A 66,900-nucleotide genomic window follows, 5' to 3' on the forward strand; every position below is an offset into this window, starting at 1 on the left:
ATCATTTAATATTCAATCTCCAAAGTTTAACTCTGTCCCACGATTCCTAAGCCATTTAATTTAATCCCTGCGTATAGCTAAAAAAAATTGTATACGTGCAAATATAAGTACGTGCAGGATAATATAACCATGTGCAAAAACTAGTATAAGTTGGTATAATATTAGTATAAATATGTACGGACCTGATATAATTATATGTAAAATTAAAAATTAAATACTAATGATCAAAGGACCATGTTAAAAATGGTAATAAAAAATCGACTTAGTGTCAAATTTCCTTTTTATTTTTTCATCCATTTCCGTCCCCTCCCTTAATAGACTCTCCTTTTAACAATGCTATCAATATCACATATTGGGTTAAGATCAAGGTGAGAGTTTGAAGAGGTCGCCATGGCCGCCACCGGTCTCCCAAGCTGGCTATCTTCTATCCTTCCATGTCTCCTCCTTGTCATCTTTGTTCTCCCATGGCCATCGGCTGCATATCAGAAGGTAACTCTAGGGGTCTTTCCCCCAACTTGCGCCCGTGTCGAATGCCCGATGTTTGACGTGATCGACGAAGGAAATGGGTACGAGATCCGCCGATACAATTCATCAGTTTGGATGTCGACATCTTCCATTGACGACATCTCCTTTGTGAACGGCACAAGAACGGGCTTTTTACGGTGAGAATTCTCCAAACTCTCTCATCATCATCATCATCATCATTATTTTCAAAGTGAAGAGGCAGAAGGTAGGGATTAGCCCCTCTTTTTTTACTGAAAGAAAAAGGAAGAATATAGAATTTTTTTTGTGTTTTTTTTTTGGAAGAAAAGCATATAACTTTGGTCCGCTGGTTAGCGCCAATGTTTTCCTGTGCAAACACAATAAGTTGGTGCTTGTTTCAAGGATTTTTTATAAATGTTCAGAATAATACTGATCTATTTTTCATCTTGCAGCTTAGTAAGGAGAATTTGAATGCTTTGATTTGTTCACCTCCTCCTCCAACAAGAGGGGCAAACGGGCTATAGCCTACTTCTATTCCTTCATTATGAATCAAAACACAGCATCTTAGTTTATCTTGGTTGATCTTTCCTACCAAGTTGCTCCAAATGAAATCCATATTCACTAACCAGTCTGCACTCCTATCCATGCAGGAGAAGTAACAAACTCGAATCCGGGTGGTGGCATCCCACCCATATTTCTCAAAAAAAAAAAAAAAATCATTTCTTTAGAAAGAACAAGAACTGACGCATATCTTTTTCTGTTTAACATAGCCATAAATTTGTTCATAACATGGGATGGACGATCTCAATACCAGTATTTCCTCCTCCTCATCATGTCACAGGTTATTTGACTACGTCAAAGGAAAGAATGAGAACGGGACCAAAATGGCTATGACAGCTCCCGTTATGACTGAAGTCTCAACCAGCAAAGAGCCCTCCTCCAATGAATCATTTGTTGTGAGCTTCTTCATCGGGAAAAGATATCAGGCCAATCCACCGAGTGCCCAGGGCCTCCATCTACTGAACTGGAATCTCAAGTACGCCGCAGTGAGGCAATTCGGGGGATACGCCACGGATGCTGGAGTCCCGGAGGAAGCGGCAGCTCTGGACGTCAGCCTCAGAGGTTCCAAATGGGCCCGTGCCGTGGACGAAAGCCGGAAAGCCAACCCAATGGTGTTCTACACCGTTGCACAGTACAGCGCTCCATTTAGAACCAGGGGTAGAGTGAATGAGATCTGGATGCTGTTTGATGACATTACCACCTTGTAGCAGTGGCTCGAGAGAATAACTACAGCAGGTTTTACTTTATAGTGGAAATAAAACAGAAATTAATTAGCTCGAGAGGAAGTGGCTCGAGGTGAAGCAAGATTGTTGGATTTCTTATTAATGCAGAGGGCTTTCTCTGAGATGAGGTAGTCTCTCCTTGCATGTTTTCCTGCAGTTGAAGTATTATTGGATGATAAGATGAAAGAGGCTTTCAGCAAATTGGATTGGAGTTGACTCCCCTGCAAACTGAAATAATTAGCTATAACTAGAAATTTGGATTAAATACCAAGAACCTATGTCAAACATGCGACGCACAAAGTCCTGATATATTGCATCACATTATGCATTCGTTATCTCTTCCTTAACAAATGATCGACAAGAAAGTAGTGTACAATGTTGATTCGACGATATGACAAGGACTTGCTTTTTGTTGGTTCGTCAAAACAAGTAATTTATTCGAGGCATGCAGCAAAGGTTCTAATTAGATGGCCTTTGGTGAGGTATACATCAAATCAAACAGTTGGTTCTAATTAACACAACTTAAAAGTTTCATGACGTGGTTCACTAAATTTAGTCTTTGTCTGAGGTCAGAGCATGGTCGGCTTTATCTTGCAATACTAGCACATTAAGTTAGGGTAAATGAGGTCTGGATGATGTTTGACATGGAAGATAGCGCTATCTAGAGCAAGGTAAACTGGGGGCTAGACAAGTAAAAGAAGATTATATAAGAGACTCAAAACTTTAGTAGTCTTTATTTTCTTTGAGCAGACAGTTGGACTAGCATTATTGCTGCTTGTTTCCCTGTTTCCTTTCACCTATCAATGCCCAAATCCGTTTCCCGAGGTGCCAACTAGAATTAGGGTACAAAAGGAACAAAGTGACCCCCTAAATTATAAGAACCAATGACCCTCAACAGGCGACCCATTTTATTTGGCTTGCATGGAGTATACGCTACGGAAGGCAAATCTCTCTCACAGCAGCCCCTCGAAGTTATGAAACACCCTTAAACCACGCCAAGTCCACATGCCAATCTCCTCCCTAAACGCCTAGAGTCCCCATCACTACTGCAAGACCCAATACCACCAGCTTCTTGAGTAGAAGGAGCCGCAAGAAAAATGATTTCCACCAGAAGGGCTACCATTCCAAACGCAAGAAACTATGAAAAGAAAAAAGAAAAAAAAAACCGAATTAATCAAAGACGCCTCAAAGAAATATAAATTAGAGTACTAAACTCGTGTCTTTATTTGCTTAAAAATTTCGACTGTAAAGATCCTATTAACAACCACAACATGAACAACGAATCACCTTTACAATTCCAAGAAAACCCATCCATCAATCCTTCTCACGGCCAAGAAGCAAAGAGAACGGGCAAAAGAGCGAAGAAAACGGAAAAGAACCAGCACCCATGAACCCAAAAAAATAAAAAAAGAAAGAGAGACCACCATCAAAACTTTCTTCAAGGATTTGAGGCGGATACGTCCCCACAGAAGAAGTCGACGGAGTTCGGGACGTCGTTGTGGCACGAAGAGGAGCCCGAAGGCGGGACGTTGAAACCCCTCGGGAGCATGGCGGAGAATGGCCTTGATGTGAGGCCATTCTGGCTCTTCTTCCTCCTCCTCCTTCTTCTTGTCCTGGAGTTCTTGACGAGATCTCCATCAGAAGGGTAGGGCCTCGGTTTCATAACGTGGAAGAGCTGGTGGGGTGGGGCGGCGGCGAGGGGAAGAGTGTAAGGTTGAAGGATGGGTTGGGAGAGCGAGGGAAATGGGAGGGAGGAGAGGAGGAGAGAGAGGAGGAAGAAGAATAAGAGGGTGGCCCAGAAGCCCAAGCCGTGGCTGAAACCCATGAGAGTTGGGACTGCTGTGCTTGGGGCGGCGAAGCATTTGAGTAGGGTGCAATCAAGAAGTACGGGAGAGGAGGAGGAGGAGGAGGAGAGTGGGGGTAATACGTGGATCCCAAGGGGCTCTCTTATGTGCAGTGTTAGTGGCTCTTATTATGAGAGGGAGAGAGAGATTTGACTCGTTTTGAAAGGAAAGGGAGCCAAAGAAGATAAATACTGGGGAGGCGGGCCGTTCTTCTTTTCTTTGCTTTTGTTACGCTTCTTCATATAATCATGCTTTCGCTTTGGTCCTGGAAGTGATTTTTTTTTTTATTTTTTTGGTGGGATCGTAATTATAAGGTTTTTCTGTTTTCTTTTTTCTTTTATATTTTTTTCTTTTATAATACGAGGGAGCTTTGGTTCCTTCCTTATTTCCGGGCACTCATTGTCCTACCTTTTGACCGACAAAAAGAAGGGAAAGAGCCAACTAATCTTTAGCTGTTGATGGGTTCACCCAGCGACTATGTACGTGGTTTGCCACCGGAAAGCAGTGGCAAATGATTCGATGGTGAAGGTAATTCTGTAAGTTATAAGTGGAAAATAATGGCCATCAAGAGGAGCAAAAAGCCCCAATTAACTTGTGTTTGGTTGGTGTTTTTAGCTGAAAATAATGCTCCTCAGAAGCACTCATTTTTCTGCTTAGCGCACCAACTAGCTTTTTTGGATGACATCCTGAACTACGAAAAAATAAATGATGCAATAAAATTTTTTTCTAACCGGAATAATGGCAATCATTCTCATAATCCAAGTAGAACATACGGCTATAATGTGTTATGGAGCCATGCCATGGCTCCTTTGTGATATCGTTCTCACAATTAAATCGGGATCTAGCAATAGAAGTGGCATTGGCTAATACGTAAACTCGAGGAGCAGACAGCACTCCTATCAAAGCGACAGCCCAATAATGACTATTTTCACCTATCAAACAATGCATAACTTTATCACATATGTTAACAACAATTAGCAAATCGATTTTGAAAAAGTAATGGCAGAACAAATTTCAAGCATTTGCAAAATGTGTGCGTTCGGGCTTCTGCTCAAAACCGGCTGATCGAATAGCGTCGGTCCAGTAACCCAAGCAGCTATTGTAGTTTAGGTTCTTACATCCATAATTAAAACTCTGGAAACAATAGACATAGTGACAAGGAAAGGCATGCATCAAAGCCACAAATTCACCCTTAAGGAGTGTTACAAGGTGACAAGGCATGGAGGTATCATTTTGCAGTTTGCAAAAAATCAACTGGGGTATCCCACTTTCGGAAAAAAGCAAAAATTCTTAGATGGCCGTTGTTTCGAGATCGAATCCTGGCTGCAAAAAATAGGAGGAAAAGAAAAGGATGAAAAAAGCCCCAGAATACAGATTTATGAGAAACCAAACATGGTGAAATGAACTATGGTTGGATTGGAGAAAAAAATTATGAAAATCCTGATGCTTTTTTAGTCCTATATAGATTATTCGCTGGATTGATTTTGAATACTTATAAAAATCAAAATAATAACTTTCAGCTAGCCATTTTAGATAAGATTCGGAATTGTTACAAGAACTACCCAAAAGCATCCATAAAATACCATGGGACTGTCTAATTACAGCGTTTATTTGGATGTTGTGGAAAAAAATAAATGGCAGAATATTTCGTTTTGAAGCTCACACCCAATGCAAGATTTTTGTTCAATGCGTCACTCTCGGAAAGCTGGACGTCGTTCTGCAATGGGAGCCTAAAACAACCTATCGCAGACCTTATCCATCAACTGAAGAATGCGGTATAATCAACAGAAGGAAATGCCGTCTTTTTGAGAGCCGAAGTAAAGAGAACAGATGAAGAATAGAAGAAGCTCAGTAGTAAAGCTCCACTCGAAGTCGCATCATCTCCAACTATTTTGGTGGGACCTCCTGTAAATGTATTTGGGTTCTGAAGTCGGCTGGTATTCACATACCAAGGCCACTCAGACCCCATTTACAACACCTGTAATTTAAATACCATAAATAAATAATACCGGGTGGTAAAACCTCTCATTTCAGGAAAAAAAAAACAAAAAACAGCTCCTGAAACAAGCTTGGTACTTTTGACTAGCATTTTGAATGGATATCATCATCAGCAAAATCTTCAGTATCGTTCATTTGCAAAGACACCAAATCATCAAGGAAAAACAACGCATTACCATATCATAATTATCTCAAATCACTGATAGAACAAAATAAATAAGATTAGACACCAACATTAGTTAGATAAACAGAGAAATATTTACTGCTAAAGAGAAAAGTATGTGACTTACAAATATTCAAAATCAGGGAACAGCAGAAGTTAAAGACATGCAGGCCGAGAAGGGTGTAAGAATGGATAGATCATTATCTAAATTCTTAAAATGAAACTATGCATCTCCACCAATTTACTTCATTAAATACATAATCTCTCTCTCTCTCTCTCTCTCTCTCACCATTCCCCTCGACAACTGCATCAAGATCAGAACACGCCTCACTCAATTAAAAAATGTGAGGCATGGCCAACGCTCAACTTGGGGATCAACCACAGCAAGAGGGCCCCACTAGAACCATGAGAATCTAAGCGCTACATATCACAAAAACCTGTAGTTTGAACAAAATCATCTTTGGGATTTCTCCCGTATTGACCATACAGACCATAGCTCCTTGCCAAAGATAAACGACTCGGTTGAAAAAGCATGGATCTGTTAGAGATTCCTTTCTTTATGTACATTGCCAAGAGATTGACTCGGCATCGAAGAATCCATAACAAATCCCATGCTCTCTGAAAAGAACCTTGTCTGCGGCCTCCAAGCTGAGAACTCTTTACATGAAATGCCATTGCTGTGAGAATACTCTGGAACATATAAGGGGCCGAATATAGAGGAAATGGGATCAAGGGTAGCATGGTCTCCATAATCAACAGTGCTGAACGAATCTCTAGTACTCTCAGTGGTGAAGGATGATTCATCCGAGCTGGTAAAAAGAGACCAATCGCTAGATGTAGCATCAGAGAAGTCCATGCTCGATGAATCTGCATATGTGGCCCCTGTTGGGAGCATATTTCTGCTTGAGGACTGTACCATGCAGTCAGTGGTTGGATCTTTGATGATGCCTTCCCTATTTTGGGGTCTGAAATCATTTTGCATGTATGCTAAATTTTCTGGGGTAAATGGGCCTTCAGTTTGTTTCTGTTTCCCGTGTTTTGAAGATTTTTGGATTTTTGATGCGTTATGCTTTGCATAAGCTGCAGCTTGTGAAGGTGCTTTATCAATGTAAGCTCTTGGTGGACGTGGAAAAGACCTGGATGATGTTAGATGATCATAAGTTGAATGTGTCAAGCAAATAAAAAAATGTCTCATAGAACATACCTCGAGTAGAATAGCATGTATGCACCTTCAGACATAACTTGACTCTGTGGCACAGCTTGCACCTGTTTGCAAAAGAAGCAGCAAAATATGAGGTGAAGCTTAATCAAAAAGATTCATCACAAATGCCCAAGTACCTTCCAGGTTAAAATTTGATCAAGTTCTGAGATACTAGTATATAGTGCATGTTTACAGAGTTAATTAATCAGCTTAAGGAAATAGATTTGGTGGACCATTCATGATGCCATTTCCTGGGTCTCCTACACCCATTCTTTTGGTATTCTGTAAGAAATATAGGACTGCCTACCTCCAGGTAGCCTTTAGTTTGTCCTTTGAAAGCTTTTCTACCCAAGTATACACCAAGATATCCACATCCCTGGCGTAGCTAGGAACTTTGACAGAAATTTGGGAGGATGAAATAAGATAGATACCTATACAAGTCTTCTATTTCATTCTCTAGTGTCACGCAGCTTTGAGTTGTGCTCCAACTGTGTAATTTTATTAGGAAAAGGTTCGATTATTCTTGCCGTATAAAAGGTACTGCTATAGATGTAACTAGCCAATAGTCGAGGTACTCGACAAAAAATCCGAATTGAAGATGAATTGAAGATAGAGTACCGCTTGGTTTGAAGTTGTGCTTCGGTGCCATTTTATCAGGATGAGGCTCGAGTGGTGTTGTTGAAAAAGTTGACTGCTAAAGATATAACCAGCCAAATAGTTGAGGTATTTGGATTGATGGTGGCAGTTAAGGCACTCAATCAAATTAGTACATATTATATTTCTCAATGACCGAGTGCCATGTTACATGATTAGCAACTTGATACTGTACATGAGATGTGGGCCTTGATCTACTACAACTTGATGAGATTTTAAGCTATTGGATTATCAAAATATAGAATATTTAATATCTTTCTTCACTTTTTAAGTTCTTTTCTCTAAATTGATACAATAAATAAGACTTGTTAGCTGCATTCGACCAGGACAATTGTATAATTGCTGATCATGTTATAGAGACAAATTGCAAATTCCAAAAGTGATGGCAATGGTAAATGAAACCTTGTACTCAAAAATTGTTTCCCGCATTACCCTGGCCACATCAACTAGTTAAATGGAAAATAATGATAACACGGACACTTCAAAACATAAATTATTATATACAACATGACACGAATGTTATCAGCAAAAGACCTGAAACGAACTGGTACAGTGTTTTTTATATGATGCACCACCGCAAAACAGAATCAACTGACAATGAAGAACTAAAGTGAAATCATTAACTCTAGAAGCACAAAGGTTTACTCAGAACAGTATATGAAATACAGATACTTTTGCTTAAAGGAAGAGAGTGGCTTTGGGCATCAAGCAATATGGAAGCAATAATACCAGAAAATGAGTTCATGTTACAATATAACCATGTAATATGGAGGTGATACTAATGTCTTAGATACTGCATGCACGTGTTGCTTCAAACTTGCCAATTAATAGAGCTAGGTAAATCGTTATAAACAATAATTTACCTCACAGTCGTCAATCCTTAACCATGTTCCTTGCAGATCTTTGACATAAGAGACATAGTGCCCAGAGAATGATGCATTCAGGGTATCCAAATGTACAACAACCGCATACAACATGTAAAGGGGAGGATTATCAGCAGTCCCAGTCACAAATGGAATCATGTCCAGCATGTCAGGAAAAGTGACGCATTTATTGATTTTGCCATATTTTCCTGTCTAATTAATCAAAACAAACAATGAAAGTACTTACACAAGAAATTAAATGGTAGACATAAAACCAATGATAGTAAAGCTGATACATCCATACAAATATAAACTACTTAAAGCTGAGACATCAGTTGCAAGCAACAATGACGAAACTACTGTGAAGTTAGACAATAGGATTATAGTCTAAGACCTCGGCATGCTTAACGAATAACCCCTGTATCATCTATTAAATTTATATGTCAGTTTTAAGGGCCGAATTATGATTAGGATTACAGCATCAAGTAACCAAAAAGTTAGTGACAACAGATATCGGTAAATGCCAAAATAATGTAGATTGTGCAAAACTCCAGATGACATTCTCTAGATCAAGTTGCATATGAGACCTATTTTGAGATTATTTGACACACAAATTAGCATTACTAATTTGTAAGTATTACTTGCTAAAGGTTGATGTTTTCAACTGAACAAGAAAAATATGTAGTGCTACCAAAAAAATGACAACACACAATTCCATTAAGGAAGCACTAGCATAAAGAGTACATTTGGAAACACGAGGCTCACCCATGTATGTGGGATTTTAGAAGTTAAAAATAACGGTAGCATTAATGATCCAGAACATGTTACAATATACGCTAAATGGGCAATCAAAATGTGTCTAATATCACACCGCAATTCAGAAGATAATGATAAACACCCTCTTGTCGAACTGTTTCCACAAATTCTTTTACTTTTCTTGGCATTCTTTTGTCAATATTCCTTAAGACCCTTTTCTGTATAAATTCTATGTAAAGTAATCAAAAGATGTCAAAATAACATATCACATTGTAGTAGATATATTATTCCTGGGTTTACAGGAATTATACGCCACTTTATCATGGAAGGTTCCATCTAATTTTAGTCTCAGTATAAACTTTGATATGAGAAGCATTTTGTATACACTCATAGCCATTTATAAAATGGAAGAGAATATATGCTATGATTTTCATCACATAGATTTAGAATTCTTAATTAGCTGTAAGTTAGTGTATTTTTTTAACCATTTCAAGCATCTAGCTAGCGTGCTTGAGATAGGGATGAAAATGGTCAGATGAAATCCACCCAGATCTGGATCTGAATCTGAACCAGAAGGTTATCCAGGGCAGATTCAACTATTGATAGCCTTCTTTAAAATGCTCTGGATTCGAATTCCTAGTTCTTTTTTTTTGTGTTTGTTTTCCTGGATACGGATCCAGATATCCAAATTTCATAGTGAAACCCGATCAGACCTCTATTCTAGTTTTCTACATCTCTTTTCATCTGACCATTTTCAGCCCTATCTCAAGCAAACTAGCTAGATGCCTAAGTGCAAAAAATCATCCTCGTGGTGTATTGTAATGTTGTCTTCTATAGTCAAATCCAACAAAAATCATCCTGCAGATAAGATAGATCAAATGTGAACCATAGAATAACACTCTCGATCCCAACCACCAATTGCACAAGGGAATGGAAACATGGTGCTGGTGCTTTGAAGAATGATAGAAGGAAATGGATGAGGAGAAAGACGATAAGACTTGAGGAGGTTAAAGGGTAGGACTACAAGGAAAAGGAACTATTTTTCCCTTCATCTTGATGCAACTCATTCAAAATAAATAAATAAAGACTAGCTGGCCCTCTTAATCTTCATCTAGCAAAAGAGATAAGTAGATCAGAATAAACTATTCATTATTATGAATGATCCTAGTTAGTCAATACCAACATCTCTCTGTCTTCCAGGGTCAAAATAATAATGAGAAGCTCAATATTGGAGCCAAAAATCATCTTAAACTCTTCAAACTAATTCAAGTCTGCAGTAGAATTGAAAAGCAATGGTGAAGATGGAGAGCGATAAACAAGACATGGATCTCACATGCACATCATATCGGTGTTTTGAATCTGTGCACCCAAACTGAATCGTTTCTATAGTTTGGCTTCGATACAACCACGGGCCACCTACATAACTGGGATAAAAAATCTCTCTGTGTGCCCCTTTTCTCTCTTTTCTGTATTCCATCTCTCTCACCTCTTTCAAAGCCATATCCCTCTCCCCTCTCTTAATCTTTCTTTCTTATTAGTTCTCGTCTCCTTATAAATCTTGGGACTAATGAAGGTTTCTCCTTCTTGGCAACATCCTTCAGCAACTTGTCGTCGGCTTTTTCTTTCTCTAATGCTCCCCTTGATGGTAACAACGACCACATCCTTGATGGCAAAGACGAGCATAGAAACATCTTTCCTCCACTTTCCAATATTGCAAGTGGACCACAACAATCAATTTGGAAGAGGAGATTGGGCGATTGGGATTCATCCAAAGGTGCTTTAGGGCTTTTCTTGTTCCCTAAGGCAGCAATGACATCATCTGCATTGCTTTTGGCTCCGATGATGAGAGTCGACCCAATAATGAGTTTGGGCTAGAGGCATGCATGACAGGAGGAAAGCTAAGGAAGGAAATCAGATGGAGAACGGGTTTGGAGGTGCAAGAGTTTTACCATTCCATCTAACCACGAGATGAGCCAGTCCGATGACTGATTTGAGCAAGTGGACCATCCAGGTTAGTGGGTCAATCATCAAAATTGGCCAGTTTGGACAAGGATTTTTTATTTCTACGTTTGGGTTTTGGACCCACTAAGGCAAGCAAATGACAAGTCAAGCTGCTTGACCTGGTTGACCCATCCAAGTTTCAAAATATTGCACAACACAATCACCATCTTTTTCCGAGTTGCACTCCCTAGTTGTGAGGCAAACCATTTCCATTGAGAATAATATAATAGAAAGTAACCTACTAGACATATTTATTGTAAAAAGAAATCAAATAGGAAAAGATTGCTTAACTCTCTCAATTTGCTTACATACTAATAACAAATTTGGAGAATAGGCTGGCAAGGTCAGATGAATATGCCAAGAGTATATGGTAGAAATTTCTATAGAAAAAATACCGAACGACTCAGCAATCCTACAATCGGATCATGAGAAGAAGGTAATCCGCCCCTTCATTTCTCGACTATGCCAGCCACCACTATCTTCATTCGTCTCCTTGGGCTCCTCATTCCACCACACAATCACTTTGAGATTATAGAGGTGGAATCCTAAAGCTGAGGAATTGAGCTTCCCTTGCCTAAGGTGCTAGGTGTCTGCACCCTCCAGGAAAAGGTAGTTGTGGCAGGGGAAGGGTGAGCAAAGAAATTTTGGGATCCATTTCTCACTACTATCGATTTGATCCTCTTGGTGATGGGAAAGGAAACCCTCAATTGAAAGGTTTTAGTAGGACTCCCCATGGATAGAGCCTGTCATCAACTTTTCTGGTAAAGATTACGTTCATAACATTCAAGAGCTTTGGATGGCCAGCATCAAGTTCACAAGATCCGAAGGTTGTGATCGCTGCTAGGTAGAAATTTATTTGTTCTTTTATATGTAGCATATATTTATTTGGAAGAATTAGTTGTTCATGAAAATATAATCAATAAAGATGTTTTAAATCAACAGAATAAAAATGTTAATCAAATTTCACATCCATAATTCAAATAGAATGCTGAAATAGAAAAAAAGATAAAAAAGAAGGGTCATTTCAAGGGGAACCAGTCTCCTTAGATGCTCTTCAAGGGGGATCAATCCTCCTAATTCTCCAAAAGAAGAACACTGTGATTTGAATTCTCCTCCCATTCATAACAATTAAACAACAATGTATATTCTTTACAGCAATGACAACCTTTTAGAAACTGTCCACACATGAACACATCTAAATTACTATCTCTAGCTAAATGACAAAGCACCAACAGACAAATCTAGTAATAATTTTTATCTATTATCCTCTAGCAAAATAAGTTCAAAACATTCCACCCCTTTATAACAACCCTGTCCATAAGGTTGATCTTTGTGCTTTAATGGAGGGGGCCAACCAACTTCCTCTTCCCTGTAGCTCGCCCACATAAGGGTAATGCTCGTTGCAAATTGGACCACCATCAGGACTTCACTGCCTCCAACTTGCCTCATGTTAATGGCATGAAATAGAGAAGCCTGGAATATAGTATTGTCAATCTTCCTCTCAATAACAGGTTTAACGGCTTCCTTAAGCATCTTCCTAATATGTCTTAACTCTTAAGACTTCATCAAATTGCTGTTGTTGCTCTATCATGTTCTTCAAGCATTCCCAAATCTGTTGATTTGCTTCAGTCGCTTTCTTGGTTGAAAGTGCTTTGAAGCTTTATCTCACCGAATCATCATGAATCTTTAATGGCATATTTATGCCGGCATAATTATACCAGCATATTTTTGCCATGAAATTGATGGCTTTGAATATTTTTTCCTATCTTGGCAAAACAGTACATATATAGGTGATGTGTCCATTGTTTTTGGTAAACTATGTGATACATCCCATGACACCATAATATTGATACAACTACATCTAGATATTGGATATCATGGTATGCCTCAACTTTCTCCAACATCTACTTGCAGGTCTAGAAATGGTTACGCATCACATTAATACATTAAATATGATACAAAGGGTTGAAAAGAGACAGATCTATATGTGTGTGTACTTGCAACAAGCACTTCTCAGCTATAAATACACCAAGTTTGACCTTATATATAATAATAATACCTGTGGATAGTATATATAGACATTCTTAAAGGTGGTATGCATAAGATATTAATCTGATATTCAAATTTCAGCATCATGGTTTGAAGTTTCCTGTACAGATATGGTTAAGCTTGTATATCCATTTGATATCATTAGGTGTACATATTGTGAATTATGATTTGTGTTTTTGTTTTTATATTTGTATATAAAGAGATATAATTGACAATATGCACATGAATTTTTAGGTTATACAAGATGCAGACATGGAGAGGAAAAATGGTCAGAGCATAAAATGGGACTGAGACAGTGGCCAGATGTTTGGGATTGAGATGCATGTAACTAATAGTATAGGAATGACCATAGAACCAGCTTAGAGGATTAGCTCATCTAAAAATTAGGATCCATGGAAATCCACCCCAATCTACAGTTAAGCTGGAATAATGCCCCTTATATCATGGTTGTCAACCATCCAAGCTCTATGATCAAGCTACTCTGGATAAATCTATACTAACAAATCAAGTGCTTTATCAAATAACACTGTTTGCAGAATGACAGTTCACCTTCCCTTGTCGATATCATATTCATTTAGTATTTATTTTGTTTTGATGTAGATCTGGGCTTACTCAAACTGGAAATGGTACTAATCTTCGGAAAGGACAGCTAACTTGGAACACATCAAATTTCTAGGAATTGTTTTACAAGGTTTCATGGCTTCAAATACATGTATATGCATAGTAGTGGTACGTGGATATGTGCAATTGCGATTGTTCTAGAAGAATCCTCAGACTCGATATGGACCACTTTGACCATTACGAGCAGAGCTGAACAAAGTTCAGGAGTGAGATCCGCCACGTCAGAAAGCCGAGTTGTATGCAAAACTTTCAGAGGCCATAACTTAGTCATACGATACCTGATTGGAATTTTTTTTTTTTTGAAATTGGGTAACTTTTTGAGACAACCATAAGATTGAATTAGGACGAAATTCTACCGTTTAGGCCCAAAAATAGATTGGTTAAATCGAATTTTTTTTTGTGTAAGACTTTGACCGAGCGTAGCTCTCTATCTAAGAAGAATCAAGCAGAGTAACAGAATGCAGAGTTGATGTAAAAGTCGAGATCTACCTCCTCAAAAATTTTAGCTTTTATTAGAATATTTCTATTAGTCATTTATTTTAGGATACCCAGTCCTATTCAAACTAGGAGAGGAATTCAACCCAAATTGTAAAAGAAGAGACCTTGCTGGTATTATAAATAGAGGCTATATATCTCAATTTAAGAGGTGTAGATGATCAATGAAAGAAAAGAAGACAGCCCTACTTTCGCGATTCCTCTCATCTTCTTCTAATTTTCTTTTGAGATATCCGAGTTGAGCAAGTTGAAAAACTCTTCCTTCTCCCTGATCGGATCAACAATTTAAGAAAACAAAATGAGATTTATCATATTGACAACTAGAATGGGCTTGGAGAGAGCATTAGAGAAGAGGTAGGATGGTTGGAGATAGATATAGGAATGGTAGTTAGGCAACTTGGCATTATCTTTTCAACAGAATTTTCTTTTCAAAATTTGTTTCCATAATCATAATCACCATATAATAAGGTTTCATGTAAACTAATTAATTTCCACTCAAGGGTTAATTAATCATAATGACCTCCCCCTCCCTTATTTTTTAATGGATGTACACGTTTGCATTTACACTCTTTATGCAAATTTTGCTATTACAGTTGGGAAAACTTGAAACCCTATAACAAGCAACATCTCCTACAACCTAGCTTTATATGTTTCCACTTACAATCGAGAAAGGAATGTTGACAATAACAATAAATTTGCACTGACATGACATCATACTGCATAATGTATTTTCCCTAAATTGGCGATATTGCAGTAACAAATTGAGTAGCAGTATCATATAATATCCATAAGGTTCATATTTGTATAATGAAAGTGAAAGGAAAGACATAGAATGATCATTTGTTATATTTAGCACGATGCAACAGCCTACAAAAGTAGGACTAAAAACCAATAATTTATTACCTGGAACCTTTTCAGAACTATCGTTAAGATGTTTGGCACCTCATGTATGCTCAACTGCTTTCTGGCTTTAACATATGCCGAACACCTATACATCAAAAGCAAGAGCAAAATCAGACTGAAAAAAAAAGAGGTTTAAATTTCGCCAACCAAAGGAGGAGTATCATCAAACCTTCCACATCTGTACATGTTCTCTCCATCTAAATCCTCAGAAGCAGTAAATTGTGTGAGCGCATCTTCCAAAGTCTCAACCCAACCATGTATTTCCAGCGTAAGATCCATAATATTTTCATATCTTTCAGACTCAATATGGCACCTTAGGCACTTAACCTTGTTTCAATGAGGTAAATCAGTTAGTGTAGTTGACAATGATTTTAATACTACAAATTAACATCAAGTTAAACAACACAAATACTACAGAAAAGTCAAACTTAAATAATTACCTTCGACTTCAGCCGACCACCAAAAATCTGTTGCACTAGTGTTGTCTCTTGCAATTTTGGATCCACTTCCTTCTCACCACCAAATCCCTCAAGGCATGTAGATTGCATAGACATAACTAGAAGCCTGGTTGTATTTTGCATAACGAAGCATGAATGAAAGCATATGTAAGTAAGATATTTTAACAATTTTTTCTGCAGCAAGACAAAAAAGTAAACCAAAAAGCAAGGATACTGTCAAACTAACGAACTGAGAATCAAAAGAAGTAACCCATTCACTTATTGCACCTTAGAAATTCATGTGCGTCTTCCTGGTTACCACCACCCATACGACATCCAATGTTCTTCATGTTTGAAAGGATCCTACCGGGAGACAAAGGGCCTCCACCTTCCCGTAGCATGGAAACATGCTGCTCAAGTTCACACATGAGGCACCAATCTTTGGCTCGGCCTAACATAAAAACAAAGATAAAATCCAAAATTAGAGTAACCAGCCAGATTAAGTGAACTGGCTTTTTGTTGATTTTACTTTGGAAGAATGAGTACAAGAGTCTGAGTAGTACAGGTTCTTGAATGCGACCTCTGAAGCAAGTACACCATGAGAGGTTTTGTGCAGGTAAGACATTGCAGGACAGCATTAGCATAGCAACTGCAAGAAACAGCCCGAAGGTCGGATTTTGAAATGTTACATAAGAACTAAAAGAACTTTCATGATTCATCTATTGCATAATGGTTTCACGGCCTGCAGTCTTGAGGTAAGGTAGAATTTGATACTTTAGAATACAGAAAGTCTTGCACCATTGAGGAGTGAATTTGGCCAAAAGATGTAATTCTGTGGGTCTTCCAGATGTATCATTTGATCCTAAATTGCAGAGTTGTTGAAAAGCATCTGATGACACTAAGGGAGGCCTTGGGGTGCCTGGTGGGAGCTGGGGGGCAGTGAAGAGAGAAGGGCATAACAGAGATAATCAATGCATGGCTTCCTTATAACATAAGGATTATTATCATGTCAGCTTAAGCATGAGGATTATATTAACATTATTTCTAGATATTAAATCATCAAACCTTACAAATGTATGGATTCACTTATCTTTCTCTAAACCATGACATCCTTGGTTCCATATTGGGTTTATAGATTTTTCATATCCTTGTTTGAGATGATAAGTCATAAATTCCTGGCAAAAAGCCTTGTGTATTAAACCTTGAGACTAATTTTCTGAGAATATAAAGTAGAAGCAGGGGCCACCACCTTCCTGCTTTCAAGTTGTACAGACTCCTAAATCAGCTTTCAAAGCTTTTCCAAGTTCAATGATCTTGTTTGTGTTGGTGGATGAGACAAATATCAATCTTCACAATCACACTACACCAAAATTACATACTAGCTAACTTCTAGAATGGAATGTAACCTTTGTCAAGATGATATTTCTATAATTGTTGCAAGAATGTCTAAACAATCATTCTTTGGACTCAAAAACTATAGTATGAAGCATTCTTTTGCTGGAATAAAATAAAAAAAAGCAACTGGCTTCAAAAAGCTCGTCAAAGTTTAGAATGACTGAAGTTGATAGATGAGAAAAGAATTATGTTATCGCAAACAGAAATTGCTGACAAGCTCTCCTTAGGAATGGAATGAAATAATTTCTGGGCAAAAAAATTAGACAGTAATTACCTCAGCTGTTACATAGGTTTTCTTGCTTCTTAGCAATGTGTTCTAACACTAATATACCATTCTAAAATGAGAAAGAAATATCTAAATATGCTACAGGCTGCTTTTCACAACTCTAGGAAGAAGCCATCATCCAAATAAAAGTAACTATTTATGTGGTACCTGTTTCCACAATTAAGAAGCCCTCTTGGAGATATGCCCCAAACTTCGCACTGAAAAAGCCTGACAAGATCCTCATAAGAAAACACCAGCTGGCATACCTAAAATTCCAGATCATGAAATGCAAAGCCTTTAGTTATTGCCTTCAAAGAGGAAATCTATGATCAGGTTGTCTATAATATGAAAAAAATTAATGCATTTCAAGAAAAAGCATCACCTTATTTTTCTTGTCATTTATCAAGCTCATAAGATTCCGTTTGAGGACTTTTGAAGGTTTCTTTGATCCTGCCACCTTTGCCCCTTCCATGTTGGAGACCCCATTGCAGCCCTGTGCAACACTTGTTCGGGAGTTTCCTGTGCAGATTAAAAAAATAATAAGAAGAATAAAAGAAAAAGATTGAAGAGGAGGCAACTAAAACCAAGAAATAGACATCATAGATCACTGAGCAAGTTCTAAGTAACCTACTAGATTCATTGTCCATGTGGGCATGCCTTTCTTTTCCTTGAGAAGGGTACTCTCTCGATGCTCTCTCAGCCGATTTTTGTGGCAAAGAAGCTGTGCGTCCCAATGTGTATGGAGGTTTTTTGAAAACTATGCTTCCTTTAGGGGAAAAATTTTCAGCTGAATAGCTCGAGTCAACTGTTTCACTAGCAGAACAAAATCCACCTTCAAAAAACTCAGCTTTCTCTGAAGTGATATTAGCACCCACACCACATCCATTAATCACATTTTTATCCACATGGGATGGGACTGAAATTCCAGGAGAACTGCTTGCCTTAAGTCCATTCCTAGTTTCATCTGCTAATTTATGAGACTGGTGCAAAGCACTTTTGGCAGTGGATGAACGGCTGGTGTCTCGAATCTCGTGAGTTCCATCATCAGGTGTGAAATTCGCAGTTCCTAACTGAAGCCATCAAGGATAAAGCATGGCAGTTAGAAAATGCAACAGAAAAGAAATTATACTTTACAAGTCAGTGAAGCATATATTGTAGAAACCAACTTAAATAATATGAACCTTATGTTCCAAAGGACGATCCTTTGATGAAAATTCTGTAAACAAGGAGCTTGAATATATAGTTTGACCATCTGCGCTAATGGCTTCATCATATGCACATGCAGCACTTTCATCATTTTTAAAGGCAACACTTTTTGATCTATTAAGAGCCTGCTTCTCTGATAGCTTTCTCCCTGCAGCTGAATCTTGAGGTGTATCAAGTTTCATAACACAAGGATCACTCGATACATTACCAAGAAGATCCCCATGCAGGGGCAGTTCAATATCATTTCCAAGGAATGATGATTTGACATCATCTAAAAGAGAATTCTGCGGAACTGGAGAAAGGCCACCAGAAAGATTGGAGCTGGTATCTTGCCATTGCTGACATTCCTGCTTGTGCCCCAGCCTCCAATGTATTATTTGGCACTTTCCAGAACTGCAAAAATGTGATGAGCTCAAGATGAGAGGGTAAAAAAAATCAATTATAAATTGAAATGAAGTTACAGCCAGTATTTGAGAAAAGGGGCGAAGAAGATTCCAACCCTTTTCTAAGTAACAAGTGTATCTGGTCTCCTCAGTAATAAAAACTGAAAACAAGGAAGCCCAGGTACAACGGTATAATTTTGAATTTCGTTATAAAAATGTCACCATTAATTAACATTATTCACAGTGATTGTAACAATCCTCATTTTTTTCTAGATCTAGCAACTCATGAATATGGGGAAGAAGATGTCAATCCTTTCCTCTTTAAATAACAAGTGTATTTTGTCTCAGTATAAAAATGGAAAACAATGAAAACCAGGTAGGAGGGTTAAAATTGAATTTTGTCATAAAAATATTTTATCAATTAACATTATTCGCAGTGATTGTAAGTATAATCCTCATATTTATCAACATCAAGCAAATCTTGACTTCTCAAGTCTACAAGAAGATGATATTTTCTTCTGCGAGTAATTGCTGGGTAGAGCAGCATGGTTGATCTCTAGCTGCAGAAAGTTCTAAAATATATGCCCGGAACCAATAATGAATTAATAAACTACCTTGTTCAAATGTTTGATTTCTTTTGCATACAAGAAATATGCTATGAACAATTAAAACAGATTTACAGGCCATTTGTCACAGGATATATTTTCTGAAATGATGCTAGAGAAAGAAGTTTCCAATCATAGTCATTCGTAAAATTGCCAACACAAGCAACCCTTCGTCAGGTATTAAAGTGATGAAGAATTTGTAATATGCTCTGCTCCCCCCTGAGATTTTAACTTTAAAATTGATATGAGGTACCTCCAGTATCAAAAGAAACCAAAAGAAAATTTCGACGATACAGATCAGGCACTAGAGTTCCAAGCTTGAAGTTTACAAAGGAAATTCAACTCAAACAAACCCAACAAATGGAATTTTCACGTTGATGACCACCTTTCTACAAACTCACACTAGAGATAAGCTTGATGATTCCTTACTATCAATGTAGAACGTTATTTTGCCCATAAAGAGCAGTATTGGTGGATAAAAAGAAATACTCCAAAGTTTTACTACTGTTTGGTAACCTGATTTAATCTGCATGATGAGCAGCACTTCACCTCTGCATCACCTTCTTTGTCAACATGTTCAATTTTTTTTGTTCTCTTCATTTATTCTGTCCTCAAAAATTATATTTTATGATTGTTTGATTCATTTTATTCAAATTTATTCAGATGCACTAGTTCATTTGAACCAACATGTTCAGTCCAGAACAGGTCAAATATGGCCACCTAAACAAGAACTTTTTTCCATCCAAAATGTGTTTTGTTTTTTGTGAGATGTTTCAACTTGCATAATAATCAAAATGAATTTTAAAGCAACGTTTTCATCCAAAAAAAGAATTTTAAAGAAACATTATGATGAAATCTATGGGTTTCCTAACTTATCTTTCAATAACTTATCTGGATGAAAACCACTAGAATGATAGTACAAATTCCATTCAAGAGGTGAAAAGGACAAGGTTTTATGCTAATGAAATACCTGCTGAATAAGCTCCAGGAATCCCTTATCATTGCAGAAATAATAGAAGGCCTTGTGCAATTTTTTACAGTTCAATCTTGTATGCTTCCCAAAACACTTTGAATCACAAATTAGAGATGAATCCAATTAGTATTATTATCATATCCTATTTTTCGTTTTTCTTTACTTCTTCTACATGAAGGGTTATGCTAGCTTATCTAAAGAACCACATTCAAAAATAACAACAAAAAAAATCTAGCTATCCTTTCCTATAAAAAAAATATATATATTTAGTATAAGATGTTGATTATCCAAAATTTGGCCGCTCAGCTAAACCATAAGTGGTGATCATATTTTTCTTATTTGAAAGACTGATTGGATAATCATTTTTGATACCAGAGGCAGCCTCCTCAATTGATGGTCCTCAGAAAAAACATATGACTAAAAACCTTTCTGAACAATTCCATGAACGAACAACCTTTTAGTACTTCCAGCAACTCTCTTCTCTGCTTTATTTCATTTGTTATGAATAATAAGGGAAAGAAAAGAAGGGACTCAGTAAACTAAAGCAGTTCATACATGAATTCGACATTTTGTCATGTAGTGCAAATTGATGATTGTGCAGAAGCAAACAGAAAATTGAAGAATAAGTTTAAGAATAAAAAGACCAACTTAATAATGTGGGTAAAGGGGGGAAATCATGATTTTCTTAAACACACATACCAGTATCTGACTGATTTACATCTGGAGCAGCGAGTTGTAGCAGGAGCAAAGCATCTGGCACACTCATGAAAGCCAGTTTTCAGAGAAGGCCCATCTGGTATAACATCAGCAGATGCCATTGCGTCAACTCTGAGAGCTTCCTCAGCGGCAAACTGTGCAAGCACACTTATCCTGGCCTTCTTTTTCGAAGTCTCCTTCCATATTCCAAGTAAAATGTAAGAGACCAGAGGGAGCACAACCAAGAACAGAAAAAGACCGGGTATATCAGCTTCCCTTGGCTGGAGCATATCCCCACCAACATACTCATGTCCACCTCCAGCAATGTGCTACCCAAATGGAACCATACCGAATCATATAAGTTAATGTTTCAACCTGAATTTCATGCCATTGTAGAGACATTAGAAATTCTCCCCTTGTTTTACGGTGAACTGGATATGTTAACAGAGCAGAGTCATTATTACATATTTTCCTCTTAGGGCAAGAATTAAACAAATAGTGCGATAATACATATATAATAACGGAGTTTACAAGAAGAAATTTACCTAATAAAATTTATGCATTTAAGAATCAGATCCAATTAGGCATTCCTTCTACGAATATATGGGAGAAAACATCTAGAACTAGTTTCGTTCGCGGGAAAAGAAGGGGAGAAAGTGCGGTCAACGGAAAAACAAAGAAATGCCTCTTGTTTGGTTGGAGTTTTCAAAGGAAAAATATGAAAAAGTAGCATTTTCATGGGAATACAATTCCCATGTTTCATAAAAAATTCATAGAGGACATGGAAAAGCTACTTTTCCACCAGTTAAAAATTAGAGCCCTTTTTTTTCCCAAAGTATCCTTAAGCCATCAAAATCTATGGATAAAGTTTTTCCCTTTATTAAGGATATAATAGATATTTCATACAACTTTTTCAGTAGATGCTCAACCAAACATAAGCCACTGAAATGTACCACTCTTTCATGATCAACCAAACATGCCAAAACTATTTTTCCAAACATCATATTCTTAGAAATCATCTTTCCAGAAAAATTATTCTAGTGAGAAAAAATTCTTCCCACGAACCAAACGAATGCCTAAGGAAATGTACTCATGGGAAATTAATATAAGTGTAGAAGGCAAAAAGCACATGGAAACAGCATCCTTACAAGTTTTAGTTAATGACCAGCATATAAATACAAGCAGGGCATCTTACTTCAAGATTCCAAAGATTCAAGGCACAGGCTTCATGCACCTCATCCTCATGAAGATTCTCAAATAAAACAGCAGAAACCAGAGGAAAAATTCTACCTTTCACTTCTTGTAACAAATCAAGAGACCTGAAAACAAAATCTTGGAGAAAAAAGATCGGAACCAACATAACATCAAAGGCATAACAGATAAGATTCCCAGGTTAAACAACGAAAGCAGTGCAGTTTCTCTGTCAAACCTTTTCCCAACAATCTTTTTCTCCCAAAGAAAATCTTGAGAACAAAACCGTATCTTTATGCAAAACCAGTAGGCAAACCAGCATTCAAAAGCAAAAACTATATCAAGAAAAATAGCTAAAACGAGAGTACTACAACCGCATTGCTACCTCTTGCGTGAAGAAGAACCCTGGAAAGAGGGGATAAGGGTAGATTTAGATATGATCCCCTTCACCAAGATCCCTATTTTACCACTCCAAAACCGAAAGGGGTAAAAATCAGAGGTCTATTTCCGACAAACCCACATGAAATCCAGTGTTCTTACCACCCTTGAACACAAGCCCACATTCCTACGCTCATCCGTTTCAAGAACCCATACGACAGATCCCCAACAAAAAGTAGAACCCTATCTCCCCCCAAAACCCATATGAAATCCCGCATTCGCAAACTACTCATAAAGAAAAATCCCTCTTTTACCTATTCCAGGATAGGGAAACCCGATTAAAACCAGCAAAAAGAACAAAATACCAAAAAAAGATCGATCTTTTTCAAAGAAAAATCTACGAAAAAAAACCAGCATTCCTTGAGGGTGCATGATTCCGATGGATTGTTCAAGAAAACAGCAAAAATCCCTCAAAATTCCAAGATAGGAAAAGCCAAGGAAAACAATTAAAGGAAAAGAAAACCCCTAACAAGACTATTTTCCGACCCAGAAATCTGCAAAAAAAAAAAAAAAAACAGCATTCCTCGAGCGCACCAGACTCCAACGGGGAAAATCATGGCGGGAACAGGGAAAAGGAGCGGGCTTTTGCTCGCACCTCTGGGGCATTAGAAGAGAGAAATCCACCGGGCCCGGCCTCGCATCCTCCCGAGATTCGCCGATTCCTCCGCCCGCGGCTACTATTAAAAAAGAAGAAAGGGGGAAAGCTTTTCCTCCAAGCCGTTCTGCGGCACTCGCTTCACTACCCCCCTCTCTCTCTCTCTCTCTCTCTCTCTCACGCCCAACCCTTTCTTACCCTCTCCAGCTGCTCGTTTCCGCCAAAAAAAACAAACAAAATAGCGTACGCCAAAGAAAACAAAAGACTAATAAAAACAGTCAGCCCTGCACATCCCTTTCCTCCCAACCTATATATATACTAGACCAATATATATATATATATAATGACGGTTGTGAAGAGGTGTTAGTCTTTGTTTTTTTTGTTAGTGCAATAAAGCTTCTTCCTCTTGCTTCTTGCATACTTTAATTAATAATCTCATTAATTTTTTTCTTGTTTGGGCGTTAAACTACTAATTTTGGACTGTCTTCTTCTTGCCTGCCCAGTGTCCATCTGGCTGTGCTGCATAGGAAAGGTCTTGGCTTCCTGTTTGAGCTTAAAGTTAGAATAAAGTGATGGTGGGGCGGTTTTCTGGTGCTTATAAAAAAATTATTTTCTACACTGCATGCATCATATAGTCGCATACGAGCCAACCATAATCTCTCATTTTTTATAGGCTCATTCATCAAGCGCAATCTCAATGCACTACTACATAAACGAGCAATTATGATTGATTGTGTGCATGGCTTAGAAAATAAATTCTCCATCCATGAGCTTACACGTTGCATCTAGGTTTTGGTCTATGTAGAAGCAGTACGGAGAGGTTCGAATTGACTACAGAGTCCACTTATCATAAAGAATAAAAATTAAAGGATGATCGTCGTCATGTAATATTGTTGTGTTAGCATAGATATTATTTTCTAATTTGCTCGAGATACAAAGAACAAGATTATTGTCGAGTTTATAATTTAATAGTAGAGTCGGTGCTATAAATTTTTTAAGTGAAAGAAGATTAGCTCATATGGTAGACGGACAACAAGCCTTGTATCTTGTGATGTTGCCATGCAGCATCATAAGAATAAATCCACAACATTAATCCCCATGATTGCAAAGTAACATGAGTATTATGTTAAGAAAATATTACTCATAGAAGAAATCATTAAAGGACATTGTGGGGATTATAAAACGACAATAACAAGTACGCTTACCACCAAGTCACATGGTTATAGTGCAGCTTGACAGCTAATTGATGCCCTCGTCGGGCAATGAAACAGGTTGTAAATTGTAATCCTTTTAAAAATTAAAAAAATATATATACTTCGCAAATTCAGATGTGGGATAAATTTAAGATAACGTTAATATATATTTTTTTCAACCGGCATGACTTCATTTTGAGCCAATCTGATACTATATTGATGAAAAAGCATGACACACATTAGCTAGCACTTAAATTCATTTGTGAATTTTGCTATCAATGCTTTTAAAGATTAGATATAAGATAATTTAGGGGACACTTAATGTATTAAAAGAAAGAAAGAAAGACCTGACTGTCCCTAATATCCATTATTCTACTAAAATTCAAAAGGCTATAGATTCAATGGACACCTGATGTGGCTGATACTTTTTCATTGGAATGGACCCGAATGAGAGATAATATATTGTCTAATAAATAAAAAAATAGAATTTTAATAGACAAGAAGGATCGATAGGCTCTCATACCATATTAAGATTTTATCTAAAAATATAAATGTGTATATTGACGAGCCTAGGAATATATAAGCACCACAAAAAATTTTAACTTGTCCAATGTGAGACCATTAGTCTTCAATAATGCCGAGCAAAAAAAAAATAATGCTAGTTGTTACTTGTATTACTTTTCAAAGATTAATGCTAGTAAAATCCAAAAACAGCAAGAAACTCAAATGAAAGTAAACTTGGATTATACTTTTTGATTTTGCATGGCACTACTTGGACTGAGTTGATGTCATGCCAATGACATAATGCAAGCCATGACAACAACTCTTAAATCTGTTATCTTTCGGAGATTTTGTTAACAATTCTCCTAAAAGATTTACATAGGTATAATCTGAAAAAAATGATAGATACGCGAGGAAGCCAGATAAGTAACATGACAAACACTTTTTTATATTCATGACAATAGCTAGACCAAGTTAACGGTATGCTGGTGAAAAATATAGGTTGCATTAGCTATCTCTTAAATATTTTTTTTTTAAGATTTTACTAGCATTTTTTTTGGCTGAAATGGCGGCTTTACGAAGCCCTCGCATATATACATCCACTAATATCAGTCACAAGAGTGCTTAGGAATCCCTAGTATAGCAAAGCTGGAGTATCCAAGAGCATGATGCCACTTTGATCGGCTCTAAAAGATGTCTTCCAATCATCCACACTTATGCTCTCCCTCTAGATGTGCTTAATTGCACTAGAGATACAGTTGGAAATAAGCCTTTGTGCATTTGCCAGGTTCTTTGATGCTCAGTCCCTGCTCTGGTACTTGTTATAACTATTCAGGAGTTATTTCCCAAAATTATGTTGTCACAAAACCAACATAGCATAAGATAATCCCGGAGCGCTCACTTAGCATTATTTTTTCAAAAGTATATATAAAATATATTTTAACAGACAATTGATTTGCTACTAATTCTTTTTGTCAGCCGGGCGTGGCTACTGTCACGTCAATGAAAAGTGCAGGTCAGATCAGTTGTCTCTTAAATTTATTATTTTTTTGGATTACACTATTTTTTTTTTTTGAAGGTTATACATGAAATGAGCTAAAGGGATGGACAATGTGTCATCAACTTTTATAACTATATGATATCAGCTTATGTCTTGTCATTAAAAGGTGACAACCACATTAGCCTAATCTCTTCCAAATCCAACATTTTTAGGCACTTTCCTCCCATGAGACCTGTACTTGCGATCTATCCTGCGAAGTACTAAATGATGAGTAAAAAAAAGAGTAATTTACCATGAAATACAAAATATAAAGATAGTCAATGATGCTCATCGGTATGATTGTGAACTATTGGTTACTAGTTTGGACATATTCAAAAGAAATGCTAACATTAAGCTATGAAGCAATTTATTCCAACCCTTTTAAAGATAGAAAATACGTGGTCAAATCACATCACGATTGACACGTTATTAACGTAAAATATCAACTACTCTTTGGTGATGTCACAATGATAAAAAAAAAACCAGATAACCTTTTTGAATTTCACTCATATTATTTTTTAGAATTTAGGCATGAGGCAAAAATTTAAACTATAGATATATTGGATTTGACTTTGCCTAATTCTTAGGGAAAAAAACCTTTTCATTATTTTTTTAGATTTCGTGGATATTACTTTTTTTAAAAAAATTATAAATGGGTTAAATTTAAAGGATAAATGATGTTTTATGAACATTGTCTTTTACCTGTCATCAGCCACTGTCAACAGTGTCAATTGATGAGAAATGTAAGCCACATACATTGTCCCATTAATCTATTTTTTTATGGTTTATCTAATACAAGTCCAATCAAAAATGAGTGGACGTGGGATTGAGCACAAGTTCGTTGACATCCGGCATCCAATAGTGTTACCATGATTACCGGCACTCTTCATTCTTCTTTTTGAAAATTTCTCCCATCCATTTTACTCTATTTTTATCACTTGAACCTATCAATAGTCTACCAAGCAGCGAAAGATAGATGGCTGTGAATTGAGTGGCTGGTTATGTAGCCAATTACTTCGATAATATTCCGTGGATTAGAGATAAGGAGTTGCCTCCGGCACTCTAAGATATTTTATTTTTTGATTTTATCGAATGCAGTAAATACGAGTCTAAACAATCTATGGATGATAAATTTACCACGACATATTAAGATAAAGATAATCAAAAATTTACTGCAATATAAATTTTCCAAACTAATTTTGATACATAAAGATTTTAGGATCAAATACATACGCGAGTCTATACTAATCCATAACACAATACAAACCTCTCATTTTATTTGCATCTCAATATCTACAAACCTGCTTGCGTCCACAAGAATCTCATGATGAATTATTACTTTGCATTCCATGCCAGCGAAGGATGCCTTATCATCAGACTATTATCATACCATGATGACGACGACTGGTCGAGCAATCGATGAAAATTTTAGGATAATCATGAGCCCTTTGACGATGACTTATAAAAATAAATGAAGTAAAAAATTTGCTATTGCCTCACAGCCAACACGACTATCCATCATGAGTATTGGTTCACGGAAGTTGACCAATCCCTTTCAAATCATCACCTAAACCAATTCCTTGCATGATAAACACATAGAAAAGGCTGGCTTTTGACCTTTGTCTCACTCTTTAAATCACTAAAATCATCAAGACGGACAAGGGGATATAAAACTTAGGATGGTGGGCCGAGGCATGAATTTGGTGTAATATTCTGTAGAACTTGCAAGACTAATCATCTCTTTATTTGACTGGAGGGACAGTGATAACATTGGAAGTGGGAGGCACTCACTAGGTTTAGTATTTTGACTCTCACGGTCCCACTTCCCTAGATGGAAGGTGAGAGTTCTCTATTTATTTTGTATCTTTATTTATTTGTTTAGTTGGTGGAGTATACTTCTTTCTACAAACCATGGCTTCATGATTCATGCAATACAATAGTGATGGGGATTGAGATGCTCCAGATAATTAGATAGCCAATTGAAAGAAACAGTCGATCGGCATTAGTAAAGTATTTACAAATTAGGTTTAAACATGGCAAGCTTCAGGTTTGCTTGGCCTCGGGAAAGCTTGATCCAACTTTTTATGCTTTGTAATTTAGAATATGATAAGCGGGCAACTGATTATCAAAAAAGAAGCAACTCTCTATTGGCAGTAGAATGAAGAAACTCACTTTTTGGTGACAAAAGCTCCAAGGACTCCTACCAAATTTATGATTTTTCTATCATAAAAGATTTCTTTTATGCCTTTAATTTGAAGATGGGTCTTCACCTTGCATCTGATTCGATCTTCTAATCAAGGACGAAACCGAGAACACAAACAAGTTATCATAGATGTGATCTACGTTGCCTTCAGTATAAAGTCAAGCAGTAGATGTCGCACTTTTTCTTTAGGAAATATTTGGTCCCTTCATTTTTCCTACAACCCTCGCGGTGCATAAACTATTTGGCTCTTCTGGTGATCATTTGTTCGACCTAGGCTCTGAAATCGACAATAATGAATAATCTAATCCAATGTATCTGTCCTTCCAATATTCTCATGCAAAATGATTGTGTCGGGTGCACATGCATGTTTGATAGTTTTGCCCCACCAACTTGGGATAAATTAGCAATAAATCTCGTACAAGATTCCATTGGCCTCAGAAGATCTCCAACTTTTCATTCGTGGGCTTTATTTATTATAGCCGAGCCGAGGACCTCCGATCTGCGATGACGAACCGAGAGTTGTAGCAATCACCGTATACTTATAAAAAACTCTCTCTACGACTATACAAGATATCTCATCACGATATTATAAACATGCAGCGAAACAACCTTAAGTGATAATATGCAACTTTACTTTAATAACTAACTCAAAATTTAAATATCTCACAATTCTAGCAATATTCTAAGACAATACATCAATTTAAGAAAACTATAATCTAAGATAATCTGTGCCAAAGTTTTGCTAGTCGCTCTCCTATATTGAACCCCAGTAATACTAGTTCTTCGGTTATGTAAAAACAGTAAGAAAACATATAATGAGATAGACAACCCAATAAGTAATAAATACCTTAACTAAACAATTCATGTAATAACATAAAATATAAATACAAATTATAATGAATCAATGTAAAGACATAATCGGTTCCGTTTCAAAATACAAATCTATTAAATTCCATATCTTTCAAATATTCGTAGATGTAACATAAATCAAATTCGGAAAAAATCATATTTAACTCAACAACCTTAAACTATAGCTACATCTATACCCTGTGCCAAAAATAGAATCATACTTATACCCATGGAATGGGCCAGAATACTACACTTATACTCCATAGAGTGGGCCAGAATATCGCATTTATACCTTGCGGAGTGGGCCAGAATACCATATTTATATCTCATGGTAAGGCTAGAAGCAGATCCAATGAGCCTAATAATAGTCAGAGTGCCAATGCATAATCCCCAATTGGTAAGGTTCAGAATATAGTCAGGCTCAGAGTTCGAATATAATATATATCAAAGTTCTTTTTATAAAATAATATATATATCATAATCCAATCAAAATATGCATATACGATGTAAGATCAGTAAACAATATAACAATAGTTTGAAAAATATTACTCCTAATTACATATCTATTTTTCATTGGAAACACCATCTCATAAAATTCATAAATCATATATAAATCAATTAATAATTTTTTTGATGTCAAAATAATATTGTATAAATAAAAAAAATTAGAAAGACGCATCATTACTACTTTACACAAACAGCGAGTACACAATCCAACTAATACTAAGATCTTCCTTCAAAACCTAATATTCGAAACTACATTATTATTTTATTAAAATTAAATGCGATTAATCTAAGGATAAAAATTTCAAGTCTTGATACCCTCATAGGGCTGACTAAACAGAAGTGTCTGACACTCCGGTCGGTCCGATCAAAATGAAATTCATCTGATCATATTTAGACTAGGGTACAGGTGGTTCAATAGAGATAATGAGTGACCAATTGAGCCAAGGTTGGGGGGCACATCGTCCAACGACTATGGATCAAGGTCATTCACTAGAGCTAACCAAAAGTCATTAAGAGACATCCTTACCAGGCCCAACAATTCTAGAGAGATAGTACAGGTAGAGAGAGAAATAAGAGAGAGAAAGAAGAGAAAAAAAGAAAAAGGAGAGAGGAAGAGAGAACAAAGCCTCTCTCTCTAGCTGAGAAAGAAAAAAGAAGAGGAAAGGGGTGGCGGTGGTGGTGCTTGGGGTTAGGAGACTCATGATCGACTAACAGGCAGCCGACGGCGACTAGCAGCTGGCAACACTAAAACCAACAAAAACAGGGGTTTCGACCCTTTAAACCACTGAATCGAGATATCCCGGCAACCGAAGCCCCATCCATGGCTACAAACTATCGTGAGAAACCAGGCAGAGACCTCGACGACAAGATCCAACAGCATTACCGACCAGAAAGAAGGAATGATACCAAAAAAATCAAAAGGAAATAGGAAAAAAATACAACATCCGATTCTTGGCAAAAATAAGGCCATGATCGGTCGGAATTCTTGATCTATGAACTTGAAAAGAAGTGGAGGAAGGATTTCTTAAGGGATTTTTAGGACCTTACTGGTTTTAGATGATGTCTAGTTGTGGCAATGGGGAATGGTGTTCGACGAAAGCTCAAATCAATTGCTAGCGAGGTCCAATCCTTGGCCAATACCTTCGATTGGGAGGCCGAGGGGTCTTCAATGGTTTAAATAGATCCGGGATCGAGTTTTCGAGCTCTAATCAGCATTGGATTCCTCCAATGAAGATGAAAGGTAGGAGACTCTCATTGAAAGTCTTATTCACGTGCGGCAATTTTTTTATCTATGTTCTTTTTGTTTGGGCCATGCTTATGGGCCGGTCAAATAGACTTAGCCCAGTTCAACAAGGGCCAGATTTTATAATATATGTAGATGTTAAGAGGAGATAGAATCATGATTTTTTTTGTTGTCTTTTTATAATGATTGCTTTGAATGTTATCACTCCCGGCCATTAAATAATGAAAGAATAAAAAACAAGCTATAATTAAATAGTAAAGATAAACTGTATCGCTTATTAAAATTGTATCACTCCTCGCCATTAAATAGTCAAAGTAAGCAAAAAAAAAGGCTATAATTCAATAAAAGATAAACTGTGGAAACTCTAGCTTGTCTTAAAAAAAGGGTGCTCTTTATGCACCAATGCCTGCAGCGAAACTAACCGCATTGATGGTGTACATAACCGATGTTAGAGCAAGTTTTGGCACGCTCTGGAGCTACCATAAAAATAGGGAGCAATCATCGGCAATTATAGAGGAATCTTGCTTTCCTATCACGAACTTCATAACTTTTGCTTTTTTTATTCCCTCTTGCCTTTGAACATTCTTCTGCACCTTTCCCATTTCCAAATTTACTGGAAAAGTTTATGGCAACCTTTCTTTTTTACCTAGAAATTCTTTAATTCGTGAAAAGAATTCTTTTTCACTGAAATATTCTTTTTAAAAAGATAATTTCTGAAAAAAATGATGCCTAAAAAATAGTTTTGGCATATTTGGTTAATTATGAAAAGTGATATATTTTAGAGTAGCTTATGTTTGAGCATCTACTTTTCTGAAAAAATTGTATAAAATACTCATTATACTCTATAATAAAGAAAAAAATCTCATCCATAGATTTTGATGACTTAAATGTGATTTACAAAAAAAGAGACCCCAATTTCCAACAAGTAGAAAGTAGCTTTTCCAAGTTCTTCATGAAATTTTCCTTTCCGAGAATGCTATTTTTTTATATCTCTTCTTTGAAAACTCCAACCAAACAAAAAATAAATTTTTATTTTTTCATTGGCCACATTTTTTTATTTTCTTTTCTCTTTCTGCAAACCAAAGTCTCTAGAGCCACATCTCTTGCTAATGCACTTCTCTACTGGCTAGAACCTAATAATGCTTGATGATAAGAGTCTCATCAAACTTTGATCAACAGACATGTATCAAATCATATGATGTGAATGATTTTAGAGCCCGACACACTTTTTGATTCAAGGAAGGCAAAATGCACTTCTTGTTGTCTTGCTCTTGTCAAAGGAGAGAAACGAGGGAAAGATGAACTTATCAAGTTCAATCTAGGTATCAAATAATTTCCATGAGGTGATAGGTAAGAGCCATCCAAATTCCAAACTTCCCGTTGCATACATGCATCCAAGGATATTGGTTTCTCTCATCCAAGGATAGATAAGAGCTCTATTTGTTGCAGTATCCTATCCTTCTCTCATACACGATTTATTTATACAATTTTATACACGTCGAGCATCATCCATCCCCCTCTACTCGCTAGACCAGTGGCTGAGCTATGATTAATAATTCGGACCAGGCTTTACTTATCAGTCCAGCTATGACCACCCCTCTTTTTTCTTTCTTTTTTTGCATAAAGGAGGAGGGAGGGGAATTAGCCTCACCCACGTAGCAGTCCTCATTGGGCCATCCTTCCACCAAAAAATGTTCGATGCAGATAGAAAGTTTCTCATACCCTTCCCACCAGCACGGATAAACCCGCATGTGAGAGCATTACCCCAGCACCATCTCAATACTAGAGGACCAGTAGCGTTTCCAATGGGCAAATCAGATGGGGGTATCCGGTCTCCGCATTTCGAACTTGGATCACTTCATTGAAAATAAAACTCCATTCCAACTGTGCTACCACCCCGATGATAGCTAAAACCTTCATCAGGTCTCATAAATCTCGGCTACACGGGCTAGGATGCAGCATATATGTATATTAATTTTGACTGGTCTGTTAATTAATGAGTCATGATGGAATGTAAGTGGTAAAGAAGATAGAGTTGGAATGAACTCCATCTCTTTGCACCCTGAGGCTGAATCAGAAGTACAAAGCCTGACATGGATGTCCGGCCCATTTGCTCACCCTCAATTTCCCAACTATGTACCTTCTATAACCTCGGACGGCTTACAAGAACAAGAGAGCAAGTTAGTTTCCCACACTCTATTGAGTCTCCAGTAAGCAATCTCCAGCTAGAAGATGCCTAGGCTGTGACGGAAGAATCCAAACACTTCATCGTGGTAGGGATCAGGAATTGATTTAAATGGCTGAAAAGACCAATATCCCCTCCGTCCGGACCACATACCCACCTAACATTACAACGCTTTATAAAAGTGTTCCGCCTTGAACTGAAGGCACCGATGTTGGGTTCCTCTTCCGAAGCACGGAATTACTGCACCAAACCTCCGTACCAGCTTTTACAAATCTCGGGGAATTACGTAGCAGGGTTGGACACAGGGCCGGCCCGAGCCTTAGTCGACCGGCCCTGAGGCGACTGAGGCGGTCGCCTAAGGCCCCGGGCCAACAGAAGGCCCCCGAAAGGTGAAGAGAGAGAGAGAGAGAGGGAGGGAGGGAGGGACCGTGACCAAAAGGAAGCAAAGGCCCCATATAAAACGGGATGAGCTGGCTACGAGTCTTCCCCCTTGATGGAAGGGAGGTGGAGAGTTTCTTGGCCTGCAGAGGGGAAATTTAGGAAGTTGGGGACGGTAGTTTTGTTTTGGATGGAGAGAGAGAGAGAGAGGAGGGATTTGGTTGGCTTGATACACGCCTGAAGGCTGAAGCCACTCTTACCTTTCATCCCTTCTCTTGTTTGGTTTTGGTCTTGGTTTTCCTTCCCTCACATTACTCCTGATCCAGCTGGGCCATCAGGAAGAAAGGGGGATTGGAAATGGACTTCTTGGAGGGTGGAGATTCTTTTAATTTTCTCCTCTCGGTTTCTTCTCCCCACTTGGGTGGTAGAGAGAGAAGGAGGGAGGGGGTTGAATGGCTGCTGTGCTGTGATGTTGCGGTTGCTGCTTGGGTACTCACTTGAAGGGGAGATGGAGGGATGGGACTTTTATTAATTAGATGGAGTCAATTTCCCATAATGCCCCTACTTTCTCTTGTAGAGAAGCTCCTAGAGAAATTCTTTTCTTTACCTTGACCATGAAGTGCCATGGGATGACCTTTTCCTATTCTGCTCTTGCTTGACATGACAAACAAAATTGCCAAGCATTATCTCAGTTATTTAATCAGTTTTATGGCCCTTCTTTTAGGATAATTACTTTTCTGCATTTCCATTCAAAAATAATATTAAATTAAAAAGATTTCTGGCCTATCTTTGTTAGATTCATGTACCTTTGTTGAAATAGTGTACTTGATAGCTATCCATTTTCATATCATTTTTTTAATATTTTATATTTATTAAAAAAAATTATTATTAAAAAAAAAGGCCTTATTCATTGGATTCGCCTTAGGCCCCCAAATGTATTGGGCCGCCCCTGGTTGGGCACACCGTAGTGTTTTATCCGAGTTCTTACTTCAATAGCGAGGAAATGAAAGCCATTGCTGCAAGACATTATACCATAATTTTACCAGGCTTAAATGTACTTGAGAGTCGGTAAGGTATCTGGTCCAGATTTTTGATTCCAAAATCCACATATAAGCCTTTACCATAAGTTTATATCACGACTAAATTTGTCTAGATTTGCATTAAATAATCCCAAGCCCTGCAGATTTGCATTAAGTTTGGTCTTCTAATACCAAATTTGTTCACATCAGTTTCAAAATTTGCATAAATTTGAATATTTGATAGCTAAATAGTACACAACTGGGACTCTAGCGTATTACAAAAAAAAAAAAAAAATGCTTTTCACATAAATATCATAGTGCAGAATTTCATCCAAAAAAATTAGCTGAAAGGTATATTTTAAATTTTTTAATCTTATATAAGTATGCAAAATTTCTTCATTAAATAAATGATATGAAATTAAACACTTTTTCATAATGATTTACCTATCTACTTGTGTTCTCTATCCACCGTAGATAGGTGCAAAGCATGAACCGCGGTCCCTGCTCTTGGTGTCGCAAGGTTAATGAGGCCTGAGGGGAAAAGTGGAAGGAGAGTGAGAGAGACGTGCATATAGGTAACAGAGGCGCATCGACTCTGCTCGGCGAGACATGTGATGGGAAGGCTTGAATCCCCTCTCCTCTTCCAATCCAAAATCCTCTGCCTCTCCCTCCTCTACCTCCTCACCACTCTTCCTTTGTCTATCTACGTTTCCATCTCCCAGACGGGATGCCCTCCCCTCATCCCCAAGACCCAGCTCTTCTCCTACCCTTCCACCTACGGCGAGCACAAGTACGCCCTCCCGACCACCCGCTCCACATGCCGCTCCCCTGTTCAGTTCTCAGGTGAATTCTCTCAAAATTCGATCCAAATATCGGTCATTTCGATCCAAGTTTCGATTTTTATGATCGGATTCCGTCCCATCTGATCAGACTACCGTGCGGTTTTCGAGGAGATCCGTAGTCTCTGCTGGAATTCCACGTCGTCCGCTCCTTCCTCCCCTGGTTTGAGATACCTGGCGGGCAGGGGAGGCAGCTTCGCGGGGAATTTTTCGACGCAGAAGAGGAAGTCTTTCTTCAATCACACCGATGATGATCAGGTTGAGGTCCCTTGTGGATTCCTCAAGGAATTCCCCGTCAGGGAATCTGGTTTGTTCTTCCTAAACCTTATAATTATCTTTTGACCGTGACTCATGAATTCTAGTTGGACGTTCTCTTTTTATGATAATTTTACAATTTCGGACGGATGTTTTGGAGGATGGATCATGTTGGATTGAATTTCTCGGAAAAATGGGTTTCCTTTCCAGAATTATATTAGGTGAAAATCATATCTGAAATTAAAAAATAACCAAATACCTAAACTCCATCAATTCTATTTGGTGAAGAACATAATGTCCGAACCTTGAATTTTGATTCTAGAAAGGAAACCTTCGCTTGGAATAAAGAGAATTTCGTATTATAAAAGATGTCACCTTTTCAATTAAAACATTCCATTAAGTGAGTTAGGAAAGTTCCTTCCTGCAGTCCACTTTAACATGATTGTTTGTTTGATCCCCTCATGCTTTGTTTGTGGCCTCGAACGCAGACGGATTGGCCATGGAGCGTTGCAGTGGAGTGGTTGTGGCATCGGCGATCTTCGGCGACCATGACAAAATTCGGCAACCAAAGGGCTTGGGCGTCCAGACATTACAATTTGTTTGTTTCTTTATGTTCATAGATGATTCCACTCTCAGAGGCCTTGCTGCCCACGACATCCTTACGAACACGGAAGGGGACGGCGTCGACATGATTGGAGCATGGAGGATAGTAAGGGTCTTGAGCAGCGAATTGCCTTATGATAACCCTGCGATGAATGGAGAGATCCCAAAGCATTTGATTCACAGGCTCTTCCCACATTCGAAATTCAGCATCTGGTTGGACGCAAAGCTTCAGCTCACAGTAGACCCCTTGCTGCTGATCCATTCTCTTTTGATAGCAAAGGATGCGGACATGGCTATCTCCAAGCATCCTTTCAATGTCCACACCATGGAAGAGGCAATGGCGACCGCAAGGTGGAGGAAGTGGGCAGATATCGAGTCTCTGAGAGTGCAAATGGAGACATACTGTGAGAATGGGCTGCAACCCTGGTCACCCAGCAAGCACCCGTATACAACAGGTGCCACACTCACCTTTGTGTCTTATAAGCCTAAGAGACATGCCTATGTTGATATCCTCTGTTATTTCTTTCTGATAGGAATACAAAAAAATAAATATTTGGAAGTCCATGGATGCTCTCTCTCAGAAAGTAGTGCATGGAAAGTGCATAGGTCACAATAGAAGCATTACTAATTAGACACTGTGATTCTTAACCTTTAATGCATGTCAACCTATTACGTTACTTTGGTCAATTAAAGGATCAGCATTCAGAACTTCTCATAATGTATATACACACACATAATCACATGCTAACATTCCTTTTCTTTCTTTTTTTTTTTGAGTATGTAACAACAGTGATTTACCTTATTTAAGTTTAATTTCTGTTCCTCTTTGGTAAGTTATCTTTATGTTATTTTAAAGCTTAATGGAATTCTCAAACAGAAGTATTCCAATCACAGTTTTCTTTTTTCCTTTTGTTTTCTTAAAGCACCTCCAATTATGTCAGTGTATGCAAACAGAATTTATTAGATAGCACAATGTCATGGATGCTTTTTAAGAGAAAAGTTGGAGAGAATTGAGACTCTGTGTTACCTTATTTAAGAAAATGAAACGGCATGCACTATATGCTGCAGATTTCCTACTACCAGAATAAAAGCCTGTCCCCGTGCACATATCAAAGTCACAAAATTCAGAAAATAATTGAAAAAAACTTTCCACTCAGCTAAATGCATCTTCATTTTTTTTTTTGAACATAATTATAATGTCTAATTCATGGACTCTATGTGTGATTTCCCTCTCTTATTGCTGCTGCTGCCTGGTCCTGCTTGCTCTGCATTTGTATGCCACCTGTCGCATTAATTTTTCTTCATCCTTCCAAAATTCCAACTCTCTTTTTGGAGTAAAAGTTTCAGTGCATGCATCCCTGACTTTTGAGTACAAGAATGATCCCTACTTGTGTGTCAGCCAACCATATTCTCTTTCGCATTATTCTAAGGTTTCCTAGTTATTTTATATGATGGCCCAGATGTTCCAGACACTGCACTCATAATAAGGAGGCACGGACTTCGTAGCAACCTCTTCTCCTGCCTTCTATTCAACGAGCTGGAAGCTTTTAACCCCAGGGACCAGCTCGCTTTCGCCTACGTGAGGGATCTTATGAGCCCCAAGATCAACATCAACATGTTCGAGGTGGAGGTTTTCGAGCATGTAGCTGTGGAGTACAGGCATAACCTCAAACGCGATGGAGTTGGGCAGCAGATCCGGAGGGCCTCCTCACGAGACATCGGCGAGAGCAGCTGCAAGGCCTACCTTCTGAAGATGTGGGGAGAATCCAACGATTAAGGCTTAAGGCTTTTTGGCCTTCTCCCACACGCAAGTGCACATGAAGCCTATGAGTTATGAGATAATTGGGGACCAGAAATTAAGAAAACGCCGCCCACCATTACAAGAACCTCGAAGGGGAAGACATTGACTTTCAGTGCACAAAAGAACCGGGGAGGTGGGATTGCTTATATGGGGGAGGTGGTGATTAGTTCACTCCACCAGCTCCATTTTTTAAGATTCTTTATGTAAGCACTTGAGGAAGAGAGTAATTCTTTTTTTCAGCCTATTAGGCATTCCCATGAATGAATAATTTATAATTAGTGTTTTTTTTTTTTTTAAATGAAGACCGAGGCAATTTTTTTGTTTTGTTTTTTTTCTTTTTAGCTTATCCATCAAGAACTGCTTGACTTGAGTATGTAACTTTTTTTTTTGATTGTTTTGAAAATTAGATTTAGTGGGTTGATTCCACCCACTCCACCTTCAAGTCAATCATGCCGAACTTCATAGGCTAACAAACTAGAGGTGCATTAACTTTGGGTGGAATGTGAAAGAAATAAATGATGAACTAGGAAAAAGACTAACAAAAGTGCGATTGACCTTGCAATGTGTTTTAAAGTGTTGTATTTAGAAGAGGATCCGTTCCAAAAGAAGCACGAATTGCTTGATGGCTTTGCTGCAAGATATAATGATCCTTTCATAAACTATATGCAGTAGACAATGCTCTATAAAGCTTGGTGATAGAGAGGAGAGGAGGGGAGAGTTAGCTCAAAAATTCATGTATCTTTATTCTTTAGAGACCATCGACCCTCTTTTTACAACCCTTTAAGGCCACTAATGAAATAATGAATAATCCTTAAATGTCTAATTGTTTGAGTCAATCAAGTCGTAACAATCAAAATACTAAATATGGTAGTTTCTTAAGTATACATATGTAACACATGCTATACAAGTCAAAATGACTTCTTAAAAATGTGGTGGAAAATATAAAAAGAAATAGGTGTACAAGACATGGACAATATCACACCTTATTGATGGTATATGTCTCTGGTCTCACCAAGTCATGTGACGTAGTGTACACATATACGAAAAAAATATAAAAATTTAGAATTTCTAAAATAGACTTAAAAACTTTTAATAAAATAATTTTAAAATATAAAATATTTAATGGCTTCTAATTGTTTGAAATTTAAAAATATTTTTTGGTTTGAATAAGCTCGAACATATAATAGAGGTTGGAATTTGTAGGCAAGGAGTTTCATGTGATCCTCAAATTCTTTCGTTCCATCATCAAGAGACTTACCTTCATTGGCAAGCTAGCTGACCTGAATGCCCTGCATTGGCTAGTATTTTTGAGAACCTATCAGCATTCATGTTTTGTGCCACCAACAGGGATTGGTACAAGAACATCAAGTCCCTATTAATGACCACTCTCAAGGACCATAGTTTAGCTTGGGAGGACATTATTTGTGTGGCATTAGCTGCTACAGTCGTCCAAGAAATTGTTCATTTCATCGACTTCGATAAAAGTTATATTAGATGCCATCAGAGCAGCTTCCCTAGGTACTAGATCTAGAAAGTCTATGAGAAATTGGATCTTGTCCACCTGGCTAGAATAAATTTATGACCTCAAGATAAAAAGAGGATGACCATGCGATAGATGTTTCGATCAACTTGTATCGACAAGTAAGGGACCTGAAGTTTAGGATAGCAAGAACATTTGGGGTCTGTTTGGATGATTAGACTAAAAATCCTGTTGGATTTGTAGACTAAACCAATACAACCAGTAAAATCAAAGGATTATAGTCTGAACTAGGTCTATATTCATAAGTGCATAGAAATAGTTTTAGAATGGGCCGGCCTGAATTTTATAAGGATAAAAAAGATCTAACCCAATCTATGAATCCAATAAAATTTTCGGTCTAATCATCCAAACAGGATAGTTTTTTTTTTTTACCCCTTTTTATGAAAAGCAACATAATTTGATATTGTAACTTACTTTTTAGATCGGTATCATTATAGATAGCATACTACTCATTGATATACTTTTTCCAAGATTCTCTGTTTCACCAAAGACATTGCCTTACTAATTTTGCCTTTTGTTTTGAAAAAAAAAAAATGGTAGAAGGACCACTACTCATGTATGATATATGCTTGTCGGAGACACAAATTAATGTTTTTTTGAGGTATGTATGTAGACCCTCCTCCAAATCTGTGAGTACAACCACTAGGCTATAACATTACTTGTTAAGCATATTGTGTTCTTGCTCTTGGTCATACTTCATATTTCCTGACTTGCTCATAGCATGTGATAATCTACTAAAAGGCATGCACACCATAGTTCAGTTTTTACTTCATCCATTTCTTTGTTCGCATCGCTAACGATACTTTGCAGCACCTTAGTCTCTCCTATCAGCATGAGATCTTAATGCAGGATAAATAGCCCAAATCTCATAAAATTAAAGAATATAGTTTCACACAAATTATTAATATATAACAACCTCCCTTTTGCACCATCCCCTCTTTATTTTATTTAGGCATGGTCTTAGCATGATCGATCTCTTTCTTTAGATTGCCAACGACCTTCTCAAATTTGCCGAAATCATGCACGATGCCATAAAGTGGAGATCCCTCCTTAATAGACTCAGGCCAATGGAAGCGGCTGCGAACGTCCTGAAACTCCTTGTAGCACTCTTTAGCTTTCTCCATGTCACCCAATATGGAGTGAATTATCGCCTATGGTGCCACAAAACAACTTGTTATTAAATGAAGTTTACATCCCTTTTATGGAAGAAATGAAGCCAGTTGAGAGGTTAACTCACCTTATAAAGGGGACCTCGGGCATCAGAAATTACCTTGTCCTCAAGGCACTTGCACCCTAGAGCCTTCTTGTACTCTCCCTTGCAAACGTAAATAGAAACAAATGTTGTCAAGTAGGAAAAATAAATAGTTAATAGGGGCATGTCAAAGAATTAGTGGGCACCTAATTTGCCTTCAAATATAACTATGGATTGGGGAGGGAGATGACCAATTAAGAATGTTACAATGCTCAAAAAGAATGGCATATTGAGATTTCTTGCCTATTGGGAAAGATTTGCATCCTTCTAGTTTCATTTCAAAGTTTGCATAGAATTATTAATTGTTTTTAGTTATATTATTAATGGGAAATTTTGTTCTTTTAAGTTTTCTTGTTGGTTATGACCATTACTATTTATTATTGGTATAATAAAGTCATCAAAGAGGAAAGATTAAATGACTTCCGCAGTAACAAAATTTGACAGCACGGAAGTCATCAAAGAGGGAAGGTTAAATGAATTGGAACCTTGTATATGAGCATTTCAACTAGCAACATTTGAAGCTCGTGTGCTTCATGAGGCTGCTTCTTTTCGTCAGCCTCCTGTGCTGCTTTTTCCAACATTTTTATTGCCTCATCCTCCTTTCCACTCATCTCCAGTTTTGCTGCAGCTCTCTGCCATGCAAACACATTTAGTTTTTTTGAACACAAAGCATTAAATTCAAAAAATAAGAATCAAGCCTTTCTCTATCAAAATGGGTTAAAAATCATCACTATGACTCAATGAAGTTCCGTGATCGAGTCTGTTAACAGCTTGGCTAATATAATGTTAACCATTAACCAACTCGGTTAATATTATAATATCAGAGTCTGCTTTAACATTTGATTACCGTTGTTTGGAGAATATTAACATTTGACTGTCAATTTGAAAAATCAAACCATGCAGGAGTGACAGCATCTTGGTTGTTTAAGCCAAGAATCAAGATTCTTTTTAGTCCACGGTTGGATCGGAAACAGCATGCAGTACATAAATTGCAACCATGTAGCCCCTGCTCAATCATTGTCATCAGTGATTGACAAACTGGCCCTTTCCAATCCAAACACCATCGACACTCTTAATTGAATTGGTGGATAAGTAATGTCATGTGAGATCTTTCAAGTGGCTGGCAAAGAAATTTTACGTGCATGATGTATCTTTTAGAATTATTATTTCTTAAACACATCTGCATTTGTATGTCATGAGGTGCAAGAACTACTTTAACATGGATTTATTTAATGCGATATCCAAGCATAAGCAATACATAAATCAAATCTTGTTTGCTTAAACACCATTATTATGGTTTTAGATAGTAATTACTGTTGGAAAAACTGGTTTGGTCCACCCATGATGATTCAACCAAACCGGTTAACCAAAAGATATGATCTCATGTCCAAAAAAAATGTCTTTTCATAGACATCCCTCCAAGTTTGAAACTGTCTATTGACAGTTATGCATTGAAGTCATACATATATATATATATATATATATATATATATATATATATATATATATATATATATATATATATATATATATATATATATATATATATATATATATGAATGTAAGGCTTCATTTTTTAAGTGTGTGATTAAGAGACTCTCTACAAGTGTTTTGGGCATTTAGGTTGTGGAAAATAGTAGATTTTTATTGGTAAAATCCACTCCTCGATCAGTGAATCGAACCAAAGGGAAAAACTGTAAGTGACCCGTAATCCTTGCTTATGTTATTGTATTTATCTTTTAATTACTTTAGCACGGCTTTCAACCTGCAGCGTAGCTGGGAGAAATGGCCCTATGGGTGTTCGCCTTCCCAATGATGAACACTGCCTCCCGTGCCATATGGTGCGATTGAAGCCTTGGTGGAGTATCAAAAGAAAATCCCAGAGTAAAGGCCAGAAGAAAATGGGAAAAAAAAAAATCTTCTACTAGCCCTTTCTATTGTCACCAGAACATCCAATTATAATAGCTCCATCACTTGTAGTTTTGTACGTCATACGTATATGGTAAATACACCGTAGATTTATGAGCTGGAAGAAAAAAAAAAGGAGTCAGGATCCTCTCTAATTCAAACATGAACTAGAGTGGTATAGTTTTCAGATCATGACACATTTTTACACCAATTTGATTGGATGGGGCCTAGGTGCAATTAATGAGGTATACGGTGTCTTATATCATATATTGGACCAATCTAGTTGTCGTCGGAAGCAGGAATTGGCCATGATTGGTGGATCGAACGGCTCCAATTCGGATCGGAGAGGATATCCTAACTCAAAACTTAATTTGATGAAAGTTTTCAAAATTTTGATCAAAAGCAATCACACCATGAATCTGTATTATATGAATCAACCCCCTAGTCCAAGTGCAAATGTTCGGTCTTCTTGCAGTTAGGGATTTGAGCTCACCATACGTGCATTAAGGTCCTCTCAGCGCAAAACAAGATAAAATTGAGTGGAAAATTTTCTACAATCCTTACTGAAGGAAAAATCCTACACTCGAGTTTGGAAGGCAAACAAGTTTTATTCGCCCCACAAAATTGAAATTTCTTTACAAATAGATTGGGTTATAGAGCATCCTTGCCAACAAAACTCAACTCATATCAAAAGTGAGTACGATCATCCATTCCTACCAATATTTAGAAATAGATAAGATATGAGTTTCGGATTGAAATAAGCGAGAGAAAAAGACGAGCATGGCGCTGAGTCGGTCTCCTAAGCATGATTATCCTCGTATTTATTATGCAGTAGTCGTAATCAGAGGAGATCCACATGGTAGAAAGTGATGCACCCCTCATGCACCATACTGAAGGGTTGGGAAGTACTCACGTTAGAGCTATATGCACTGCCGTTTCAAAAGAAGAAGAAGAAGAAGAAGAAGAAGGTCTTGAGAGTTGCCTACGTGCAATTCCTTGTAGCTTATAGTCATGGGCTCCTTTGCGAGCAGCAACCGCATTTGTTCGGCGGCAGTGTCGAGCGCCCCCTTGTCGACGCGCGCCTCCTGGGCGTCCAGGATCCTCTCCAAGGCCGCCTCCCCGCCGTGGAGCGCGGCGATGGACAACGATCGGTGGAGCGCGGCGATGGGCAACGGTCGGTGGAGCACGTCCGGCTTCCTCCGCCTCTTGGTTCCGTAGGCCAGCGCCGAGCACACGCACGCGAAGATGAGCGGTCCCGCCGCCGGCCCCGTCAGCGTGCGAAAGCAGGCGCTCCCCGCCCCCTTCACCGCCGTCGCCATCCACCGTAACCCCGACACCGGCCTTCCGCCGCCGCCGCCAGGTCCCGACGCTTGCTCGTCCATGCGGTGGATGTCTACCGTACACTCATTCCCGTTGGCCATTGATGTGTATATTCGTATATGTTTAGAAGAAAGAAAAGAAAAGAAGAGAAAATGGAGGCCGGAGACTGAAGGGGATGGGGTGTGGGAGGAGTAATAAAGAGAATTGGAGGTGATACATATCTTGCGTGTTAGAAGAGGAAAGAGGGGCTTGGGGCTCTGGGCGCTGGTTGTAAGGAACGCATCTATTCTTGATCTCTTTGTGGTTATCTCACGGGCTAATATGTGTGTTATCAGGGAGAGGAAAGGTTACTGTGCTTGGATACCTGGCTGCTGGAATTTGGGAGCTTGTAAAGAAGGTTTAGGGGTTTTCTTGGAGTTCCAAGCAAGGATATTCGAAAAGCTGGGGAATTACCCCCTTTTTTTTTTTTGCTGGACTCATACCTAAATAAAAAAATAAAAAAATAAAAAGAAAATAAAAAACAAACAAGTTTTAAAGTACTCAACTTTCTCTCTCCAACTCATACGACCCTTTCAAGTGATCGGCCATATACGAGAGATCATATAATTTACAGCACTATTTGTCTCTTTATAAATATGTTCGGTTGAAAAGCAATGTCACGTACTAACTATGGTTTGAATGTTGTAGGGCAGGCGCTGGAGAATTGTTTTGAAAATTATTAATTTTTTTTTTTTACTAACTTGGAATGTAGGCATGCATCATTGATGGCACACTTGGTGTTGGGACAAAGAGGACAAATATTAATTTAACTTGTAATAGTTTAAAATTTCACCTAATAACAGCCGGCTAAAAAATATTATTTAAATTTATTGGTGCTATATAAATACCCACCACCATTTTCTAGCAAAGAGTTGATATGGAGCTAAACAAACATCCACAACCTCATATGATAGCTCAAAAAAAAAAAAATGGCGCATTGTCATTGCTTCTTCTCTAGAGATGTGATTGTTTGAGTGACTTTTCTAGGGTTACTTGAAGCATCTTTCTTATTTAATGCCCAGCATGAAAAATGGACCCAACAACTTCTTTATCAATAAAGTGGAAGCATGAGGCCCGGTAATTGTCCGATGTGCACCGCTTCCGATCGCCGCTCCGTTCCCCGGCGCACACGTCAAAACGGTGGGTTAACCATTTCTGGCCGGCCCACTTGTTCTTGTTGGTTTCCCGTGTTTATTCTTTTACCTTTTTCTTTTTTTAAGCTTGAGAAGATAAAGAAGTTGACAAGAAGAAAACTGCGCAGAAACAGAATGCTGTAGAGCTGGGAGCTGAGCAAGAAAATTAAGCTCTTATCATCTCCTGGCAGAAGTTGGGATAAAGCTCCCAGAGAGTTCAAAAATGCTTCAGTTAATTCTATATGCTTAAAAAATGATTGTTTTATAAAGATAAGTGGAGGTGGAGATGTTTTCTTCTCGAGTCTAAGATAAAACCTTTCTCACACAATGGCTGAGCAAAGAGACGTCAATTGACAGGGGTTCTTGTGATATATCCGGGTCTGGTTCGTGTTTGAACGAAGGGGATCGGCCGGGCTCGGTATCTGGGGAGGCGGAGGGGCGGAAAAGGAGGGCTAAGGCTCGATCGGTGGGTATTTGGAAAGGAGGCCACCGGCGCTTTTTTTGAAGCGTGACAAATTTGGGTGCCTGAGCCTTTTTTTTTTTTTTTCCGACGCGTGTAACTAGCGTCGGCAAAAAAAGCCGGCTTTTTCTATGTGTGTAGGGATCTTGTTTGCTGATTTTGGTTTGCGTTGCATTAGCTGCAACTCTGCAAGCCTTATGCATGTTACCTTCTTGGAGATACTGGTATGAAGGGGACTATCATTTGTCTTGTAAGTTAGCAAACTCTAATGAAATAACCACAATATCTTCTCCGTGAGAACAGCAACTCACATCCTTAATTAATTCAGATATAAATAACTTAAAGAAATTGCAGTATGCTGCTTTAGGCTGTTTGGATACATTACTATGTGATACATGCTTAACAATGTTATGCCCCGAACCCAACACTCGGGTCGGCTACGTGATATAGCCGCATACTCTTTAAAGTAATGCTTCAGAAAATTTACAAGACCCAAAAATTTATTACAACCTCAATATCAATAGTGATCTTAATTCATAATAAATAATAAAATTAATGCAATTACAAAATTTAATTATCCAACCAGTATCAATGATGGTCCATCTATTCATCTTTTTACATGTGATCCCAACTATAGCTAAGTATCAAGTGACTCGCAACTCTGAAAGGAAAAAGAAAAGAGGTGGTGTGAGTTTTACAACCCAGTAAGAATTTCCACACATTCATACCAACGCAATAATATAAGTTTGAAAATAACAAGAAATCATTACACAAATCATGAAATCACAAACCGACTATCAATAATGCTTGAATAAACAGTAAACATATGTACATCAAATATCAATAGAAATCCAACCACTCAAGAGTGATAAATCATACGGTATCTCATAAATCTTCAATAGTATTTTCAAGCAGATTTTCATTCCATTCCTTTTTAACTCAATTCGGATCCATGATCAATTAACTTTTCATCTTTGGTCCAAATCTCGGTCATGTTTTCTACCCGTGATGAGGCAATCAATATGTGTTACATTTTTGGCCCGTGACAAGATAATCGATATTGCCACATTTTCAGCATGTGACAGGGCAATCAATGATAATAAAATTAGCTTAAAGTCCTTATTCATTAAATCAAGTTCGCGTCCACACAACATTTTTTTTTAATTTCTGACTTTAGACTAACCACGGTCACATTTTCCGCCCGTAATGGAACAATCGATAAGTGTGATAAGTGTCACATTTTTCGCTTGTAACAGGGCAATCAATATAATATTTTAGTCAAGAGTACCACATCCATTAGTCCGATTATTCAAGTGTAAGTTATACTTATATATGCATTCATCATATTATCAATCACAAGCATACATGATCAAAAAATGGTTTAATAGAGAAACCATCATAAAAGAATTCTTGCATCTTACTTATCTTGATCATTAGCATTTCATATGTATGTGTATAAAATATCTATAATCATGTAGAAAAGTATACAAGGATTCTTACTTTTATGCCAACAACCCAGACTGACTAATCATTTGCTTACGCTACGATCTATGAACTGAAGTGCGCAGAATCTTTCTCAATGTCCTCTTGTCCTAAAGATTGTTCTTCTGGTTTTCTAGCGAGGATTGGCCGCAACAACAATAAGAAGGTGATCGGCACTCGGAATGAAAAATTTAAAAAAATATTGGCGATGAGCTCCGATTAAGGTTGGTTCTTGGTGAGGGTGAGAGAAGAAATCCGATAGTTTCGGAGGAGGAAGACTCCGATCGAGAATTTCTTCCCTCTAGGCACGTGCGCAACACATGCCAATTTTTTTTTCTCATTTTGAGCCAAGATGATTGAGCCGGTCAAGTAGACCAAGCCTAGTTTGTTGGGTTTTGCAAACAATTTCTACAAATAATTTAAAAATACTATAAACTCTTGTGACTATACTTCTAGGCCATTTAATTTCTATGCTACCGGTCTAAGTACAACAAGATTTTCCTTCAAATGGAAGCAAGATAGTTATAAGACTTCTTCTTTGAGCATGAAGGTGGCAAACACTACCATTCTGCAATCAATAGTAAAAGCATGTAAAAATCAACACTTTGACAGAACTATAATGTAATATGAATCATAATACCGGCGACATAACCCAGCGTATACTTAGGTGCGACAAACTGGTTAACCGAAAGTCATGGTCCAAATCGAACCCAAAAAGCATTGCCTTGTATGTGAATTGAGCCAAATAATTGACATCGGCACGAACCTTGCCAACATGAGAAATGCCCACCTAGAGACCGGGATGACGTCCACGGAATTTGCATGCATTCCGTACCAGTAGGATATAACCTACAATGATCACTTATTACATTTGGGGGAGCCTTATATGGATTAAAATTTAGCTTTTGATTTTTCATTAAATTAAGAAATAGATTCTGATTTAAGTTGAGATGAAATTGGGATGGAAGTTAAATCTACAACAGGGATCGTGCATGTTTGCTGTCAAAGTTGAGTAACTATTTTGCCATGTTATTGCAATCTCGCGTTGTGATTGCCATAGCAATTGAGTTTTTTTTGACATCTAGATTAATATATGCCAAGTATGATCAAAATTTAAAGAAAAGAAATATAAAAGATACCCTTGAATTGTCAGATGAACAAATTCTAGTGCCAATCTGGTGGGGAACAATAGAGCAAGGTAAAATTTGGTGGCCTTAATTAGAACTTTTGCTTCAAAAGCATATAAAGCCTTTTATACCCAAATAAAATGACAAAGAAAAAGATGAGTACAAAGTTTTAAAGAAAAAGGTTACATAAAAAGCTTATGAAAGTCCCGGCCTCAGAGAGCGAGCGAGAGAGAGAGAGAGAGAGAGAGAGATCCCCATGAACCACGAGCATTATTCAGAGACATTGGAAGCTGATAGCATCTTGAGCCAATGGAATTTTGATTAATTCATTGTAGCATTATAACAGTTTTCCCACTGTGCTATCATGATGATAAGTTTTATCATATTCTTGGTGAACAGTAGTAAACCACCTTGTGTCGTTCCTCGTTTCGACATTCTCTGCACGTCCAACATCGCCTTTATAATATCCTGACAGGTTTCCACGGGCACAAACAAAAGGTTTCAGACTCCAAATCCAATCAAAGATATGGGTCCAGAAATCGTATCCATCTTTTATTTCGTGTAATAAAAAAAAATCTGGTGGCTTTATGCCTCCCTGACCCCTCAAAAAAAAAAAAAAATCTTTTATTTTATGTATATGAAATGGGATTTTGGCAGTTTTTTTAATAATGCCACCACAGACAAAAGCCATATCAATTGGAGTTTAGGTCTGCACTTAGAAAAACTAAATCCCAAGCTTCGCCGGGCCAAAATCCGGCCCACATATACCAGGTTTAACCGTTGGAGCCCTGCTTTAATAGGGCCAACTCTATTTGTTAGCAAGATGCTAAGCCAGCATTCTTTCACAGATGGTCTTCCGAACAATTGCAAGCAGAAGCATATCTTTGTTTCTCTAAATCATACATGCATGCAATGTTAATACAGGTAGCATGCATGCAATCAATTTCTTGTTTTATGAACTGAGAGAGCTCGTATATTAATACTATATTATTTTTCGAGAGAAAGAGATGGAGACACATAAGCACCGTAGTATTACCGAATCCCAAATTTTTAGGGATGCATAGTTTTAAATTCAGAATTTTTGGTTGCTAAGCAAAGAGGCCAGGGTCACCTCTGAGGCAAGCTTCAGGTCTCGATTTTAAATGATACTGTAATTGATTGGTTTACTATATATTCATAATGATCATAGTCAGCTAGCCTTTTTCCAAGTATTTCGAGAGCGTTTCTTTGATATATATATATATATAGATAGATAGATAGATAGATAGATAGATAGATAGATAGATAGATAGATCGATAGATAGATAGATAGATAGAAAGATAGATAGATAGATAGAGAGAGAGAGGAATAATAGGGTGCTCTATCTCCATATGGCCATCTTTTTTTTTTCAATTCAAAAACATGCACGCAAGCTTCTGTGTAGATTCTTTTTGATCTATTATCTACCATGCCTTCACGAAACTACTGTAGATGCTCATGCGTGCATCATGCCAAGGTATAGTGATGATTCCTGTGGCTCCCACGTGGCAGCTGATGATGTTTTGCATCATCATTTAAGATCACACGTGTCGATGTTTTGCATGAACAAGACGTGTCCCTTAGATGGGATCTTGCGTTGTGCTATTGCATGGAATCCATATAGTTTCTCTATGGTCAAGGCCGTAGTTGTGGAGACCATTTACTGCATGGGCACATCTTTATTCAAAAGATATTATGGTAAATTACTTTCCCATCCCTTTAAAGACCCCACTGTAACAGGAGGTCCCGGTTGACCCAAACAACAGGGATTATTCGTTATACAGGGGGTCTAACTTTGGACCACTAAGCAACTTCCCCAAGAAATTACGATCCATAAAGAATTTATCAATGCAAAGACATATGGATGCTGGATTAATATGTTTTATACTCACCATGATGAATCGAGGTCTTTCATCCATCGCAGGTGAAACTTTGATAATATCCTCACATACTTCCTTAGCCTTTTCATGGTCTCCCTGCAATGAGTTTATAGAGTTGAAAATATCGTAAATTTTAAACATAGCATAGCATGCGGTGCAACTTCAACAACAACTAAGACTTTCTCATGCAAGAAAACTATTAAATTTTTATAATTTTGAAATGTTAAAAATTATATCCACTAAAGGTTTGGAGAAACCCTTTTATTTTTAAAAAAAGAATAATAATAGACTCACCATCAATTGTTTCAAAGAATCGATTCAAAAGTTGCCCCGATCCAGCCCTCGGGGAAATGACCTCTTCCAACCTTTAAAAGAGAGTGCAACCACTTCTTTATAGCATAATTCACGAAGTTTAAAGCACGTTGATTGGATACAATTTGTCACTTCCATTGGTTGGTATTTGTTGCAAGATGATTAGGCGCCTTTGAGGTGACATTTCCACCACCAAATTCTTGTATTTTGGTAGAAAGGAAAGGCAAACAAGATGAAAAACAGATTAAAACATTATCCACCTGCAATTATAGGAATAGAAAATTTTAATTGTTCTTTCCTTTGGATGTGTATATGTTTATCTCTCTCTTTGAGAAATATATTAGGATATGTTTCTGTGTTTGATTCTAGAATTTCTCTAGTGCATGCAAAAGAAAGATGTATTCACCAAAGAATCCAAGTCTCATTACTCATTTTCTCTGCATCTTGATGGTGCTTGGAGGATTATATCACAAAGAGTGAACTTCATTGTGAGGCTAAGTTATGGGCTCAGATTTCATTAAGGTCCTATCTGGTTGCAGCATTAGGTTGTCGAAGGATAAACTAAGCACTTATGAGAAAACATAAAGAATTAAAGCAAAGAGATGGATAAATGGAAGACGTTGATTACTCCAACACTTTGTGAACAAGAAAAAGTTGCCTTTCCAGCCAACCATCTTACTAGGAATGAAAGTGGATCGAATAATATCTATCCGGATTTATTTTCATATCCGAATCTATCCGGATATAAATAAAATTTGAACATCTAACTAATATCTGTATATGTATCCATATTTATCAAAAAAAGAGAGGATATGGGTAGACAACTATCCGATCCATATCCGAATATTCGATTCCATTTGTAACCCTATTTAATTTTATATAGCACTAATGAACTTTTAATAAAAATAAATGATCATATTAACATGCTATTAACTTGATTTATCATCCACTTAGTAATATTTTTGATTTTATGGTCATAAAATTTAATTATCCGATTTATTTTCGTATTTATATCCATACTTTTAGTATCTGATTTATGTCCGTATTTGTTTTAAAAAAAATATGGATATGAAATTTATGTCCGTATTTGATTTTGCAATCCATATCTGTATTTGTCAAACAAAACAAATATAGATATGGATATATTAGCATCCCATCCGGTTTCAGCTAGGGGTGGCAATCGGGTCGGATCAGGCATAAATAGGTCGGGTCAAATACAGATCGGGTCAGAAAACTATAAATCTGAACCCGACCTGTTTATTAAACGGGTCAGGAACTGCAAACCTGAACCTGACCTGTTTATTAAACAGGTAACCCGATCCGACCCGTTTAACCTGTTTAATAAACAGGTAACCTGTTTACCCAACCCGATCCGACCTGTTTAACCTGTTTGCCCAACCTGACCCGTTTAACCTGTTTAAACCTGTTTAATCTGTCCAACCCAACCTGTTTAACCTGACCAACCCGACCTGTTTAGACCTGTTTAGACCCGTTTAACCTGTTTAGACCTATTTAACCTGTTTAACCCGTTTAACCTGTTTAGACCTGTTTAACCTGCCCAACAGTTAAACGGGTTAAACGGTTTAAACGGGTTAGACATCTAAAACCCGTATCCGACCTAATTAATAAACAGGTTAAACGGATCGACCTGTTTACGACCCGAACCTGTTTAGGCCAAACCCAAACCTGTTTATGGCGGGTCGAACACAGGTCGGTTTGGCGGGTCGGGTCATATTTTGCCACCCCTAGTTTCAGCCCTCGGTTTTACCCCAAGTTTTGGGATTTCAAATTTTATTAACCACTGGCCTTTGAATAGTTGTCATCTCAAGGCCTTATGCTCAGCAACCACCTAGTTGTATCTTTTCTAAAAAGTTCCAGTTGCATGAAGACTGAAGAGTTATCTAAAAAGTCTTTTCTCTCTTTTCTAAAAAGACGTTGAAAAAAAGGGATGAGTCATCCTTCCACCTAAAAAATTCGAACATCCAAATTAATGCCTCCAAGATAGTAGCGGAAACGCCACTATTGCAACTTAGCTTGCCTAGTCAATTATTTTGGTACATGATATTGTCATTTCATTTTTTGAGGGAGTGCCAGTTGGTGATCCTCATTTTTTTTGTCAAAATTTTATTCTTAATTTGTTATTTAATCCTCTTAAATACTTGTTTCGCTTTATAAAGATTCGTCATTAACTTGTTTTACGGAAATCATCTGTTAGCATATGCAGCGTGCATGAAACTTTTTGGATGTGTGAGAAGAATCACCTGATTGATGAATATTTGGACCAATAACAATCCTAGGTTGTATTTCCTCTCATTTTCAGCGAGTTCCTCCCATTCTTTATATAATGAACTTGTTGTTTTCAGTCCTCTGTCACTCGCTTCCAAAGAAGAGTGCCCCTGCAAACACAGACAGAATAATCCAGTTTGCTTCAGATATGTGATTTCCGATATATGCATACTTGAAGCTAGTTTTGCAGGGGAATGATAACTGTTATTTTGATTTTTGATGATAAGACCTCTCTTTCTCTCTTGAAAAATCCAAAGTTTCAAGACAATAGAAAAGCTGTCCATGCTTCTCATTTTCTCTCGCATGCATCGCAAAAACCAAAAATCTCATTCAGAGATGTACCAAACGGTACTCACCTAGTGATGGAGCCCAAAAGATAATATTGCTTTTGCGAAAAAGAGCGCAAAGCAGCAGTAGATTAAGTAACATAAATATTTAGTGGAACTATCAAGTGAGATATATATCTCGGTGGTCAGACTTCAAACTGACCTTCTTATGGATTGCATTAGACATTGTTCAAATTTAAATTATCAGGCTAGTTCAAATGAAAGCAATTTAAACATCCTTAACGCATGCAAAAGCTAGTCAAGAAAGAAAGAAAGGAAGAAATAGAGATATTTATATAAACAAAGCAAAGAAAAGAAAAGATTCAAACATGGATATCCACTTGATCGGACAGGTGTTCCAGCAACAAACGCAGCAAGCTTGGTTCCTCGAACCCCTGATGCAAAAATCGAACTTCGTCCTCGATTCGATGGAGGATGAGCTGATGAAGCTCGAGTGGCTCCTTGGCAGCCGCAGGTCCTCCTCTGAATATGCCCGACAGCACGTTCACCAATGGCGGCGGAGTTAAGCCCCCAACCCCTCTCTGTATGCCTGCACGGAACGGAGGGCTTTCGTCGCCGCCATGCTGTTGGTCGGAAGTCGGGGGCACGTCACCGCTTGAATTCGGAGGCGAACAATACGCACGTCCCCCGTGCTTCAAACCGGTGACGCGCAGGGCGCAAGCCAGGACCAAGACCGGGCCCACCGCAGCCCCGCGTCTCCTATGCCATCCTTCCGCCCGTCCCCCGCCGGCATCCTCCCCCGCCGGCGGTTGGAAGCACACTGCCCACAGCCGGGCCGCCGCCGCCACCCGGGCGCCTCCGTGGGGGAAGGCGAAGTGGCGGCGGCGGAGGGGATTCCTCTGCGAGGGGTGGGAGAGGAGGAAGTCCGGTCTGCATGCCGGAGCGAGGGGCACGCGGAGGCAGAGCATGGCTTCCATCGAGTCCTGGGTGTGGGGAGGTGTCTCCAATGGGCCGGCAATTTATTAGGAGCGTGACTGCGGTTTCCCCTGAAGAATAAAGGCGCTTCTTGCGAACCTCCTCCTAGCTTTTCTTTTCATTTTTCTTCTCTCGCCTCTGCTTTTGATAAGGTAGCAAGGCATCCATATGCCGGTCCTTTTGCTCGGAGAGCTGAAGCAAGGTATCCACCAATCTCCATTAATTCCATCTTTTGACAGCTTCTTATTGTCTTTAAATTTCCGGAAGGGTCGAACACTGCTCTAGATTCTTGCAAAGAAAAGTCGAACAGACAAAATAACTCTCCGGACAAAGAGAGAGAATCTCAGCTTACTTTCTCTTCGAAAACTATCGGAAGGAGCAGGCATGGCATATTATCACGTAGGCCTGTTTCACATAGAAGTTCGAGCGCAGCAAGAGTTCGAGGGATAGAGGGCCCGGGTTGGAGATGGTTTTTTCCACTTCAGAAGCTGCTTTTTTTTTTTTAATTATTTTTTATTTTAATAAAAACTCCCGTTAGATCTTTTGCTGTGCAGAGAATCTAATTGTAGCCTTTATTTTTTTCCCCATTTTTCAATCTATTGCTGCTAGATATTTGGATCGAGATCTATTACTATCCGAGATGTATTGAGGTCAGCTGAGACCGAGATACGTCGAGATTGGTTGAGACCAAGATATGACGAGGTTGGCCAAAATCGAGAACAAAAAGCATAAGGTCAATCTATAAAGAAGTTCACTTGTCGGAAGATCTTTGGCGAAAAGCTCTATGATGTTTAAGTTACTGGAGATTCTAAAGCAACAATGGAAAAGAGAGAAAATGAGTGTGGAGGAGTGCCATAAAAAGCATAAGCTTAAGAATGGTTACCAGAGGGCCCCCTCGGTCATCCCTATATATAGGATGAGAGTGATGTCCATTACCTGATTTATCGGAAAGTGCCATGACCGCACGATAATGGCAAATCGTGCATTAACTGCATGGTAATAGCTTTCCACGATTGGCATACAAGTCAATCGTGTCTTTACTGCTGTTCTGGTGTGATCATTGCTAAGATCGTGATTGCAACTCATTCAATGACCTTTGGCGTTACTCCTAGGTAGGATTGACCCTAATGGCACGTCGGTTAGTACTGAGGTCATTTACTTCGGTTAAAGTCAAGGTCAAGAAGTGATGCAGTCGGGGATGGGTGTTGCTGAATTTTGTGGATGAGGGCTGAAACTCTCTCTCTCTCTCTTTTTCTTTTCTTTGGCAATGGCAGCTAGGGTTCTTGGATGGGAAAAGGAGGAAGAAGGAGATGGGAAGGTGGCTAATTGATGTTAATTGGGTCTATGGTTGGCGGCTGAATTTTGGAAATTGTATTGGCTTGGGCTAGGGTAGATGGAGTTGGCTTGGGACCAAATTAGTTTGGGTTTTAACGTGAGGGGGCGGCTTTAACGTGGATGGAGTCTTGGAATCCTAAAGGAAGAAGGATTCTATGAAAGGATAAGAATAGGAAGAAGGAAGAAGGATTCTATGAAAGGAAAAACCTCGTTTAGGATATAAAAAAAACTAATGAAGTAGAGGGAGAAAGAGTGAGGAGAGAGAAAGAGTGAGGAGAGAGAAAGAACTCGGCATTTCTCCGAGCAGCCTGTGGCCTCGCCAATGGCAGCCGCCGGCGGGGCTGCTGACCGGATGAAACGGGAGGTTCCCATGCCAGGCCGGGCTGAGACTTATCCACGGTGGGCTGGGGTGGCGCGAGGGCTTCCATCCCAATCGGAGGTGGGCTGCCACAGGTTCACCGAGGAGGAGTTGGCGGAGCTCGAGCGCCGCTTTCCCCGAGTGGTTACGCTGCCGACGGAGAGGGTGTTGCAGGCGCGGAGTGAGTGGGAGGGGAGAGCTGTGCACGCCAAGAGTCTGGGGCGGCGCATTCCGGCAGAGATGGTGGCCCGTGAACTCAAAGGACGGGCCAAGCTCCAGCTACCGGTGGAGGTTCTTCCAATGGCGGAGGGCGTTCTGACAATCCGGTTCGGGTCAGGGGAGGAGCGGGCGAAGGCAATGGATGCGGCCCCTTGGCTGGTTGGTGGTCAACTGATGTCAATGGAGGACTGGCGGCCTGATTTTGTTCCGGGCATCTACTCGGTGAGCCGGACGGTTGTCTGGGTTAGACTACCGGGGCTGCCGCTGGAATACTGGGACGATGCATCCATCCTGGAGATGGTGGCAGCGGCGGGTAAGCCACTAATGCTTGATGCAGTGTCCAGTGAGAGGCGGAGGGCCGGCTATGCCCGAGCCAAGGTCGAGATCGACGCCAGCCTCCCTCTGGTCCCTGGCACACTGGTCCAATGGGGGAAGAATAGGTTCTGGCAGGCCTTCGTTTACGAAGACCTGCCGAGCCTTTGCTACCTCTGTGCCCGCACCGGTCATCAGGCCGGGGAATGCCGATTTTGCGAGGCGGACGGGAGATCGATCCCGGTGTTCAATGAAGATCCTGGTGGTCCTTCGTCGTCTATGAGGGGAAACTCACCCGGGGGGAGCAAGCCGCGAGTCTTCGGCCCATGGATGACCTCTTCTAGGTTTCCGGCACAGCGAGGAGGCGTTGGGGCTAGGGTTCCGGTGAGGCCGAAGGGGACGACGACTCCCCGCACCGTGCCGACTCGGGAACCGGTCCATACCGACTCGGGCTCGTGTCCAGCCAAGGGAGGGGCGAGTGAGCCTCAGTCCTCGCCGGACTCCGAGGGCTGGCGGAAGCCTAAGAAGGTCGCTCGGCGCGTCTCGCCGGCGAAGGGAGCGGAAGGCGTCGAACCGGTGCTGGGCGGGGCGGCGACACTGATGCAGCGGTCCGAGTCGATACCGAGTCTAACTCGGCAGGGAGCGGTCCAAGCCCAAGTGGGCCCGGTCCGGACCAGGGTTTGTGATCAGGGGCTTGGGCTGGGCCCTCTCAATCTGAAGAGTGGACCCAGCCCAATGAAGCGGGCCAGAAGCCCCTCAAAGCGGCGGGGGGCCCTCGGGCCGGAGCGCGGCCTGGGTCGGGACCACTCGGCCCCCCCTGTGCCCGGGTGCTTCGTGCCGGATGTTCGTGTGCCGGAGGATGGGGCGGTGAACAAGATTGGTGACCGGCGGCGCTTCAGGAGTCGGAGCGCGTCTCCGGCGGTCGCGGAAGGTTTGCGAGGTGGGAGGCCTGTCGGCCGGGGCGGCAAAGGTGGCTGTATCCGGGAGCGACCTTCTGTGGATCCAGTCTCTCGACGGGGGTTGGCGGCGTGCGGTGGAGAGGGGGGTCTGCCTCCGGTGGTGCCAGGCGGGGTGGATGCTCGGGCGGTGGACGAGCTCGGGCGAGGTGGTCTCCCGCTAACGGAGGTCGGGCCATCTCCCAGTTCGGTCCGCGGAGGTACCAGGGTTGGTGGAGGGACCGAGACCGTGCGGGATGAGACGTTGGTTACTCCCACAGACGGCTCACTTGGGAAGAAGGCCCTGGGTGTGGTGTCCATAGGGGGAATGGCAGAGAAGCCCAGGGAGATGGAGGTTCAAAGTGAGCTTGTGGGCACCGGGCATCCACGTGAAACGGCACATGAAGATTTGGTACACAAGTTGAAGGTGGTGCTTGAGATGGCCGGGCCGGAAGAGGGTGCGGCGTGTGGCAAGGAGGGAGGGCTGCAAGACCCCGAAGGGGTGGCCACGCATCAAAACTCCCAAGTGAAGTTATGAAGGTTCTTCTTTGGAATTGTCGGGGAGCGGGGAAGCCTTCCTTCCGGCCGGCCTTCCGAAGGTTAGTGAGTTTGCATGACCCAGATGTTTGTGTTTTGCTTGAGACCCGACTGTCGGGATCCAGTTTGGAACGAGCTAGGCGTGCCATTCCGCGGTCATGGGGGACATATGCGGTGGACTCTCGGGGCCTCTCAGGAGGCATCATGGTGTTATGGAGGCTGGGGGGTGTTGGTTTTGATGTTTTCCATAAGTGCAACCAACAGGTGATCCTGGTTATTTCTGAGGGGGCCGGGCCTCCGTGGGTCATTTTAGCCACATATGCCAGTACAGATTATCGGGAGAGGAGACTCTTGTGGGAGGAGGCCACCAACATCATTCAGCTGGGCCACCCTGTGATGATGGCAGGGGACTTTAATTGCATTGACAGCCCGGAGGACAAGAGAGGGGGTAAGGTCTTCTCCAACAACATTGAGGTCAGAGAGTTCCAGGACTTTACACAGTCCAATGGGCTGGCTGATCTTGGTTTCACTGGCCCGCGCTTCACTTGGTGCAACAACAGGCTGGGGATGGCACGTGTTTGGGAGCGGATTGACCGAGTGTACGCGACGCCCAGTTGGCTTCAGAGGTTTCCGGATTTCTTGGTGCGCCACCTGCCCAGGATTGCTTCTGACCACTGCCCAGTATTGGTGAGTACCTCTCATACCTTTCCCGTTCATCCTCCTTTTCGTTTTGAGAAATTATGGCTGTCTTACCCACGGTCGTGGGAGGTGGTGAGAGAGGTGTGGCAGATGCCGGTTAGGGGGGATGTGATGTACAGGGTGACCCGGAAACTTGAGCTGACTAGACGCCGTTTGCAAAGGTGGAATAAGGAGGAGGTGGGGAATATTTTCAGGAGGGTGGAGGAGACAGAGGCATCCATTACTAGGCTTCAGGCACTTGAGGACAGAGGGGGTGGCCTTTCAGAGGTGGATCAGGGGGAGCTCAGGGGGCTACTGGCTAGACATACCTCCCTTTTGAGGCAGCAGGAGGTGTTTTGGAGGCAGAAGTCCAGGGTTCAGTGGATCAGGGAGGGGGATCGGAATACCAGTTTCTTTCACCAGTCGACCATCATCAGGAGACATCGGAACCGGATTGGCCGGATTAGGGACAGTAGTGGGCGGGTGTCTGAGGATCAGGAGACAGTCAGGAGGATATTGGTGCAGTTTTTTCGGGAGAGATGGACCGAGTCAGGAGGCACATATGGAGGAGCTTGCGGACCGGCACCAGGGAGGCAGGTATCAGTGGAGGAGAACGCTGCTTTGGTTAGTCCAGTGTCCGGGGATGAGGTACATGCGGCCCTTTGGTCTTTGGGCGAGGACAGAGCCCCGGGGCCAGATGGTTTTCCCCCTATCTTTTTCAGGAGGTACTGGCACATAGTTAGACAGGAGGTGATTGCGGCAGTCCAGCAGTTTTTTGTGTCGACAGAGATGCCCGTGGAGTGGAGGAGGACCTTCATTACACTGATTCCGAAGAGACAGGACCCTATTGAGTCGTGCCACTATAGACCGATCAGCTTGTGCACCACCCTGTATAAGGTGGTGGCGAGGGTACTAGTCCAGAGGATGAGGGGTATCCTACCCAGACTCATTTGCCCTGAGCAGGGGGCTTTTGTTGGGGGGCGTTCCATTTCGGATAACGTCCTCATTGCTCATGAGTTCATGGCTGACCTCCAGAAAGCGCCTAAGAGCAGGTGCTTAATGGGAGTCAAACTCGATATGGAGCGAGCATACGACAGGATGAGATGGGAGTTCGTGCGGCGATGCTTGGAGGGGTTTGGATTTCACCCGCAGTGGGTTAGATGGGTGCTCGGTTGTATACTGTCCCCGTCCTTTGCCTTATTGTTTAATGGCTCACCATCATGTTTCTTCGAGTCGTCAGTAGGATTGAGACAGGGCTGCCCTTTGTCACCACTTCTGTTCATTCTATGTGCAGATTCTCTGTCCCGTGCACTCAGACTGGCTGTCCATGAGCAGGAGTTGGAGGTCTATGGCCCAGGGGCCGGGACGGCCAGGGTTTCGCATCTACTATTTGCTGATGATTGTATACTGTTAGCCCGCGCGACGAGCAGATCAGCCCGGGCCATCAGCCGGATCTTGGGGGCATACTGTGGTGTATCGGGGCAGCTGGTTAATCTGACCAAGTCTGCCATTTTCTTTAGCCCGAAGATTGACCATGGTGCGAGGCAGTCTATTATGAGCCTCCTAGGGATTGGAGAGCAGGTGGGGACCCTTACATACCTTGGGGTGCCTATTACGGGACGTCGGCTACGACGGAGGGAGTGTACATCTATGGAGCAGAGCATCACCCACCGTCTGGAGGGCTGGCAGGCGGGTGCACTATCGATGATGGGCCGAGTCACCTTGGTACGGTCAGTGTTGAGCTCTATCCCCATTTATTTGCTCTCCAACACCCTGGTCCCTCTCGTTGTGATCCGGGGATTGGAGAGGATGTTTCGCACGTTCATCTGGGGACGGCGGGGAGGCAGAGACGGTGTTCACCTGGTGGCTTGGGAGTCTATTTGCCAGCCGACCGACAGGGGAGGACTTGGTGTTCATTCACTGGTCGAGCGGAGGGAGTTATTGGCGACCAGATTGGCCGCCAGGTTTATTCTAGAGCCTGAGGGCCTTTGGGGCTCACTACTGAGGGCGAAGTATGGGGATCCTGCCCCCCACTACGCCCTACGCTCTGGCCGTGGAGCTTCTTTTATTTGGCGAGAGATCTGTGCTCGCGCCCCGGGAGTGTTGCCAGAGATCAGGTGGGAGATTGGGGATGGGCGGTCGATCAGCATTTTGGAGGACAGATGGCTGGCTGAGGTAGCTCTGCACGGGTGGCCCACTGAGATTGACCATGGTTGGATGGAGGGACGTAGAGTGTGTGCCTTATTTGTCCCGGGGGAGCGGAGGTGGGACACGAGTCTTGTTCGACAGGTGTTCGGGGAGCACCTTGCTGAGCGCGTCCTAGCTCTGCCGATCCCGGAGGGGGAGGCAGTGGATAGGAGGGTATGGAGCAGGACAGGCAGGACGACTGTGAGAGTTCGGGACCTTTTAGCGATTGGTAAAGGGCCCCCTGTGAGACAGATGGACTGCGGCTGGATATGGAGGATGCATATTCACCCCCGAGTGGCCTTGTTCCTGTGGAAGGTGGCTTGGGGGTGTTTACCTACTTGTGGGGTCCTGGCGAGACGGGGAGTGAGGGTCCCGGCCGGATGTGGAGCTTGTCAGGCGACAGAGGAGACCATCTATCATGTCCTGTTTGGGTGCCCGAGAGCTAGTCAGATATGGAGACATGCTTCCGCTCAGCCCGACCATAGGCAGTTGTGGGCGTCTATTGAGGAGTTCCTTCGTCATTTGGAGGCTTCGGTCCGGGGGTCTGTATACATGGAGAGGGGGACTCGTGATGCCTACCTGGCCTATCATTGTTGGCTGGGGAGGAATACATGGGTCTTCGATGGTGAGAGCCTCCATCCGAGGGTGGTGGCGGACCGAGCTCTACGGCTTGCGGCGGAGATCAGCGGCGCCAGTGAGGCTCCACCTACTGGGTTGGCGAGGGACATCTGGGGCCCCCATTCTGCTCTTGCAGCGTCCAGGACGATACTTGTATCCTGGGTGCCCCCACCCCCTGGCTTTCTCAAGGTGAACTTCGATGGCAGTGTATCAGCGGATGGGAGCTGTGGAGGTGTGGGATTCATTATCAGGGATCATGATGCCAGACTTGTGGCGGCAGGTGGACGCAGGATTTTGGTTTATCAGTGGTGACTGCAGAGCTTCAGGCGGCCTGGGAGGGTATCTCCTATGCGAGGCGGGTACTTGGAGAGGGTCACATCCTTCTCGAGGGGGACTCGACCACGGTGATTGGGTGGATCCGGGGAGGGGGGTACTCAGTCGAGGACCGGCCGCTGCTTCACGATATCCGTAGAGCATTGGGGGAGTTTGTCTCTTACCAAGCCTCGCACGTATATCGGGAGGCAAACGGTGCGGCTGACTGGGTTGCTTCTTTCGCGGCTCATCATTCGGGAGACTTTCTTTGGGTAGACCACGAGGCTGTGCCTGCGTCTTTACGCAGTATTTTGTTTTCTGATTTTGTAGGCCAGCTTCACGCCCGTCGTGTGTGAGCGGCCGTTTTACCAAAAAAAAAAAAAAAAAAAAAAGGATAAGAATAGGTTTAAGGGAAGAGTCTCACCTCCACTTAAATACCTACAAAACTAGGCGGAAGAGAAGGAGTCGCACCTTCTTTCTTCACCTCTTCTTGGCGTCACACCAAGGAAGGACAAGAGACTCTCTTCTCACGTGAAGGGCTCTCAAAGCTCTCAAAAACTCAAGAAAATTTTACTCAAATTAATTCTGAATTTTATTTTCAACCTCTCTTTTATATAGAGAAGGAGGTTGGAAAAATAAGGACTCTTGCAACCAGAAATTTTAGGGACTCCTTCTAAACATGGACTCCTATTAAATATGGACTCTTTTAATTTAAATCAAACATTTGACGAAATCAACTGATGAAATCAACTGACAAAATCAACTGATGAAATCTACTAAACCAACTAAGACTCCTAAATAACTAGGATTCTGTAAAGACACATGCACTAAGAGTCCAAATCAATTAGGACTCTTTCAAACGACATATAGACTTAATAAACAAAACTCCAAATAATCTAGGACTTCTTACGGCGCATGGAAGAGAGTCTAAATCAATTAGGACTCTTTTCCAAGCACCACATGGACCAAATAGATAACTCCTAATCACTTAAGGACTCCTCAACAAAGTAGGACTTTGAATAGTCAATCCCATTCCTATTTTAAAAGGTATATGGATTCCGGATTGAAAATATGGATATATTTCATTCTCCTTTTGGAGACCGACCCATCTTTCTCTCTAGAGGGGCCCAAAAGATACAAATACGCTCCTGAGGTAAACATCTCCATGCCTAAGTCTCTTCACGCCATGAAATCCTAACGAGAATAGGACTTCTCCTATGCAAATGGACACATCATCACGTTCTCAATTGGGTCCACACAAAGTGACTTGGGTTGACTCGATTACAACTCAATTACATAGACTCAATCCAGCACAAATCAGAAATTACAAACCCAAATTAAGGACCCAATGTAACTAGGTGTTGAAAATATTGGACCCATTGTGTTTCGGGCATGCTCAAACAATGATCCAAACACGATGCATATCTAGAATGACTCGGGCTCCTGCTCCTACATTAAGAAGGTCGGAACAATCCGAAATCAGGATGACTAATATTCTCTCCAACACACTCAAATGCGCACAATAAATAAAAGAATTTTTCTTATTGGTCTCCTTACATCTAGAATGACTCGGGCACCTGCTCATGCATTAAGAAGGTCGGAACAATCCGAAATCAGGATGACTAATATTTTCTCCAACACACTCAAATGTGCACAATAAATAAAAGAATTTCTTTCATTGATCTCCTCTATTGACACCAATCACATGTATCAATCCATCTATTTCTTCTATTACATTGCATTTTCATCAATCACTAAGCGCCATCTAAGTTTGTGGAATTGTGCAGGCTGCGTACTTGGTGGCCATACTTGGTGTAGTCAGTAACAGAGCTTAGTTTAGTTATCTTGGGGTGGCATGCCCATCGGTCAACTATGTTTTATATCTTCGTAACATCAATATGAGAGGAAGAATTCAATTATTAAAGATGTACTTTAATGGTGAACCACAACATCGTTCTTTGCTGCCACACATGATGGTAACGGGCATACTTTAGTGCTTTGTGAACAGACAAAATTATGAGCAATACTTGATAAATTTGTGACCGAGAGCCACTTTATATGAAAGCAACACTTGATCTTTTTTTTTTTTCATCTTACTATTATAGGGTTATAATGGGCACGTGAGTGGACTTCACTCTAAGATATTTTATGCGAAGCTACTTTATATGCAAGCAAACCTTAATCTACATTTTGTTTTAATTTTTATTGCAGTTTTTAAACTTGCTGCTTGTGACTTGAAATACGTTTTTTCAAAGTTACTCACATAACATAGGCCTTTTATCTCCGTTTGCTCGTTTGTACTTGAGGACTCAGAAAGTGACATGTCTGCTTCAGGAAGAGCGACTCCACAACATTCGTTCAGGGCGTACGACTAACCCAGTAGTTTAGTACCTCTTCCTTCTCTTAATGCTCATATCCTCGGCTTCAGGCTTCTCTGGCTTGTTCGAATTTGCGACAGTACGGATAAAAATAAATTAATAAAATATTGTTTTAAAAAAACTACTATTACTTTTATTTATGGAGTTTTGTGTAGACTATAAAAATTGATCTAATTTCTATCTATTATTATGGTATTAGGATCAGATTGGATACCAAAATAAATGGATTCAGGATGAAATCTACCCTTTATGAATGAGATAAGTAGATTTCACTTCTAAGATATTTTCAAAATGAAATCAGGTAAAATACTCAGATAAGTTCATTAAGTAAATAAAATCACACAGTATTTAAAAGGAAATTAAAAGGGTAAATAAGGAGGACATGGAATTGTGCAGGAAAGAGAAATGAAAGAGCTACAGGGATACGCTTTTGATGGTAAAAATGCACTGATTTTCCTGGTCCGAGATACTTGGGACGAAAATCGGCTAACAAAATATTACATAATAATTTGATTGCGCAACCTCAAACATAGAGTCCTACGGATCTCATGTCTCATACTTCCAACTAAAATACCAATCTTTCTATGCCAAGACAAAAAATTAGGATAATTATGATAGAAAAATATTATTATTCGTAAGTCCAAAGTGACTTGTTTTGTAATTTAAATACTGTTATAAATCCGTCTTCATCTTCTTGATATGAACCCACCACTTCATTGGCTAGAACACAGAAATGGCAACCTTTGAGGCCCTAAAATTCTCTGGATCTAGTCAACTAGGTAATGCTCTTGCGGTCACATCTCCTCCCTTTTTAAGAAATTCCAAGTCCAGGATTCTAATTTATTTATCTTGACCTGGTCTTTTCTTACCCCCTTCACCCACCCACCCCACCGCCTATCACATGCCCATCTTCCTAGCTACAAACGAAGAATCGGCTAAATGTAGCTTTCGAACGAGCTTTGCCAGTAAAAACAAAAAAAAAAAAAGTCAAGCACTCGCTTTTTTTTTTTTGGTAAATAATAGAAGGGGAGGGGGAGGGACCAGCTAGCCTACCCGCGTAGCATCTCCACTGAACCCCCCTTTCATCAGGGAATGTTCGATACAGGTCACAGGTTTCGCGTGCCTTCTTCGACCCGTGGGCTCACCGCCTCATGTGTGGATACGTCACCCCAGCGCCACCTTGGTACAAGTGGAAGAAAAGCATAACCGCCAGCAAGCCATCCGGACGTGGGGCATCTGCGTTTCGAACTCGGATAACTTGAGCGAAATTATCGCTGCCTTACCACTAGGCTACCACTTTGGTGGCAAGCACTCGCACTTCCCAGCAAGAGTTTTGCTACTCTTCCAAAGAAGTGAATGCTTGCTTTGGGTTTCTTTATTAGCCATTCCATAAAATTGAATGGCACTCCATTTCGCTTATCATCAATTTTTTTTTCTTATTAATTGTTACGCTCTGTCACCAGTACAAGCTAATCAGAAACTTAAGTATACTTTATTTTTTTAATTAATTAGATATTTTATACCCATAAGATTTTCTTATTGTTCAGCACAAAAAAATGATGCTCTATTCGCCTTGCACGAGTACCATGATTAAGGGTACTGGTTGGTGCCTTGCAGCAGCACGCCCAGCTCCAACGGAGGACAAACGGCGCTCCCAAACTCCTCGTCCGACTCCAGCACGCTCATCGACTCGGAAACCAGGCAAATCTCCAGATCCACGCTCCCCCCTCCCTCTCAACATAATAGGCTACGACCACGTAACCCAGTGACATAAGTTGCACAAAGTGCCAAAAACTACTATTGTTAGTCACTGATGGCAACAATATTTAGAAACCACTATTCTAATACTGTTATAAATCCAAAGTGCCATATTTATAATAATTATGATATTATTCAAAAGTCCAAAGTGACTTATTTTTGTAATTTAAATACTGTTATAAATCCGTCCTCATCTTCTTGATATGAACCCACCACTTCATTGGCTAGAACACAGAAATGGCAACCCTTGAGGCCCTAAAACAACCAACCAGGCAATGCTCTTGCGATCAGATCTCCCCCATTTTTCAAGAAATTCTAAGTCCAAGATTCTAATTTATCTCCTTTCCCGCAGCTAAGGGAGAGCAAGAAACTAAATCAAATGATTGTTTTTTCACCAGCGTCCCTTTTTTTTTGCGGGTACTAAGAGTCCTCTCACTACCAACCAGCAGATATCATCATCTGGCTGGATCTTGCCGGTATCAACAACGAGAAAGAACAACCAAATGGCGGGCAGGGGGCGGAAGAGTTAAGCAGATACTCGTCGAGCTCCTCGTTGCCCCAATCTTCTGCTCCCTGCTCAGCCAACGCGACAACTGTCCAAATCATTTGACACTTCTTCTTACCCCCTTCACCCACTCATCTCACCGCCCACCACGTGCCCATCTTCCTAGCTAGAAATGAAGAAAATATAGCCTTCACATCTTCCTTTATTAGTTCTGCAATAAAATTGAATGGCACTCCGCTTCACTTATCATCAATTTTTTTTTCTTATTAATTGTTACCCTGTGTCACCAGTACAAGCTAATGAGCAGCTTGAGTATGCTTTATGTTTTTTTTTGTAATTAATTAGATGATTTATACTCGCCTAGTATGAATATATCCAATAAAATTAAAAAATAATATATTTTTTAAATCAAACGGCGCTCTTAAACTCTTGTCCAACTCTAGCGCGCTCATCGACTTGAAAATCAGACAAATCTCTAGATCCATGCTCCCCCGTCCCTTCCAATCCGGGTACGATATCACCTTTCCATCGAACTTGTCCGCGCTCCCGCTCTGCATCGCTACCGCCTTCTCCCATCCGAACTCGCACTCGTATACGTCGAACCGGGGCGAGCTCCCTATCATTATGCTGAACCC

General features: G+C 40.1%; 5 protein-coding genes across 5 annotated transcripts; 2 read left to right on the forward strand and 3 right to left on the reverse strand.

The window, feature by feature from the left end:
• Positions 1 to 371: 371 nt before the first annotated feature.
• LOC103703058 (heme-binding protein 2-like) lies at positions 372 to 1,888 on the forward strand. Its single transcript, XM_008785756.3, has 2 exons — positions 372 to 662; positions 1,325 to 1,888. The coding sequence occupies exons 1-2, from the start codon at positions 391 to 393 to the stop codon at positions 1,749 to 1,751; spliced, it is 699 nt and encodes a 232-aa protein (XP_008783978.2). The 5' UTR covers positions 372 to 390; the 3' UTR covers positions 1,752 to 1,888.
• A 4,052-nt stretch (positions 1,889 to 5,940) lies between these two features.
• LOC103703029 (ubiquitin carboxyl-terminal hydrolase 15-like) lies at positions 5,941 to 23,477 on the reverse strand. The gene is given in 14 exon segments (XM_008785727.4): positions 5,941 to 6,320; positions 6,322 to 6,907; positions 6,976 to 7,037; positions 8,490 to 8,702; positions 15,315 to 15,399; positions 15,484 to 15,641; positions 15,755 to 15,878; positions 16,040 to 16,202; positions 16,315 to 16,400; positions 17,580 to 17,677; positions 17,794 to 17,930; positions 18,043 to 18,481; positions 18,593 to 19,010; positions 21,278 to 23,477. Coding segments are annotated over 14 exon segments (2,985 nt in total). The 5' UTR covers positions 21,565 to 23,477; the 3' UTR covers positions 5,941 to 6,191.
• Positions 23,478 to 35,116: 11,639 nt separating this feature from the next.
• LOC103703030 lies at positions 35,117 to 38,404 on the forward strand. Its single transcript, XM_008785728.4, has 4 exons — positions 35,117 to 35,458; positions 35,546 to 35,761; positions 36,198 to 36,767; positions 37,773 to 38,404. Exons 1-4 carry the CDS (start codon positions 35,230 to 35,232, stop codon positions 38,087 to 38,089), a joined length of 1,332 nt encoding a protein of 443 aa, XP_008783950.1. The 5' UTR covers positions 35,117 to 35,229; the 3' UTR covers positions 38,090 to 38,404.
• A 2,089-nt stretch (positions 38,405 to 40,493) lies between these two features.
• On the reverse strand, positions 40,494 to 44,356 carry LOC103703031. The gene is made up of 4 exons (XM_008785730.3): positions 43,800 to 44,356; positions 41,391 to 41,537; positions 40,891 to 40,968; positions 40,494 to 40,804 (listed from the first exon to the last, which is right to left on the reverse strand). Exons 1-4 carry the CDS (start codon positions 44,232 to 44,234, stop codon positions 40,598 to 40,600), a joined length of 867 nt encoding a protein of 288 aa, XP_008783952.2. The 5' UTR covers positions 44,235 to 44,356; the 3' UTR covers positions 40,494 to 40,597.
• Positions 44,357 to 48,387: 4,031 nt separating this feature from the next.
• LOC108511140 lies at positions 48,388 to 54,226 on the reverse strand. Its single transcript, XM_039129690.1, has 4 exons — positions 53,527 to 54,226; positions 52,847 to 52,981; positions 50,286 to 50,369; positions 48,388 to 48,842 (listed from the first exon to the last, which is right to left on the reverse strand). The coding sequence occupies exons 1-4, from the start codon at positions 54,133 to 54,135 to the stop codon at positions 48,696 to 48,698; spliced, it is 975 nt and encodes a 324-aa protein (XP_038985618.1). The 5' UTR covers positions 54,136 to 54,226; the 3' UTR covers positions 48,388 to 48,695.
• Between the last annotated feature and the right edge of the window lie 12,674 nt (positions 54,227 to 66,900).

Source organism: Phoenix dactylifera, chromosome 8 (assembly GCF_009389715.1).
Source record: "Phoenix dactylifera cultivar Barhee BC4 chromosome 8, palm_55x_up_171113_PBpolish2nd_filt_p, whole genome shotgun sequence".
Taxonomy (NCBI): Eukaryota; Viridiplantae; Streptophyta; class Magnoliopsida; order Arecales; family Arecaceae; genus Phoenix; species Phoenix dactylifera.

Bases quoted from the DNA above. Each gene is read 5' to 3' on its own strand.
- LOC103703058 (XM_008785756.3), top strand. From the start codon at position 391: ATGGCCGCCACCGGTCTCCCAAGCTGGCTATCTTCTATCCTTCCATGT. The intron at 663-1,324 runs GTGAGAATTCTC...ATCATGTCACAG, and splicing joins ACAAGAACGGGCTTTTTACG to GTTATTTGACTACGTCAAAG.
- LOC103703030 (XM_008785728.4), top strand. From the start codon at position 35,230: ATGGGAAGGCTTGAATCCCCTCTCCTCTTCCAATCCAAAATCCTCTGC. The intron at 35,459-35,545 runs GTGAATTCTCTC...CCATCTGATCAG, and splicing joins CTCCCCTGTTCAGTTCTCAG to ACTACCGTGCGGTTTTCGAG. The intron at 36,768-37,772 runs GTGCCACACTCA...ATGATGGCCCAG, and splicing joins CAAGCACCCGTATACAACAG to ATGTTCCAGACACTGCACTC.
- LOC103703031 (XM_008785730.3), bottom strand. From the start codon at position 44,234: ATGGCCAACGGGAATGAGTGTACGGTAGACATCCACCGCATGGACGAG. The intron at 40,969-41,390 runs GTTCCAATTCAT...TACGTTTGCAAG, and splicing joins TTGAAATGCTCATATACAAG to GGAGAGTACAAGAAGGCTCT. The intron at 40,805-40,890 runs GTGAGTTAACCT...GTGGCACCATAG, and splicing joins CCCGAGGTCCCCTTTATAAG to GCGATAATTCACTCCATATT.
- LOC108511140 (XM_039129690.1), bottom strand. From the start codon at position 54,135: ATGGAAGCCATGCTCTGCCTCCGCGTGCCCCTCGCTCCGGCATGCAGA. The intron at 52,982-53,526 runs GTTTGAATCTTT...CTGTGTTTGCAG, and splicing joins CCGATCAAGTGGATATCCAT to GGGCACTCTTCTTTGGAAGC. The intron at 50,370-52,846 runs GTGATTCTTCTC...AACTCATTGCAG, and splicing joins TCCAAATATTCATCAATCAG to GGAGACCATGAAAAGGCTAA.